Source organism: Haliotis rubra, unplaced genomic scaffold, assembly GCF_003918875.1.
Source record: "Haliotis rubra isolate DU_JTF1 unplaced genomic scaffold, ASM391887v1 Scf633, whole genome shotgun sequence".
Taxonomy (NCBI): Eukaryota; Metazoa; Mollusca; class Gastropoda; order Lepetellida; family Haliotidae; genus Haliotis; species Haliotis rubra.
Window position 1 is genome coordinate 3,633 of NW_025767339.1, and position 60,948 is coordinate 64,580.

General features: G+C 41.1%; 1 protein-coding gene across 1 annotated transcript; it reads left to right on the forward strand.

The window, feature by feature from the left end:
* Positions 1-28,712: 28,712 nt before the first annotated feature.
* On the forward strand, positions 28,713-41,481 carry LOC124256641 (beta-1,4-galactosyltransferase 1-like). Its single transcript, XM_046690617.1, has 8 exons — positions 28,713-28,797; positions 32,503-32,766; positions 33,064-33,299; positions 34,810-34,994; positions 35,785-35,910; positions 37,969-38,073; positions 40,707-40,841; positions 41,125-41,481. Exons 2-8 carry the CDS (start codon positions 32,688-32,690, stop codon positions 41,147-41,149), a joined length of 891 nt encoding a protein of 296 aa, XP_046546573.1. The 5' UTR covers positions 28,713-28,797; positions 32,503-32,687; the 3' UTR covers positions 41,150-41,481.
* The last annotated feature ends 19,467 nt before the right edge of the window (positions 41,482-60,948 follow it).

Genomic DNA, 60,948 nt, shown 5'->3' on the forward strand with positions numbered 1-60,948 from the left:
CAGGAATACCAGGTAATTATGTATGAGTATGAAAACAGTGTCAGGCACACTCAGGTAACAGACTGAAGGAAACAGTGTTCATACCACCAGGCTATATATACTGTAGGGAAACAGTGCCAGTAAATACAAGGTACTATATATTGTAGGGAACAGGTCAGCAATACCAGACAATTAAAGACTGCAGGGAAACAGTGTCAGCAGCAATAATTAAAATGGTAGGATTGTAGGGAAAACAGTGCTGGCAATACCAGGTACCTAGGACTGTAGGGGAAACAGTATCAGCAACACCAGGTACCATAGACTGTAGGGAAACAGTGTCAAAGTAAAACCAGGTACCATGGACTGCAGGGGAAACAGTGCCAGTAAATAACAGGTACCATATATATACTGTAGGGAAACAGTGGCCAGCAAATACTAGGTAATTATAGAGTGTAGGGAAATAGTGGCCAGTAATACCAAAGTATACTGTAGGGAAACAGGGCAGTAAGACGGGTAATGACTGAAATAGGCCAGTAATACTTTAGGTGCAGAATAGGGAAATAGGCCAATAATGGAAACAGCAGTGGAAACAGTGAAGGGGAAATGGATACACAGGGATACTGTAGGAAACAGTGCCAGCAAATACCAGGCACTATATACCGTAGATAAGAGAGCCGCCAGCCATATGTTCACCTATACCCTTGGAGCAAAAACGTTACCTAAACGGGATGACGCTGACAACAGCCCCGGTATTACAGGTAGGTGACGTTACCTAAACGGATGACGCTTTGACAACAGCCCTGTACATAGTAGGTGACGTTACCTAAACGGATGACGCTGACAACAGCCCTGGTACATAGTAGGTGACGTTACCTAAACGGATGACGCTGACAACAGCCCTGTACATAGTAGGTGATTGCATTTAAACGGATGACGCGATAAAGAAATTTGCATTATAGAGGTGACGTTACATAAACGGGATGACGCTGACAAATAGCCCCTGCGCCATTGCAGGTGACGTTAACTACATCGATGACGCTGACAATAAGTTCTTCATAGTAGGTGACGTTACCTTAAACGGATGACGCTAATAACAGGTCCCGCACATGGTGACGTTACCTAAACGGATGACGCTGACAACAGCCCCAGTACCTGGATTAATCCATGGATTACGATTGTAGCCCTGAACATAGTAGGTGATGCAAAACTTAAAACTGATGACGCTTACCGGAGTCCCAGACGCTTTGAGCATTAGCGTATTATGAAGCTGACCATAACCTTAATGGTGACTGACTCCATACTTCCATCGCGTTATTCGTGTTTTTTCCATTAACCGGGCTATGCTGTCATGGTGATACCCGTTAATAATCTCCCCGTCTCCGTAGTACCAATTGCTGTTTACGGCCGAGGACGGATTGAGGATTGGTGGTCTTTGTCATAGAAATGTAAAACAAGCAGACCAGGCAGTTCTACACATGGATTTTATGCGACATAAAATGAGAAATATTACAGGTAAAGGACACAACTTAAGCCAAAAATATTTCCCGCTAATAATACACAATCAGAATGGAACAATGGTGGCCTTTTGTGTCAGTACACTAGTCCTGCTGTCCTGAGGTGCTATATCCTTAACATCTGTCAGTATCTCGTCAGACAGGAACAAATGGCCCCTACTGACCTTGGCGTCACTCTCTGTCAGTCTCTATAGCTTAGAGAATGTTCAGGATGATAACAGGGTAGGCGTGATATAATTTGAAGTTTTATACTGATGTTGCTGCTTTTCGCGCCAACACTTTATAGCGCTTTCTTTACGCAGAGTGCTTCGAACACGTTCCATGAGCAACAGCATGTAACAGACACGAAGAATACGATGACCAGATAGAAATGCCACCGGAGAAGTGACGTATGACGTGATCTCATCGTCACACCGAGAAGTGATGGTGCACTATGCGACACCCATAGTGTCGCCCCGGAGAAGTAATATGCGGCGTGACTCATTGTGTCACACTGCGAAGCGAAGCATACGATATGAATAAACATTGTCACACCTGAGAAGTGAAGGATATTATGTTACCTCATTGTGTCACATCGAGAAGTGAAGGATCCGATATGAACAGTGTCACGCCGAGAAGTGAAGGATACGATATGAACACAGTGTCACACCGAGAAGGAAGGATATGATATGAACAATGCTCACACCGAGAAGCGCGAATGATACGGATATGAAATACAGTGTCACACCGAGAAGTGAAGGATATGATATGAACAATGTCACACCGAGAAGTGAAGATATGATATGAACACTGACTGACTGACTGACTGAGTTTTGCCTTTACGCCGCTTTTGTTAATATTCCAGCAACATCACGGCCGGGGATTAATTCAGAAATGGGATTCACACATTGTACCCATGTGGGGATTCGAACCTGGTCTTCGGCGTGACGAGCCAACACTTTAACCACTAGGCTACCCCACCGCCCCCTGATATGAACAGTGTCAAAACCGAGAAGTGAAGGATATGATATGAACAATGTCACACCGGAGAAATTTTATTGATATGATATGAACATTACAGTGTCACACCGGAGAAGTGAAGGATATGATATGAACAGTACCACACCGAGAAGTGAATATGATATGAACACAGTGTCGCACCGAGAAGCGATGATACGATATGAACAACGTCACAACGGAGGAAGGCTTTTGGCTGGATATGATATAACACAGTGTCACACCGAGAAGTGAAGGATATGATATGAACACAGCGCAATACACCTAGAAGTGAAGGGCCATGGTGGACTTTCTATTGAAGTCACACTCGCTAGCGAAGCATAATGATATGAATAAACATTTGCTCGCACTTGAGAAGTGAAGGATATTATGTGACCCTACTGTGTCACATCGAAAGCGAATGATATTTGATATGAACAGTGTCACGCCGAGAAGTGAAGGATATGATATGAACACAGTGTCACACCGAGAAGCTTTACGATACATGATATGGTTCCAAATGCCTCAGCCACTGAGAAGTGAAGGATATGATATGAACACAGTGTCACACCGAGAAGAAGGATATGATATGAACAGCGTCACATCGAGAAGCGAATGATACGATACGAACAGTACCGCCACCGAGAAGTGATGATGACGTGACACACAGCCACACCACAGGCTGAAGGATATGATATGAACAGGTCACATCGAGAAGTGATGATACGATAAATCAAACAAAGCGTCACACCGAGAAGTGAAGGATATGATGCGGGCCATAATACACCAAGAAGTAAAGGATACGGATATGCACAAAACAGCGTCACACCGAGAAGTGAAGGATACGATACGAAATATAACAACTAAGCATTTTAGCGATATGATATGACAAACAGGTCACACCGAGAAGTGAAGGATATGATGCGGAACAATTGGAATCGAGAAGCGAAGGATTACGATACGAACACAGGTCACGCCGAGAAGTGAAGGATACGATATGAACTGAAAATCACGTCATAGCGAAGGCTACGATACAACACAATAAGGCCCACACCGAAACATGCGACGTGACGACGTGACCACAGCTGAAAGCGTGAGACATGAGATGGACGATATCATGATACGATCAAATTCATTAAACTCCTTTAGCTTATTCAATTTATTTATCCACGCTCACTCTGAATGACCCATAACATATTTAATGTCTGTTAACACTTCAACATTGTCAATTGCACGGTGAACCAAAGAGTGCCCATGACCGCATAATGAACGACAGTCTTCGAAAGATGACTCGGATTGGTCTCAGGAAACGAACTTAACTTCGGTACAGATGTTTGAATCGAACCCGGTCAACAGAAAAAACATGTTCACCTTCCATTGCAATCTGCAGGGCCCCCTGCGGCAGAGCTGATATGGTGTCCAGCATAGATATCATAAGGCGTCCGGGCCACAACCAAAGAGGCGAAACCACGAAAGAAATATAAGGGTATACTGGGTAAAAAGTAAAACATTTCATGAGAGATGAGCCGGATTTATTGCAACGCTTGTGAACACCCGTTTCCATGGATCATCACGTTAACCGCCATCACCGCAAGAAATATGTTCTTTCATAACCATATGAAACCAACAATAGGGCGATTAAGAGGGTCGCTGCACCATTATCAGAAACTCTTTGAAAACAATATGGACGGCAGGAGGATCCACAGATAAAGATATAAACAAACAGGTAATTGTGATCAATATGAGCGATACCGCTTTATTCTTGTTTTTAGCAGATCGATATTAGGCATGAGCGCAATGCGTTTACATTTGTGATCGTGATTAATAACCTTATCACAACTCGCATGACCCATCGAAACGGTCAGCCATACTTGCTGCGGACAATACGTCAACCGCCATCCACGCACGTTGAGGCGTCAATTGGCGACAAGATTGACACTGGGCGCTGGCGTGGTGTCCGCAATATTACACGGCCACGCATACAAACAATTTCAGGAAATAATTATCCGTAAACCGCCTCAAAGGCCCTTTGGCTCCAAGATGGTCTAGATATCACATAGATTAAAGTGCTCTAGCAAAGAGACGCGTCTTTAGATTTGATTTAAAAACAGCCAAATCTGGTCAGGTTCTGAGGTGAGGTTGTTCCAGATGATGAGGGCCAGTCGTCCGAGGACTTAATACCTACATGTTTTGTCCTAAAGAAATGGAAATAGAAAAACTGTATTTTCACGATCTCTTTAATTTATGTAGCTGATATGCAAGTACAACATCTGTTAAATCCATTCGACCTAACCACAATCCTGTGCGGTGAGGGACATTATGGAAACGCAGAAAAGCTGACCTTTACCGAGGAGATTAGCGCAGAAACGATAAATGCGGATTTTCTTCTAAGTCCAAAACGATTTATCGGGAAATTAGATCATGGCCTTTACGCAAACTGAAGTGCGCGACGATATTGCACACAGCGACACCTTTAAAACGCCCAACTGAAACTAGACGCAGCCCACATAAACGATAGCCGGCGTAAAAATAACAACTTTCATGCTGAAACTGTTATGATGTAGCTCGACGGAGTGTCACTATAAAAGAAAACAGATAGGAGGGTCTATCCAAAAGCAAAAACCTAGAGGGTGTCGCAGACGATCGCTGGGGTCAATAGGGATAGATACGTTAAGATATGATAACTTTTAGGGCGGGCGCAATTAGGTGAGACATAGTCAGCACACTACGAAAAGCACAAAATATCTTTTTGAGATGCTCCCTTGTGCCTGCAGGCAGCATACAATATTGCATTTCATGCCAGGTGAGTTGACGTCCGTCGTCATACCTGGCTGGAGTTGACCTAATTGTCATCTATAGTCTGATCGGTATTGTTTTCAGCAGCTTTTCGTAATTTTTTCGTTTTGTCTTATTTACTTAGAAAGGTTATGCTTTCTGGATGTCCGATACGCATCCCACCGAACGCCAAGTTGTGGCCTTCAGTGGGTTATTTCTATATATAAAGGCCTGCAGCTGGTGTATATTTTAGGGATAAGCAGATCTAACAGCCTAAAACAGTTTACCGACAGTACTTTAGTCACAGGAATTCGTCAAAAGACACTGGTCATTTGATCGAGGGAACGTACAGGAGTATAACGGTCGAACAGGATCACAGAGGTAATTCGAGGAGTTAGACCAATAATATACTTTTGGAAAACAAGGAGCAGAGCCTTTATATTTATGCGGTAGTGGACGGGAAGCCACCGAAGTGAGAAGAACGGAGTAATGGTCTGACTTTGACTAGCATTCACTCTGGCTGCAGTATTCTGCACCTTCTGAAGCTTGCATAAGATAATTCCAGAGACCCACAAGCGATGCATACAGTAGTCAAGATGAGATGTTACATATGCCTGAATAAGAGATGCTGTAGTCTTGATGTCCAGGTATCGTCGAATTGGCGCTGATGTTGCGAATGGTAGTATTCTTCTAAGCAGATGCTACACGTGGCTCCATGGACAGTGAGGAATGAAAAATAACTCCCGCTCTCGCACCCCATGGTTTGGCTGAATCTCACACCGACCGGATGCTGAATTTAGGAAGAGAAATACTGGGTTGGAGACGCTTAGGGTGGAAACTATGAGTTCAGTTTTATCATCAATTCAGTCGGAGGTAGTGTGACGACATCCAGTTTTTGAAGCAGCGACACTCTTCAATGGTGAGAAATGGAAGATACAGCGGATGAGGAAAAGCAAGGGTTTGAATGGATATGTAAATTTGAGTGTCGTCAGTATATAAATGCAGTCCGCGGTTGGAAGGATCTGACGATATCACCTAAAGGAGAAGTATAAAATAGTGAAAAGTAGAGGTCCAAGAACCGATCCTGGGCACGCTATAAGCAAGATCCTAGGACAATCCATTCAGGATCACATTAAATTAACTGTCCTAAAGATATGCAGCTTATGTTAGATAGCTTTAGTAATTACTGTAAATTATTATGGAAAACTTTAAAGTAAATATCAATTTACAAAACTAAACTGGAGCAGTTATTATTGAACTAAGCGAGGCACTCCAACAATTATTCATCTTTTGGAGTGGGTCAAGTCTAGAATTCGTAGATAAGCAAATATCTAGGAGTAATGTCATAAATTAAATAGGTTTTATAATAGTACGCAAATCGCTTGTTGAACAACCATCAAAGCAGGTAATTTCGTATGAAGAAGGGTCTAGAAAATAACTTATCTTTTAAACGTCAATTACATCTTTCGATGCCATGGTAGTACCAAGTTATATTGTATGGTTGTGAAATATTGGGTCATGAAAACCTTTAATTATGATAGAAAATGTACATCTACTCTTTCTAGAAAAACGTCTACCTTTAAAGAAATCCACACCATTATACGTGATATATGAGTTGGGACGAAAACCGCTGTACCTATACACGAATGGTTTGGGGCTCCGTCTTGTGACTGGTAAGGTTCGAAGGTTTTATTTTCTCAACTTCCACAAACGGTGGTACATGAGTGAAGCGGAAAACGATATATACATATACACCAAGATGGCATCGGAGAGATATAATTGAGGCAGGATAATGTACAATACAATATACATGTACAGCATATTCAGAGCATACAAAGGTGTCATTAGAGAATGATATAAACATTAATCATACGTGCGTTAAAGGGGGTTGAAATAGTCCCAAAATGACGTCATCATCGAACACCCGGCTGACCTCATTTAACAGGGTGTCAATGACCGTGGTTCTGGCTCAGATCCTCCATTTTCTTTTTATGATGCAAATATAGGTATGACTTTGTGTGACCTTAGCCTTTGGGAGTCCTCTTCTGGTGTAGCCACTCCCTTCTTGAGGTTGGACTTTAAGCATTATTATTCACAATTCATCTTATGAGTGGTATGAGTTTGCCCGACCTCGAGTGTTCAATGACAAGTTAATGCTGGTATATATATAATTTTTGATAGTAAAATTGAAAAAGGAGCCCTAAGGACAATTCAGAGATTCAGAACCTGAGGAAATCCACACTTGTTTTATTTAGGCTCTTTAGCACCGCAGAGAGGGCGGCGTGGCAGCAGGGAAAATAATGTGGTCTGTGGACTACGAGATATGACTGCTATACGCGTCGTTCAACGTAGAATAATATCATACAATGAGGGGGAATTTAGCTGCGATTTATAAGGTCAGTAAATATCACAGCGCATTTTAAAACACGCTGTCACACAAGGAACAACACCGAATGTTTCCATATCTGTCAACAGTAAACGGTTGTGTATTGTTAAATTCACGTGGGTCCGTAGAGGCGAATTGGGCGCAGTCTATAGGCATTAATGGCTGAAAAACGCCAAGCACCCGCAGAATGGCTTGAGCCTGCTGAGCCGTCACTGGAAGAGACATGTACAGCCGTGGATTAATAGCAGTAAGGTGTTATGCTCTGTTAAAAAGCACCAGCATCCAGTCATTAAAACTGACCACCATTTTGGCATTTAATGCTGTCATTTAATTAATTATGCGTGTACAAATTATGTTCAATAGGTGATAGTTGGTGCGAATCTGGGAAGCTGATGTTTAGCTTCCTGTGTGTGACTTCCAGCTCGCCGGTCTGGCGACCAGGAAATTGTTTTATTGCATAGTTAAAGGTCAGACTGCAATCATGTGCGGCTAGCTGGTTGGTGATAATTTTCAGGTCACATACTTAACAGCTCACCGTTTGTGTTAGCCAGACTGTAATTAAGGAGGTATAGGTGAAGAGAGGACAATTTGAGAAAAATTTGATTGTACAGCCATGAAATGATTTCTAGCATTTTGTCATATATATATATTACTGAATAAGAAATATATGTCTCCTGTAAAAACTTTTACCAACATGTTAAAAACTTTACTCTCAAACTGCAAACATAAAACCCATCTTATGTTTATGACACTTATTTGACATCATGTGACACATAGAGCTACTCACATGCCCTTAGTCGCCTCTTACGACAAGCATGGGTTCCTTCTGCAACCCTAATGACTATGAATAAGCTGGAGTAACTGATCATTCTTCTCAATGGTTACAAGTCACCATTCAGCAACTTTTATCCAGCTGTGTTTATTTTGGATGGTGTTACATTTAATTGGTAGGTGAAGAAGGCATATGTAATTTCAGTAAGCATTGTACTCTGGAGATTTGATGTGGGCAACATGTATTTTCCAAGAGACTTCGGGCCAGCAAAGCAAAGTATCTTGGGAGATGTGAAAGGCTTCACCCAGAAAGCGTGACACCATTCGTCTTAATATGATGACTATAGCCGTAATGGCTAAATTTTCCCAGAACAATGATTTGAAACACGTGACATCTAATCCCATCTAAGCTGTTAGCTAGCCAGCTGTTTGATAAAAGATGGGGAATAGGAATTCGATGTATCCCATCCTGATATTGACAAACCCTGAAATGGCCGGGGAAAACAAGTTGGGAAAACGTTAATGCACGTCCGGAAAAGCTTGATGTTGCTGAATATTGTCTTTTGTGAATAAAGTATTGTATTTTGTACTTTATCTCGGCTTGGCTTAAAGAGCATACTTCTCGATGCACGTGAGTCCGCGTAACAGTTGCACAAGTTTAAGAGATGGCACCTTGGGAAGACTTACTGGAATAGGATCTATTATGATCCAGAACATCCTGGTAGAAGTTAAGTGCTGGACCCAAGAAATTGTAACGACGCCGCGGAAAGCAGAGGGTCAGTTTATAATTGGTTTTATAATCGAAATCAAGAAATGGCTCAAAGGTCAGGAGAACTATACTATGACTCATCAAGTCAGAAGAATCGCTCTTAAGAGGGCACTATGCGTGTGGAAGGTTTAGACAGTCATTGGCAAACTGATCTCATGGACATGGTTTCCACTAGCAAAATACAATGATGGGGCCAAATACCTCTTTAGTCATCATAGATCTATTTTCACGTTATTTCCAGGGTACTTCCACTCATGTCTGCCAAAGGGTCAAGAAGCAGTGAAAAAGCATTGACCAACTTATGGAAAAACTAACACCTGAAAAACCTAAATCCTTTTTCTAATCTGATATGGGGTTCAGAATTTAAGAATCGTGCGGGTAAAAAGCCTTTTGGAGAAAAAACACAAGATATAACCCAACTATTTACACATTGAATGAAACCAAGGCTCCTTATGCTGAGAGAGTGATTAAAAAACCATTAAAAATGAGATCAGTACCTGATTAACATGCTGCTGAAAAAAACACACTTTAAATACAGATAAGTGGGATATCTTACCAGATGTAGTCAAGAGTCACAACCATACCAAACACAGAATGTTAGGACAGTGCTCCAAGTGAGTGTGTGACTGAGAAAAATTGAAAATGAAGTGAGACTCTCAGCATTTGATTAAACCCCTCAAAAATGAAATAGAGTAAAAGAAGTTCGCAATTCCTCAAGGTGTAAGTGATAACATCAGAGTGAGTCATCTGAAGAGAACGCTCTGGATAGAGGAGTATCAAGAGAAATGGTTCATGCAACTCCTACAGTAAGAAGAAGATACTGGTCACAAGACAATGACATATAGGCTAAGTTGAAAGATTGGGGTGGCGATCCCATCGAAGGTGCTTTTATTCATCAGAGCTCCAAGCAGTGTGGAAACCCTGATCAGGTGTTTAGAATTCAAGACATTGGTCAAAAAGAGGACCAGAAATATACAACAAAAGAAGTCTTAGTGAAATGGCTTCATTGGCCGTGAAAAGTACAATAGTTGGATCCCTGAGGTCAGTGCAAAGGGATTATGAGAAGGTATAATAGAAATGAAACCAGAGATGGACTCATTTTGGTATGGAAGACACCATAGAGTCATTAACCTCCTCACACGCAGTGGGTCTAGAAAGTTGACATTACTATGTCAGAAAAGTGCAGCCAAAACAGAAATTGTTTTTTCTCTCAAATCATCATTATTTACATCGTAGTGATTACGTGTATTATCAACTGGTCCTTAGACTCCAGGAAATTCCAACCTTTTGGACTGCACTCCTCTTTAGTTCTAGTTTGGGATATCTCTCCTCCCAAACCCTAAGATTAAATCTTAAACATGGATAAACATATCATGATTAGAAGTACAGATAGGTGAACACTTCTATCCCAACAACAAACCTTTAACTTTAGAGAGGGAAGAAATGAACCTATACATCTTTGACTCAAAGGTGGAGGATCTAGGGACTAACAGGAAATATCTATATTGTCCTGGGACATTGAACATCGTGACCTCTGCGTTCATTCCCTACTGTGGGATCTTACTCATATGTTGGAGAAAACTAAAACAAGCTTTTACTCAGATATTTATAAGTTCCTAACGGGAAACCGAAAAGAACGTTCTTTTTCATTTTCTCAGTGTCAGTATGTCCCTATGAATCTCTGTGAGGTGAGGATATTCAGATCTGTGGATATCTATATAAAAGACCATGAGGGCAACTTAGCTTCATTTATCCGCGGGACTAAAGTGATAGTGACACTTTATCCCAAGTCATTCCGCTATGGTTACCATCAGAATAATCCACATTATGTTCCTTCGTGACTCCGATGCCGATATAAATCGGACCTGCTTTTATGCCATGCTCAGGCTGAAGGGAAAGGAGAGATCCTTATCATTCTATAATGCGGAGGAGAAAATCTGCCATGATGTCTGTTTCCATCGATATTTGGGACCTGTATTGAATTCCAGGAGTGGAACAGAAAGATAAACCAAAAGAAACTTCAGAGCTAAACCTAAGATTAATTTTGTTACCCCTAATTAAATAAGTGGTCGAACAGGCTAAGGCTCTTATTCAGATGCAGAAGAAACCTATAAAAGCGTGAACTAAGACTGGAAAACAGTTCCTCCCAGAAGCTTAAGCCGTACACATCTCAAAAAAGGTGGTTCTGGAGATAACCCGAATACACTCTCGCCAGTGCTGAAGAAAATAAATGGCTCATACACTGCAAATGTATCCTCGCTGAAGGCTAACGCTGATGAATTCTGATCTCTTCTTCTGTACCTCCTACCTATACATCGGTGGATAAACAATATTATATGACCTACAGGTAGACCTCCGTCCTCAAATTCTCATCACCGGATCATCCTAAGTCCCATTGAATTTACCATCTCAGGACAAGGGGTAGATTGGCACCAGACTTGAGTGGAGAACTCAATTACACGTACAGGCTAAGATATCTCAAAGAGATGGAAATTGCGACATTACAACAGATGAAAAAAACAGCACCAGCTTCGAATCTATGGCTTCAAAGTCTGTTCCTCCTCAAGTGGATTTGTTCCTCAATGTGGAAAACTCTATTACGCCAGAAGTCTCGAATTTTCAATGTATATCCCATAAGAGTTATACTGTCAAGGTCTCTTAATGTGATATCTTCACATCAGTGAAAATAACCTCTACCATAGTCCTAACCTTCTATTGTAATGAATTGGATGAAAGTTCTAATTCTCAATTCAACCGTCCAATGCGTCTGTTTCCAAAGATATGTATACCTGAAATTATGGAACCGTGGGATAATGTGTGACTCCTCTCATGAAGATTTGATGGATTCTAAAACGCTACTTCTGACTAATGAAGCGGATTTACAACACGTAATGTTCGCGACTCCTCCAGCTGCATTTAACTTTCTTAAGGTCTGGAGAAGACTTCACCCAGTTACAAGGTGAAAATAGAAGGATATCTATTTGAGTATGTGTAAGATCTGACCCAGCCTCAGCCATCACCACACCAGTCATGCCAAAGTTCTCGCCATCACACTGGGTGAAGTATCCCTTCACCAAAAGTGCATTACAAAACTGTATCTTTAACCTGCTGACAGCTGAACTACATTGGTGGATTAATTTGTTTCAAAACAATGGTCCCCAACAAAAAAATCGTAGTAGCGTTGGTATCTGCAGAAGCCGCCAATGGAAGTTACACCCAATCCTCTTTAATTTTCAAATGTACAATCTCTGCTCCCATTGTTCTTTATGTCGCATGGAGAATCACTGCCGGGTGAACTCCCCTACGAAAGTAACTGATAATCAGTATTATTGCAGCTTTATAATACTTTGTTTAAAGGAAGAGTATCCATAGAGGGCTGGATAACATCAGCAGACAGGACGGCTAAGGGTGGACATGCCCTGTATCAGTTTTGGTCTAGAACCCTACTATCTTGAAAGAAGACTACTTGGATCTGATAAAAAGAGAGAAGCCGTAAGACTACACCTTCAGCTTCTAACACGGCATTACTCTGAGACAACGAATCTGATTCTCATTCCGAGGATAACCCCTCATGCTAAGCGTGATAACGTTTGAGAAATATATTGTACCTGCACCATGAACACGCCTCCAACTGATGTGTGCCCTTGATGATGCGATCACAAAAACAGTTTAATATTAAAAATAGGTGCAGCAGACCAATCTTCCAACGAAAATCATCTCCTACTCCTCGAGGTTTTATTTCGCCACAAGATTCAACAGCTTCAACGAGTAAGTCAGCATTGATCGTGTTATTTGGATGCATTCACTCAAATTATGGAGAATTCTTTTGACAGCTTTGGAGAAACCCATACTACTATCAAAGAGAATTTCAAGACTTTTATGTAAAAACGTGTCGCGGTTACTAATACAATAACAAAGTAACTTCCAAAGTAGAGACAGCTCTACTTTACTTGTGGACTGTAATTGTGTTTAATACTAAAGATTATGACAGCTGTAGCAGGACATGTAAGCGTATGACATTCAAAGCAGTTCCTCAACTTCAAAATATTGTAATGGTCAATGATGCCGGACTTTGATGCATGACTATACATCTAAGCATTTTAATGCATGTGTAAACTGTCCATACTATCTAGATTTAGTGATGTATTAACTATGTTTCATTTTCATAGTGATGAGGTAATGTACTGAAGCAAATAAAACATAAAAACACCGGAAATTTTAGCTAGCCCACAGAAGTCCCCTATTGAGTAGAAGGACGGTTGGGAGGTACATGGCACTGTGTTCTGTTATGAAAACAAACAAAACAACAAGATATACAATTTCATTTGTTTTAATAGCTCCTGTTCACATCAGTAGAACTTTAGGTTAGGAGTAAAACCATAATGTAATTTTATATAATACACATGATACGTTACAATGCAATCCATTTTAAAAGTCTTTTTTTCCCCTCTTCGTTGAGCTGGTATTCCCGGAGGCTCAGGCTTCATGTCAGTGTCATTCCCGGTGTTTTGGAATTCACGTCCACTTCCAGACAAGCGTCTGTTGCCTATAAGTCCCTTGAGGGAATATTTATTTCTTTTAAGGCCTGATAGAATTCAGTCATTCTTCTGGTTGTAATTGCTTATACAGATACTGGAGCCCTTTGGTAAGTCTCCACATATGACTCCCTTTGAATGACTTGACCTTGTAGATGAGTACACCTTCTGACATTCCATGACAGGAGTCTTCGTTCAGGATCACTTGAATAGTGTCCTCAATAGGAGCAGCACCCCTCTCTGTCTGTAAGGTTTAGGAGCACACCCAGAATCAAGTCTGTATCCATGGGGTTCTGGATTCATCATCAATGGTGTTAGGCTGATTCAAATGACTGCCTCATTGACATCTGATTAGTGACATCCCTTGCACCACCATTCAGTGGACTCGCGATGTGATTTTCAAGAGTCAGCTTGTATTTCATCCATTGGAACTTATGCACCTGTTTCCCCTTGCCATGCCCATTACAAAAGTCTTCAATAAAGGCCCAACAAACTCTCAAACACCTCGGCTAACTAATGATAGCTACATTTTTTGACACAGTAATTAGTTTTTCTGGTGCCTTTAGCCATGGTTTCTTTATTACTAAGGAAACGGAAGCACTTTCTGTGTTTTCAGTGCAGCGCTCCTCAAAATTCGTGCTGATGACAGAGGAACATCTGAATGTAAATAGGACAATATATAAATAGACTTCGTCAATGTTTTAACTGTTCATCAGTGACACTTTGCAACAGCAACTCTTTCAATAGGGGATGCAATTACTCAATGCAGCGCAAGAAATAGATCTGTTCTTGTCTGACTGTCTTTGGACATACTAAAAAAGTTTCTTCAATGTTCACCTTCAAGCAATTGGTAGGCAGCTGTACATGAAGTCTTGGATCACTGGTGACTCGCTGGAATGAACACTGATAGCAAACAAACAGCCCTATGCATTTGGCATACTTTTGTACATACACAACCGGATCTTCCCCTGGCAAAAATTCTGGTTCTGAGTCTCAGCTTTTATCTCTCTGCACGTGGAGACATATCCAACACCAGATAGCCATGGTATGTTTCATGTTTATCTGTATATACTTCCCCACTGAGAACTCCCTGCACGTCCAGGGAAATAACTGTTTTCCATGGGTCATCATCTGTGAGATCGCGCACATTCTGAACAACACCAAGTACCATGTCTAGGGCAATAAGTCTTCGTGCTTGGACTCTTGCCTTTGGACCATACAAGTTCTGAGTAATAAATATAACACTTATGTAATGGCGATGACAACTCTGTGTAAATAATATTCCATGTCCTTAGAACTTTTAACACTTGATGTAAAAGTGCAGATCGTCCAGGATATACTAGAGTCCATGCTGACCATCAGAGGAAAAACTGTTCAATGTCTGATTCGTGGGTAATCCCTGTTGAAACAATAATGTTCTTGGCACTCGTTCTTTCCATGTCGTCAAACAGGGATTAGGCAAACACCATAAGAAAAGCCAAGATTTTCTCGTGTGGTCCTTCATACATACACTCTTGATGTTCTTTGTGAAATGCATACAACCCAATGAGTCTTTCTCTGCCCCCTGTTGGTCCAGATACGCAAATACCAAGAGGTCTGAAGGGTGTTAACCTTCCAGTGTTTCCCACCAAGGTTTAGCTGACGGATCACACTTTCTGACTCTCATGTAATAGCTTGGACTTGGGTGTAGTGGTTTGAACTTCAGTCATGCCCTGTCTTCTTTCTTTTAGCCAGTAGCCTTCTTCTGAAGCATCTTAATTTGTGAACTCTTTGGATAGATGTATGGAAAAGTCTGGCAGTAAAATGTCGAGCAGAACAACCAGGCACGGGACAGTCTCTTTCCTTGAATCCTACCCATCTTACTGAATGCATTTCAATGTGAGATGAAACTAACTCTATTTTATAGTGTGGCCCCTCATGGCTGCCTGCAGGGCTGCCTATGTGGCTGCCTGTGGCTGCCTCTGCATGGGTTCTGGTGCCGGCTCCCTATGGGTTCCTAAATGGCTCCTTGTGGCTGCCATAATGTGGCTGCCTATGGCTCCCAAAATGGCTCTTTATGATCTCACTATGGCTGCCTGTAGGCTGCCTAAGTGCAGCTGCCTGTGTGGCTCCTCATGGTGGCTCCCTGTGTGACTAGGATATACATGGCCTTCTATGCTGGCCCATGACTAAACAGTGGAAATGAGTTACTTCAGCTGACCCTCAAACCCATAAGGTATGTATCTTAAATTAGGCTGAATGACCCGATTTTGTGTATACCTATCTCTAGCACGTTTTGGTTTCTTTCTTTTCTGTTGTATATCTTGCCAGAATATTTGTCTCTCGGTAATTTTCGACGGGTTGGTAATGTCCACAGATTGGATTTCCCTGCTGTGAGAGCAATTTCATGGCTTTGACAGAACTTCAACGTTGATTAACGCCAGAGTTGGTATAATTTCTAGTGTAAACCCTCTGACTTTTGCAACATTCTTCTTTGCCATTTGTGCTTCCTGGAAGTGCATAATTTTAGTCCCCTGAACAGCAACATCACAATGGGGTCTCCTTCCAATTCATCGGTGAGTTCCCCTAAAATTAATCCCCCTAAGGTGGATTGACTGATCACCAGTGCCTAGGAGACAAAGAGATACAGAGTCAGTGTCATAAATACAAGATACACGTTCTTGTAGTATTACGTCCAATACACTGCAGCAGTTTAATGTCTTGTGCATAACAGGTAAAAGGCATTACGAAGATGCTAGTAGTCTCAATTTGAGGGATAAATCTGGAAGCGTCATGGGTCCACTGAAATTGGGCTACATTGTCATTAGCCAGAATATGAAAATCGTGTAGGGTCTTTTGGGATCTGTCAAAAATTAGATAAAATCCTCCAGTTTAGATGCAACATACAAATCTTAATGTCTCATATTGGGTCTTCTTGGAGCATATTTTACCCCAGAATGAATTCACACATTAGTTTCTGGATAAGGCCTCCTTTAAACCAGGATTTTTCTCTCAATGCTGTCATAGTCTAACTGAAATGCCTTCTCATCTCCAAATATTTGGTGGAATGTATTGTTGTTTATCTGCTTCTTGACTGATACTCATGCAGGGCCCACCTGAAGATTTGCTGCCGATTCTCAGGAAGGTAAGTTGGTGTAATTCAAGTGCAAACAAAATCCAATTCGATTGGGCTGCTCTTTTGTCATACTGCGGTTTCGCCCAGTGATAAACTTCTATACACCTTTTGAAGTTCATAGCCTTTCTCCTAGTGAGCTTTGATTAATCTCCTGAATGCACGAGGTTCCATTGAAACTAATGTTCGCGTACATCCGTGTGTGCTGACATGGTGGTTGTTGCTCCTGAATTAGCACAAGTTTCCGATTGGTTAATGTAGCAAATTTGAGTTTCCTATCTCGATTCAAAGGGCAAGACTGGATGATACAGTCCACGTGGGGTAGATCTTGACTTCCTAAGGCAATGCTTAAAGTAATTGCTCTCTAGAGGATTTGAAATCTCTGGTAACGATTTGATGGTGCCCAACGTAGATACTGACCATACTTGTTGACTCTACGGATACAAGGATGCCTCAAATCCATGTACAAAATGTTTTCCTTCTTCAGTTTCATAAAACAATCTTTGGAAGCATTAGTCCGACCACCGAAAAATGAATTTGGGATCTAATCGTTCCTGGAGATCACTGATGGTGGGACATAAATGCTTCTAATTCAGGTTTGGTTTTAAGTTGTTGCCTGAACTCATACCTCAGAGGGTCAACTAACTCGTAACTCTTCTGGGTTTGATGGGTTGCATTTCTTCATGGCGTTGCGCATACAACTCACTGACAGACTGCTTGGTGTGGAAAGCAGAACTACTTGTCCTGGTCAGGAGGATAGCAGTTTGTGACAAACTTACGATAGAGGCACCCGTCAAACTTGGTAGATAATGTTGTTGTTACTGACAGTACTCCATCCACCTTATACTTGGTCCCTGGATCTGATATTTCACCTTCATTCAACGGTAATGTTGAATGTGTTTGTGTTGAGAGGAATCAACCATTCCAGCCATTGTATGGAATCCTCAGACTGTATTGGTCTTTGGTGTATCCATCTCCAGGGGACCTTTGGCAATGGACTGGGAAGGGTCTCTTTTCATGCAGAACTACACCCCCGCTTCTAGGATATTTAGCGGGGTTAGCTGTAGACCTGTGGTTTGACTTCCACCCAGTGTTGATTTTCATGCTCTTTGATGGGGAGCCATGGAGGACTGTCCCTCACAAAGAAGCTTGACAATGAGTGCATGCTTTTCACCAAGAAACTTGTGTTTGAATAATTCCCATGACACAATTAACCGGCAAATGGTAATGTAATCTGTTTGATCGATGCTGTAATCTTTTCTTTTGAGTGATTTTGGTTGAGTTTTAGGGTCCTTTTTACAAGATATGGCCTTGTTGTAACAGACAATGATAATTGTCGGAAAGTCATGAGAGCTCTCTCAAGATTTGGACGTCTGACTGACAAATACTCCTCCACATTTCTGGGAGTAGCAGTAAAGATGTTGTCCTTTTCTCTGTTCTCGAAATAAGTGTAGGAAGCGACTTCCTTGTCTTGTGTAGACATGTTGTTGATCCCATACAATGAAGCATCAGGATAAGGCCCTACATACTAAGCTGGTTGACAGAGGTGTTGAAGTATCGGGGAAATAGCCTTTCTTCAACTCTTCCAGATGAAACATCTAAGATTTTGACCAGTTTAGGTGTTGAAGAAAGACAAATCCGTCCAACAGTCCAAATGTTCAAAACCCCAAAGAATATGCATATACATGAGCGTTAGGACCCATTGTACAACCATGTTGTCAGGAGGATACTTCATTCTCTCATCAGATAGGTCCAACAGGAAACAGCCATCATAACCCCTTTGAAATTGTGGGCAAACACCGAAAAGTTTTTTGTGAAAAGCCATTTACAGAATAATGTAGCTGTGTTTTTGCTTTTGAACTTGACTCCTCCTCGATGACCACACAAGTGTCTGGACATGGAGGCATCTTGAAATAATTGAATTTCTAAGCCATTTGTTGCATAACATCGTGCAACGACTTCACGTACAAGAAAACACATGTGGGCTTTAGTGAGAATGCAAGAGACCCTTTACAAATGTCACAGACTGGATGAGGTGATAAAGTGTGTAGGTAGTTCCTGATGCCCAATCTGCCAAGATTTGGTGACAGCTTGGCTGCCAATACGGCATGATGCGTACAACTCTCTTCCTTCAGGTCCATTAGGCGGAAACAAGGGAAGGTAGATAACCTTCTGCACATAAAGGTGATGGTCATATCTTGGGGAACATATCTAAGTCAAACATGATAAATTTCTTTGATTTGGGGTTTATTGTCATCTACAGGTAATGGCTCGTGCAGGGCATAATTATGGATCTCATGTGGGCACCCCTCTTACCACAAGGCTAAGGCTGGCACATGTAAGTGTCAGCAACTCATGCTGGATCATCTTTGTTTTGGCTACAACATTCAGCACTTTAAAAACACTCTGAGGGCAACGCCAGTAGGTTCGAGACACTCTGAGGGGAGGTCCCTTCTGGACTTTTAGGCTCCTGGCAGAGTGATAAACAAGCCTCCGATCGGCACTGGGCAGCGTGACAATCAGTGACAGATTCTTGTAGCGTCTCTGGTCTGGATACTGATTTCCTTACACACCCTCTACAGTAAATATGGCTTACGTTCATGTCTGCGTTTAATGGAAGGGGTGATACAATAGGGATGGCAAAATAACTGGCTAAAAAGCCAGGAAATGTTGGGGATGGTAGCATGAAAATGGTTATCCACTAGCAAATAGAAACAACTAAGTCTTTGTCATCTTTTCATCCCTTTAGTGATGAATTTTATTTCCCAGTGATGCATTGATCACTAATATTTGACAACCTAAGATAGCTTCCTCTAATTTGGGTATATTCCATACAGCACCTGCTTATTCTATCCTTTGGACCTCCAAATGTTGCTGGTCACAGAGAAGATTGGCAAAGAGGGTTTGAGTTGGTTTTATTTTGGAATCTTCACATGTTTTGTACTAAGTGCGGGTGGACATTTTATGCGTTCTAAGGCGAGATGTGTCATATGGCACTCTTCTTGTCATTGGTAGACATTATCAGGAAACCGGCACCCGCTAATCGATCTGTAAAGGATGAGAATTAGATGAGATCCTGCCATTCAGCCTTAGATGCCTCTTGGATGAGCTTTAGCAAAACACACAGAGAGAGCCCTTTTGCCATACATAGGTGATCTGCATTGATTGATTTTACAAGGTCACTATGTTTTGAGTTTAACACTTCTGAACATTTCCAGATTTTATGATTCATTCTCTCCTTTAGGCATATCAACTGAATACCTCATATCGATATCAAAGGAATCATCCAAAAGCCAAATGATGGCATCTTTTGAATACATTTTCCATATGTTCTCAGAACAGACAAATGTACGCTGTTTCCTTTAGACGAACTGAACCTAGACGACTCTCATCTTCACCTAGTCCGACTCTGATTAAAACATGGTGCATCACCAAAGTCAAAATCTAAATAGTCCTCTATTTCCGATGTAACCTTGTGCAGAAAAGACTGTCCAGTCGAGGTTGTTTTACTAGATGGGCCAGGAAATGGGGAATTTGAACGTTTCTACGAGGGCCGGCCCACTATATCCGGGTGACATCTGTATCATAGGCATGCTGGGACAATCCGCTTCTAAATTTAAATTTTGATAATAATTCTTCAAACTGCAAAAGCGAACAAAACGCTGCTGAACGATGGTGGTAGGTGTTTCTTTACATTATAGTAATTTGCAAACTGGAGCAACTCCCATCTACAGTTTTGATATGGGGAGGCACTGGTTTGAAGATTTCTTGTTCCATTCCTGGTGAAAAATACACACCCTGATAATACAGTACGAAAAGTCTTACAAAAGAGACGGTGGTGGCCATGAGACATTTACATCGTTCTCAGTTGCAACCTAAATGAACTGTTTTGGCAAACTACATTCCCAACGTCATTATTACCAGCATTTAACTATAGACGCTCTAAACACTTACCACGCGCACGTACAAATCCGCGGATGAGAACGGCACTGCTTTCAAAGCTGACATGCCCTAGCTACTGTTGATCTTCTAAACGACATATGCACGTTTTGTTTGTATAAGGTTTCAAGTAATTGTATATCAAGGATGTATTCATTCACGGTAAAATCATACTTCATTTTTAATTTGAGAATAGGAGTAATTCATAATTCCATCATATCAGGTTGCTGACTACCTTCGCGAAAACACACCTGATCACGCGCGAGAAATGCTTGCCAGGCCAACAGTCGACAAACGCTTTCCTGCCCCCGCCACAGCATAGCGCCACACCACGCAAATGTGGTCAACAATGTTTTAACGGCTGGGAGCAGTAAGCGGAGACCGCCACTACTTTGCTCCAAGGCGATGCTAAGAAACCTGCTGCTGTATAGTAATCTCTATCCCTTTGAATAAACGAGGTCAAGATAAGCGCAGATAGCTCCACTCGAATCTATTAGAGGAATATAATTCTATTCTATTTCCATTGAAATTACTCGTTTAAAGGATTCATTATTAGCTTAGAGACTTTGTGCAAGTCTAATTCTAAACCAGGATACCTTTCTTACTCTCTTATAGCCCCTTCGCCTAAACAGACTGAAATTCCACTTCCACGGGTAGTACCAAATGTGTGGGGAAAAAGCTGCCTTTCAGACATTGAACTCCGATATCGTGAACTGGATGGTTGATTTTCAAACAATCACAATCATATGGATTTTTCTAATACCATCGTCGGATAACACAGTGTGCTTTTATTCATGGACTATGAAAGGTATGTGTTACCGATTATCTGTTCCACCAAAAAGTTTAAGATTGGATGACACATGAAAACTTTAACATGTACATATGATGCATCCACAATACGTGTAATATGGGCATGATTACACCGAGGCATACTCAAGGGATCCCTACTGTGAGCGAGGAACCTAAGATATGGTTTTATCTCCATCGCTTCAACCAAGGTTTACTGTGTTTAAACATCTATAGGTAGATATAAGGCGATATAAACATACCTTTCGCTCATAGAACTTGCTTGAAGACACTCAAGAGTCAATGGTTTCTGCTGGTCGAAGTCACTCTAAAGTGCAGTCGGCAAGGATTTGAAATGATGCTGGGAATTAAGGGCCTTTTGAGAAGTTAAAAACTGAAACCGGATGAAACTAGTTTGTGGTCAGTGGTCAAGTGAGTTCCGTAGGTGCTATGCAGTGCTGATTGGTAAATTACTGGTATTGGGATGTCATGGTGTGATACTATGATCGATGTGATTCCTAATGAGCGCGCGCGGTCATTGCCGACCCGTCAGGGGTAGAGTCAACCACCCGAGTGAGTTTTCGGCTGAATGCTGATTGGTCCAACACTAATGGCGTGATGTCATGGTGTGATGCTATGGATGTAAGCCTCCATCGGGCGCGGGTCATTGACACCCTCTGTGAAATGAGGTCAGCCAGGTGTTCGATGATGACGTTACAAAATCAAAATTATGGATTTGAGGCCATACCAAACCCGTACACAATACATGCATTTATATCTAAACTTCTATTGATACATTTAATAAATTTTGACAATTCTTTAACATAAACTGAACGCCAAAAGAAATGTTGTTACATCTCCGAACATTAGAATATCCTAAAAATGTTATATAGATAGAAGACTTTGGTTTGGTATGTTTTAACAACTAATCATGTAACTCTATTGAGTCAAAACATCAGACTGAGGGAAGTCATTGATAATTAGGATATCGACATGTTTGTTTAGGTGGGGTCCACTGTCCCATTTTCAATCATGTAAAATTCAAATCCAAAGTGTAAAAACAGTTAAAATGGGTCCAAATGATATTGTTTATGATGATAATGCATACATCTTTCAAAGAGTGATAAAGTTGGGTTTGATATGAAAGAATGGTTGTTTCAATGTAAATAGGGCACCCAATGCTGAAATTGCATTTCTTTTGACTCCTTAAAACACATTCCAAACTAATTTGAGGTTTACTTTTTGATCATCATGACTTCTGACTGTTTTTAGGAAGAGTCGTCAAACGAGAAAAAGACTAATTTTTCCCTTTAGATACACTGTAAAATTTTGCTCTATTTCTTGTCCTTTGTATATGGAAGCATAACGCCAAAACGTACCCATTGTAACTTCACCTTTGCATGAAATGCACGTGAAAACTAAGTTGGAAACGGGTATATAAAGCCCCCTAGATTTCCATCCTCATTTCACACCATACATTCACTACAATGCCGAGATTTCAGCAGAAGCGGAGAGGGCCATTGAATGCTGCAGACTGGGTCGACTGATCGGGAAGCGGCTGCCGCATTCGTGTCATCGCCCCTCACCATTCTGGCTGCGTCAGCGATTCCAGAATACTGGCACAACTAGAGACAGACCCAGAAGCGGAGGCCACCTTCCAGCACAACCACTTCGACTGATCAGCGTTCTGTGCTATATTTTCTTCACTACATTACTACACATTATTGCATTTTTATGAGAGGGATTTTAAGTTACATCATAAGGATATCATAAATCGCCATGTTTCCGGGTTACCTTTTATTTATAGCAGTCAATTTGTCTACTCATTTTGTTGTATTTGGATTGATGCATATAAAATAAAATGTAGAAAATGATATTGAATTGCATCATTTGGTTTCCTGCTGAATCGATCAGACGTGCTTGGCATCAAGTAAAGTCCAAACCTCTTTCTGTAAGGTATACAGTAGAAGTTGACACCTTAATTATGGGTGGTGACTACAAAGAAATCATTTATTTAGTTTCAATTCGCTCAAAATACAACAAAGAATTCAACGGGTGGCATTAACCTCAAAGAAATGATCATAACAATGCTTATAACATACAGAGGGCAAACATATCGGGGAGAATTGCTTTCTATGCGATATGCACCGGGTGACATGTCACTTTACTGGAGTGGTGACATGACATCAGTGGAACAATGTTATGATCGTCACGTTGTTTCTAAGAAGCCGCGTCTCTTACAACGATGACGGGGAGCCTGCCTTTGTTGGAAAGTAGATTATCGCGTAATTTCCGCAACTAAAGACTTCTGGTAATAAATAGAAAATTATATTCGTGACTATAATATTGCCAGGTTAATCGACTATAAATATCGGCATATCCCTTCTCTCATAACTCCGAAAATACTAAGACAAAGTTACTAACGTCCTAATAGTGTCCATATATTTTAGAAATCTATACCAATAAAGCATAACCTCACTACTTTCATTTTTGATAAATGACAAAGGATTAATTCAACCATATTAAAGGTTTTGTGGCTTGAAGGATCGGAAAGCTCATTAAAATGTGGTACGCTGTACCCCTAGAGACTTGGATAAAAAGGTTGGAAGTGTGGGTCATAAATGTACGAAAGTTTTATTGTTGTTCATACCTGTTAGGCCTCCCGCCTCTACATGTATTTCTGAGATGATAACCTGTTAGAATCCACTACCACCCTCTATGTCTTAGTGCATGCTATGATATAACCTGTTAGAACACACCACACTGACTTTTCTGCCCACTTATTCAATTGGGCTAAATCGTAGTTGAGGATAATGCTTCTATGGATTTTTGGTGACATTTTCCTGCTAACACCGATTGATGTGTCATCGGGCCAGGCATTATTGTGACATTTTGTAAATTTCCAGGTAAATCATTGATGAGAGAGCATAAGCGGAAATACAAATTAACCAAGGCGATCCTTGAGGAACCCTCTGCATTTAACATTTAGTTTTCATAATATTCCATTAATGAGTATTGATAATTCCTCGTCGTCTACGAACACCATCATTTTCTAATTTGTGTGCAATAAACCTTTATGCCCTGCCCTGTAAAAAGCTTTGAAATATCACAAAACAGCATACAGTAAAGGTGGTGGATTATCTAGGATTTGGAGCATATATTATGATAAATGTCTATATTGAGATGTAGTAGAATGACTAGCAGTAAAACCTGACTGGAGTTTACTTAAAAATGTTATGTTCATGGAAATGGTCGTGCATTACATTGCTTTACCATTATTCTTTCAAGGATTTTCCAAAGGATAGGTATTAAACCGAAATAGGTCTGTAATTAGTTGAGGGATGCATCTCCTCCTTCAAAATATATAACATTACCCTCGTTTCCACAAATGTAGGAAATACAGTCACCCAGTGATATATTATACAACAAAGAGGTCTAGCTATATGTACAAATCGTTTCAACCCATGTTACACGCCATCAGGTCCACTAGATTTTGTTTCCTGGTAAGGTCTTATCAGATACCTCCTTTTGATAATTTCATACTTTTGGTTATTGAAACAAATGTGGACAACTTTAAAGCTGATGTATGGCGTTACAGCAAAGGCTGAGCGGAAGGAGAAATAACATGGTTCCGGCACTGTGAGACTATTAAGAAAGTTCACATGCAGCGCAATAATATTCCAAATTATGTACTGCCAAAATATTTTTACAGTAGTGAGTTTGAATAGACTTAATAATTACGAGCTGGTACGCGTGGCATATTTGGCTGTGCTCTAAGAGACATCTCCAGGGTATACGTTACGATAACTCTCCACTATACCCTGGATGCACATCCATACGGCTTTAGGGCGATGATTTTATTTCCTCCCTTATTGGCTCCGCATTCCTCACAGTAGCCAATCAGCTATGCCGCCGTTACAAACCGAGCTTCGCCACTGTCAAGCATCAAGGATAGCGGTCCGAAGTCGCGAAGGTTTGTTCGCAGATTGCCACCTCAGATTTTTCGGGAAATAATGTAAGACAAACAAATTACAGGTCTGAAACTTTTAAAAATGTATGACAGAGCTCCTTCTACTTCTTTCAGAGTACCTCTGCATCAATTGTGTTGCCAAGTTTTAATGCGGTTAGGATAATTTAAGAAGCGATAGTGAGTTGTGATTGGGTACGCTCTAACTTCCCAGAAGCGTAGGCACTTTGATTGGATAAAAGCCAGCCAAATGGAGTGTAATAAAATCATCGCCCTAAGCCGTGGATGCATCCAGGGTATAGTGGAGGAGTGATCGTAACGTATATATGTCTGCGGATCTAAGTCGACCATATCAGATTAATGTCTATCGCTCATCTCCTACGTATATACGAAGAGATAAGTACTACGTAGGGATGATTCAATCCCTACGTAGAGATACCATACCTTACGTAGGGAGATATTAAGTCCCAGCGTAGGAGACAGTGTGACCAAAACATTTTTCACCGTGGCTCTACTACGCTTCCGTAGTACTAAACTTAACTTGAACCGTTCATAGAGAACCGTTCTCCCGTCTAAGTTTGTACAGGAGGTGGTGCGTGTAAACGTATGAAGTAATATCCGTTACATGTTCAACACGAATGTCGTTATGAATTAAGTTTCACAATATCATCTGCGACTGAATATCCTTCGATATTCACTGCCGCGCGATCAAAGGTAACAAGAGTTTTTAAAACTCCCAGCGTTGTTGAGTGAGTGACTCCAACATGGATTTTCGGCATAAACACCGCATACAAGGCATTGATTAGATTCGGTGTTCCTAAAGGAAAGACCAGCACGAATGAAACACAGGCGATCACTACACGCTCTCGCTTTATGAGATATGCTACGACGACAGATGGTTGTTGTCACAACAACAGTGCTCAGTGAGTGATCAATAGCAAAAACAGTCAGTAGTTCGTAAACTAAATTAAAAGCAAGGTTTCTTTTTATCCACTATTACGTATCATTTAGAATGTGTGTTAAGATTGCAGAAACGCTTACACTTCAAAGAGTAAATAAGCACAAGAACTTCCATTTTGTTTTCCCTTTGTCAGATCACATAATGCCAAATGTCATCGCTGGGCGTGGGACGGGAAGTGACCGAAAAGCAAATCGGCTCGAATAGAAGCTGTGTTTCAAAGACAGGAATTATTTAAACATGAAAGACTGAAGTGTAAATTTTGCAGTAATGACTTTTTTAATACTCGAAACGGGCTGACCAATATGAATAATCTCCATATGCCTTTATATGAGTAGCGAAGTCAAGTACATGTAATGACTTGCAAATGGTATTATTGATAAATATAACTTGACAAACGTTCAGCCATTATTTGGGCCGTGGCGCAGCCAGTGGTTAAAGCGTTCACTCGTCACGCCGAAGACCCGGGTTCGATTCCCCAATGATTTACTATGTGGTGAAGCCCATTTTAGGTGTCCGCCGCCGTGATATTGCCGGAATATTGGTTAAAGCGGGTAAAACTAAACTCACCCACTCACTTCCATTATAACCGACACTGTCCATGTATTTCATGCAGCCCCGACTATCTTTGCCTTTGCCGTCGTCCATGTCCGTGTATGAACCATACAGGAGACACATACAAATTCGCATGTTACAATAATGTCAGTGAAAAGCTGATACCATCTAAATGCGTTTTCATGCAAGATTAAAGAGTTACACCCTTTAAGGAGATATGCAAATAAACGATAAGAAGGAATCTCGTAGCATGCTGTTACTCTGTAATCAACGAGTGAGCTGAGTGAGTGTGGTTTGCGCCGCTTTTGTAATATTCCAGCAATATCTCGGGGTGGCCTCCACACATTATGCAAATATGGAAATTGAACCCGGATCCACGAGCGAACGCTTTAATCCACTAGCCAAGCAAACCGACCCTCCATGATCAACGAGGACACGGACCAGAACATAATTTGTTAAACATCAAGCACATTCCTATGGTTGCTTTCATATATGGACACGGCAGATAATTTCATATATGCTTTCATTCGGAAAGTGAAGTATGTATATATAAAAAATTTATTTTTAGCATTGCCATTGAAAAAGCATAGTTTTATTTACTTCTTTTAAAACTGTTTCTGAAGAGAGAATACAATGCAACCGTTCTGAATAACACATATTTAGGATTCAGATTTAAGATTCACAAATCGTAATCGAGACGGGAAGCTATATGAAGACCTTAGGAGAACGCATAACTTGTGATTAGTCTGAGTCAAGACAAATGAATACTATTACAGTCACGAGATAACTTGTTTGAAATACCCATACTGCTGCCCTTTGCACGATCTCATGAACAGTTACTCGCCGATAGCCCAGTCATCATGACCCACGCTTTACAAATGTTAACATCAGTATACCTGTGCATAAAACTGTGTTGTTTACAGTAACATTGCGCTTTTGCAGAGATTCACATGTGATGCAAAATGAACAATTTATATGATTCAGATAAATATGATAATATGTGCTCATGAAGTTTGTCAATGCCTCCCCTTCACGTCTTCAGTCAGTGACACGCACCGCCAGATGTTAACGGTGAACGCGCTGCGAATGTTGTGAAGCATGTGCACGTGAGTGTGGTGGGATGCACGAGCAGTGTATCCGTGCTCTACATGCTGTGTAACGGTTCTGGTCTACTACAGACAGACAACACGTACTTATAATAGATCGTCCATACAAGTAAACTGTGAGCTTCCTCCGATGATAACGAGTCCCACTGTTCAACTTGATTTTTATGCATACTATGATTTTGCTTGCTTGGTTCCTCATTTCCCCATTAAAATGCACATACGAATACACATTTGTTTGCATCTCTAACCAGGTGTAATCTTGAATACGAGTGGACGTTGCTTAGCACAGCATTGACTACATGCATAATACGTTGTGTAGTATATGTGCAACATATTTACAGTATTGCAGTATGCATATTACAGTAAGGGCTGGACAGAAGGGCAAATAATATCGGTCTGGGACTGTGATACAGACTGGGACAAGGTATGGAAAACTAACAATCTGGACAACGGACCATTGTTTGGCCTTTTTTGTTTGGGTTATTTTTCATTCATATGCTTTATTTTAAGCTGACCAAACCCAGGAGAAATGTAATGACTCCTTAGCTACTCCTAGAGAGAGCCGTACCTTTGTTTGGGGGTGTCTTCTGAATGAACAAGCTGTGGTCCACTTCTACGTCACTAGATCACGCGCTCGGCTCTCGGTGACAGACTGACGGAAACTATGCAGGTAGGTCATTAACGGTGATTATGTCAACTTTATTTATTATCACTTGTTGAGAAACCTTAGTTAACACCCAAAATAGTCTTGATATGAAACCAGTATCTAGGTCGACACGATGAGATCGTACTCACTATATCTCTCAGCCCTCGGCCGAGCTTGTCGTTGATTTGTTGAGTAATCACACTGACCCTAAGAAATACTAGCTGGTATATCAACGTGTCTGTACACCCCTGTATGATTTTATGTCTCTGTACATCTGTGTCTGTATGTCGGTGTGTTTTTCTGTATCTGTTCATCTGTGTCTGTATGTCGGTGTGTCTCTCCATCTCTGTGTTCCTGTCTGTTTCTCTTTGCCTCCATGTCCCTGTCTGAATGTTTCTATGCATATTTTGTTTTGTTTTCTCTCTTCTGTCTGTGTCTCTGCAACTCTCTGTCTACGTCTTCTCTGTGTCCACGTCATCTCTATGTCTTCGTCATCTCTGTGTCTTCGAGTCTCTGTGTCTACGTCATCTCTATGTCTTTGTCATCTCTGTGTCTTCGTCATCTCTATGTCTACGTCATCTGTGTCTATGTCATATATGTGTCTTCGTCATCTCTGTGTCTTCGAGTCTCTGTGTCTACGTCATCTCTATGTCTTCGTCATCTCTGTGTCTACGTCATCTCAGTGTCAACGTCATCTTAATGTCTACGCCATCTCTTTGTCTTCGAGTCCCTGTGTCTACGTCATCTCTGTGTCGACGCCATCCCTCTGCCTGTGTCCCTGTGTCCCCGTCAACTCTGTGTAACTTTGTCTTTGTGTGGCTTTGTCTCGTGAGAGCTGAGGGAATGGTGGCAGTGCGAGGAAACTACATACTCTATATATATTCCCATTTCATAATAACGACCATTATTCAACCTAACACCACAAGTAACCGTTTGCTGTGTCCTACTAGAGTTCATGTGTAACAATATATGCATGTAATCAGCTGAATCAAGTTTGAACCAGACACATCCTGTGACTGATATCTTTGGCATCGATTCACGCAAATTTGACACGATGACGTTAAATAACAGATGTTTCAATCATTTCTTATTCATAATAATTGTCGAAATACTTAGTTCCAGTGTTTACAGAGTATTCGTGTACTTTTTCAATGTTCGCAAAGACACTAGAAAATATTAGTTGCATCAGAACACCTTAATTCACCAGACTGGTCAACCACGTGGATAGTACATGAATGCACCACTGGGGATAGTGGTTGCTATGGCGATACCACAACGTGGATAGTACATGAATGCACCACTGGGGGATAGTGGTTGCTATGGCGATACCACAACGTGGATAGTACATGAATGCACCACTGGGGGAATAGTTGTTGCTATGACGATACCACAACGTGGATAGTACATGAATGCACCACTGGGGGAATAGTTGTTGCTATGACGATACCACAACGTGGATAGTACATGAATGCACCACTGGGGGGATAGTTGTTGCTATGACGATACCACAACGTGGATAGTACATGAATGCACCACTGGGGGGATAGTTGTTGCTATGACGATACCACAACGTGGATAGTACATGAATGCACCACTGGGGGGATAGTTGTTAACATGAAAGAACCAGCATGTGGATTGCACATTACGTAGGGATTTGAAAATACCGACACCATCCGGATCGAGGTGTTTGTCGTGGCCATTTGGCAAATCTACCTGATAATAAAACAATTTGACCGATGTTTGCTAAGGGCAAGACGTTTCCTTCTAAACACCACGTACAGTGTAGGGTTGGGCTTCACTTGATTTCTATTTGTTAGTTACGGGTAGTCAACGCAAGATACCCGATATCTCCAGTATCTCAATATACACACCCTTCATGCAGGGTGATATCGATGCTAAGTAAACACCTCTGTGTTTGACTAAACTTTCCAATAATTATAAATCGAACTCTGGACGTTTTCGGGTCAGGTCAAGCGCCATTGTGTGCAGAAAACCGAGTGCCCCTGAGTGTAACTGTTCACGGTTGATTCATTAATGGCAATGATTGTGATGATAATGATGATTAAATGGTTTTAAAAGTTATTCAGTAGGTCATGCACTGGATTTACACCATAGGACGTATTTAATTTTGTCGATTTCATAAATGTATCAGAATATTAAACCATCGTAACCTGTACCAGGCAATGTATATTGCATATGTAATATTAAACAGACCTTTATGTTCATGAAAAACTTTTACTTCATTTATTTGGCATAAACATAAACATCTTCACCACAGCTAGGAAAGGTCATTCGTTTGTTCCTTTAATATTTCTATTTGGCATACGAAAGTATATATTTTTCATTGCAAGTTGATATATGACTAACATATTGCAATATGATATCGTGTGTCCATATACATGCCATAGATGTATTGTGTTTAAATAGTGTGTCAAGCTTATAATTAACTGCAAGTGCTAATTAACTGCAATAAAGCCGCCATATCATCGGTTTCCCATTATGCCACCTGTAAAAGAAAGTGTTATGTCTTAGAGTCAGGAGTGGTCACTATATGTGTCAGTAATTAAGTAGGTTTGGCCAAGACTCCAAAGACCCCGGTTAATAGATATGTAGGTCTATCATAGTTCTGATCAGAAATCAAGTAGGTCTATTATAGTGTATTATAGTGTTCTACGATCTGCGATCGTGGTTAATAGCTATGTAAGAAATCCAGTAGGTCTATCATAGTGTTCTGCGATCGTGGTAAATAGCTATGTAAGAAATCCAGTAGGTCTATTATAGTGTTCTGCGATCGTGGTAAATAGCTATGTAAGAAATCCAGTAGGTCTATTATAGTGTTCTGCGATCGTGGTAAATAGCTATGTCAATAATAAAGCAGCGCCTTCATGAAGTCCTTGGACCCTGGTCATCAGTGAGTGAGTATAGTTTTACGCCACGTTTAGCAATATTCCAGCAATTTCATGGCGAGGTAACACCAGAAATGGGTTCACACAATGTCACACATTGTACCCATGCCTTCATGGGGAATCGAACCCGAGTCTTCAGCGTGACAAGCGGACGCTTTAACCATTAGGCTACCCTACCCCACCGCCCCTCCATGGTTTTGAAAAAAGAAGTAGATCTATCATACTGTCATGACACCGAGGTCAGAAATATAATCGGTTTCTGATAGTCATGGTTACATGAAAAATCAGTTATAAAGTAGGTTTAACCCAATCTATTGTATAAACATCGCACCTATTGTATAAACATCTCCTTCATTGTAACTACTCCTGTATTTATACACCTCTGGCTTCCATTCACTATCCTTTGTGTACTCACTGGCTTCATCAGCTTACTGCTTAACCAATTATGGCAATTATGTTGTTTCGGTCACCAATTACAATGCATGTTGTTTCATTGTTATATACAGTATATATATGCAGCTCCTCCACTTTATGTATCACTCTTGCTTGACAACGGTACAAGAATCTGTATCGAAACGTCGCACTCACGAAATAAAGAAGTTGTTATCCATCAAAACGTGTTCCATATTATAAAGTAGGTTTATCAAAGAAAACAGAGACCGTGGTCCGTAATGAAGTGGGCGTATCTTAAAGTGGTTATAACGTGGTCAATAAATATGTCATTAATAAAGTATGTTTATCATAATCATAAGATAGATGTCAACAGATAAATCAGTAATATATTCAGTTCTTGGTTTTATGTTTTTGCTTTTGTAATGTTCAGGCTCTCAAAAAGATCATCTTCTGGATTAGATTTGGTAAAGTTGGGCCGGTGCAAACAAAACACCTGCTACTTGTTTCCCTGATGGTTACCGTCATTGTCCTGATCGGCGATATCAACATGGCCCCGGTGAAGCTTCGACACCCGGGACAGATCCTTGTCAAGTTTATGTCTTCCAGTATTTGTTGATGAGGACCCCTGACTTGACCCTGAAAGATGACGACATCAAAACTCCCGGGTTGTGTCCAAAGACATCACCGCTTCTTGGTTGGTATCTTAAACCTTATTTCTGCCCTATCACTGTAGATGTTTCAATGTCTGTATCTGATGGTAGACGTCATTTGATGCTATAAAATGATGAGCGACTCTTTAAGTTCCCGTGTTAGTTCGTGTAAACACTTGCCTTGCCTTGCTTTGTTTTTGACAAGCGCTACCGGAGAGACTGGATATGGTCACGTTTTGGTGTTGTTTTTTATTTATTTATTTCTTGCTTTCATTAATACATGTAAGATCTGCATCTATGTAATTGCCTGTATTTCGTGACTGTAGTTTCGTGTTTTGCAGTTGGTGTAACTCCAGTGGATGAAAGCCCTACCGATCTGCATCATCTGAGTCAGACTTCCTCCTCATCTTTCCGCCCAGGGGGACACTACAAGCCACCAGATTGTGTGTCCCGAACGAAGACTGCTGTCATTGTGGCCTACAGGAACAGGCAGCGCCACCTGGTGATTCTCCTCAATCACCTCATCCCCTTCCTTGTCCGGCAGCAGGCAGAGTTCGCCATCTTTGTTGTTGAACCGGTGAGACAATATACCATTGCTTATCCGTTTTAGCCTACGAAGAACTATAATATATACCTGTATGTTCGTGAGAGAACATGATGAATTAGGAATTGAGGCTGTGAATTGGAGTTTATTTTTGGTGGTTGATACACAAGAAATACAATACTGACATATTGACACGATGATGCGCTTATTTACGTTAATTTCACTCACAGTCACAGTCAAGTCACGGTGTGTTTCTTCGTCGTCAGCCAGCAGCTGTTTTTGTTCGTTGGTTTCACATTATTTTTCGACTCGCTGTGCGCATGCGCAGAGCGTGTAAAACTATCCACTGAACAACTTCCGGTTTGGTCGTATGCTTTACCGATAGTGTAAACACACTCTCAAGAAAGCAAAAATCAAAACAGATATATGGTTTTATGTCGAATTTAACTGATCTCAATTCATTTATGAATGGAAGGGACCGGGCTTTAGTTAAATAAATAGCTTTACGTTTGTTAACAAGCTCTTGTATAAACACATCTCACCACCACCCGTCCACCGTCCTTCCTGCACATCCCTTTCTCACAAGTAAAAACACATCTCTGATGCAGTTGCCACCAAAATAGGACATCAATTAATGAAAAGCATAGGCAAATGGATGTATGTACTCAACTATGAACAGTTGTCACACGTAATTAATCTTCATAGAGCTTTTATTTAGAGTGTGTTTACACTATCGGTAATACGACCAAACCGGAAGTTGACCAGTGTATATTTTACACGCTCTACGCATATAAGCACAGCGAGTCGAAAATTAAAGTGAAACCAACGAATGGCGGTCCAAGGGAGATAACCCTTTTTATGCTCATAGCATACCACCACAAATAAACAAGTCTCTTCACAACCTGGCAATGCCATGCGAACTATCCAACACTGTAGCTGTCAAAATATCTACCATATCATATTCTACAGTGTCATGGTAGCCAATATTCAGACGTAGTTGCCTCATGGATGATCTTCTGTTGTATAATCCCACGCCAGAGGGCGGTTGCCTTGTCTAGTGGTTAAAGCATTCATGCAGGTTCGATTCCTCACATAGGTAGAGTGTCGAGCCCATTTCTGGTGACCCCTTCGCTAGAATATTGCTAAAAGCGGCGTATAACCATGCCCCCGCACTCACTCTTTCACTCACATGCAGGGCAGTTATGTTCTTGCTCATTAACATTTAAATACAATTCTGATGTCGTATAGTTGTTATATATAAAAGGGGCGGTGGGGTAGCCTAGTGGTTAAAGCGTAAGCTCGTCACGCCGAAGGCCCGGGTTCGATTCCAAACATGGGTACAAACGTGAGAATCCTATTTCTGATGTCCCCCACCATGATATCGCTGGAATATCGCTAAAAGCGGCGTAAAACTAAAACTCACTCACTCACTCTGATACATGTATATAAATATCATTTATGGTATTCAGCTGTAGCCGTACATGACTATCACACTCCAAAGATATATATCAGTTCACATTTCTGTTGTACCATTCTGTTATAGGTACCCAACGTTACGTTTAACAGAGCCCTCCTAATGAACATCGGCTTTTTGGAAGCTCTCAAGACGAACAACTTCACCTGCTTTATTTTCCATGATGTGGATCTCTTGCCGGTGACGGATCACAATCTCTACCGATGTGGTTCCACGCCAAGACACATGGCTGTGTCTAACAGCAAATATGACAAGTAGGTCACCATGGTAACGTTCCCACGCCCAGACACATGGCTGTGTCTAACAGCAAACATAACAAGTAGGTCACCAATGTAAGGTTCCCTAGATGTGTGGCGCCACGCCCAGACACATGGCTGTGTCTAACAGCAAGTATGACAAGTAGGTCACCAATATAACGTCTCCTAGCTGTGTGTGATGCCACGCCCAGACACATGGCTGTGTCCAACAGCAAATGTGACAAGTAGGTCACCACTGTAACGATCCCTAGATGTGTCACGCCAGACGCAAGAACCATATGACGTTATTTGAAATCAGCGTAGAAAGAGCAGGGTCTATAGTACTCAAAAGTTGTGAAAGGTATACACCAGAAACTAAAACTGTTGGAATATGCTGCTTGACCTAAAGAGAAGGTTATCTTTCGGAAAGTTCCAATCTTCCCTCTTCTCATGCTGTCCTTGAGAGTTTTAGTGTCACTTTCAATCTCCATTACTAGATCTCAATATGAAGCATACAAGAAGGTTACAATGGCGTCCTTTATTTCTTCCTGAGACTGGTAAATCAGTGGAAGTGATTTGTCTGTTAGAAGGTTATTGAACAACATCAGATCAACCATAAACCCGAATCTTTAGTTAAATGTCTGACCCAATTATCTTGTGTCGACCTTTCCAGTCGGGGCTGAATTCCGATTGAAGTCCATCCAGAAACGCACAAGCTAGATCGGCGGGACAGTTATTGGCCATCTTCTCCGTGCCTAACTGTCTTTCCCGTAAGACTATACGGGTGCTGTCATACTCTGTCTTTCAGTGGTGGCGGATTTCATGCTTATGCTGGTGGTGTCATGGCGCTGTCGAAGGATATTTACTTGGACATCAACGGACACTCAAACCTGTACTTCGGCTGGGGCGGAGAAGACGACGACTTGTTGTGCAGGTATGGTAAGGCATCCCAATCAAATCAATGATGTCGAAAAAGAGTAGTTTGTAATTACCCATGATCGTCAAATACATTAATAGTATTCACACAAATAGTACACGCAAACCCCAGTCGAACATATAGTACACGCAAACCCCAGTCGAATATAAAGTACACACGACCCCCAGTCGCACATATAGTACACGCAAACCCCAGTCGAACATATAGTACACGCAAACCCCAGTCGAACATATAGTACACACAAACCCCAGTCGAACATAAAGTACACACAAACCCTAGTCGAACATATAGTACACGCAAACCCCAGTCGAACATATAGTACACGCAAACCCCAGTCGAACATATAGTACACGCAAACCCCAGTCGAACATATAGTACACAAACCCCAGTCGAACATATAGTACGCAAACCCCAGTCGAACATCAAGTACACACAATCCCCAGTCGAACATAAAGTACACACAAACCCTAGTCGAACATAAAAGCTACCACACAAACCCTAGTCGAACATAAAAGTACACACAAACCCTAGTCGAACATAAAGTACACACGAAAACCCTAGTCGAACATAAAAGTACACACAAACCCTAGTCGAACATAAAGTACACGCAAACCCCAGTCGAACATATAGTACACGCAAACCCCAGTCGAACATATAGTATACGCAAATCCCAGTCGAACATATAGTAGTACGCAAATCCCAGTCGAACATATAGTACACGCAAACCCCAGTCGAACATATACAAACCCCAGTCAAATATAGTACAACGAACATAGTACACATAGCAATACACGACCCCCAGTCGAACATCAAGTACACACAATCCCCAGTCGAACATACAGTACACACAAACCCCAGTCGAACATAAAGTACACACAAACCCTAGTCGAACATAAAGTACACACAAACCCTAGTCGAACATAAAGTACACACAAACCCCAGTCGAACATAAAGCACACACAACCCCCAGTCGAACGTATAGTACACACAAACCCCAGTCGAACATATAGTACACGCAAACCCCAGTCGAACATATAGTACACGCAAACCCCAGTCGAACATACCTTCGCAGCTGCAAGATACATACAGTATCAGTCACAGTTACATACAGGAACCGGTGTGTGTAGCACATACGTAAAGTCAGTCACACAGCTACAATATAGTACATACAGAAATCAGCGACGCATCTCACACACATACAAGTACAACACACGGAATTCAACTACACGTATGGTATCTAGAGACACCATATCCTCAACTAGTGTAGAATCTAGCCGATCTGTCATATATAGAAGAGTGAGTGGGTTTAGTTTTACGCCGCCTTTAGTAATATTCCAGCAATATCACGGCGGGGAACACCAGAAATGGGCTTTAAATATTGCACCCATGTGGGGAATCGAATCCGGGTCTTCGGCGTGACGAGCGAACGCTTTAACCACTTGGCTACCCCACCGCCCCCATTTGTAGAAGAACGCTACACATCGGGCACACACGGAGTTCAACGTGTCGTGATGTACCTGTAGTTGCTGACAACGGTCCTCAGATGTCTACAACTCCACACACTACATGGACTGTTGTCGTTCTACATGGCTGAAGTTAAATTTCATTTGTTGGTTTGATGTTTGACGCCGCAGCAATACTCAAGCTAGATTGTGACGATCTGTAAATAATCCAGTCTGAACTGGACAATCCGGTGATCAATAGCATGCGCAATTGGGATACGATGACATGTGTGTCAGCCAAGTCAGCGAGCCCGACCACCCGATCCCGTCAGTCGACTCTTAGGACAAGCATGGGATACTGAAGAATAATTCTAAGTTAAATCTTTTAACGGGATTTAGAGTGATACACATGTACTAGCAAGCTACGTGTTACAAGTTGACATCCATATATTTTCAACTTTTTTGCTGAAGTTGTTTAGAAAGCAATGCGATGGGTGATGCTTTCGATATTGATTTGAATTTGCAATCATCTTAAAATCAGCCCATACCAGAGTCACCCAAATGATCCACCCATGCAATTGTCAACCTAATGCTACCACTCCTTCTGTTCTAGACTGGCTTATAAAGGCTACAGGATATCCCGTTACTCCCGCAAGATAGGGAGATACAAGGCTGTGTACCACACCGAAGACAGGGGAAACAGTATCAGCAATACCAGGTACTATGTACTGTAGGGAAACAGTGTCGGCAATACCAGGGACTATAGACTGTAGGGAAACAGTGTTGGCAATACCAGGTACTTGATTGATACTGCAGGGAAACAGTGTCAGCAATACCCAGGTACTGGCATAAACTGTAGGGAAACAGTGTCAGCAATACCAGGTGCTATAGACTGTAGGGAAACAGTGTCAGCAATACCAGGTACTATATATATACTGTAGGGAAACAGTGTCAGCAATACCAGGTACTATAGACTGTAGGGAAACAGTGTCAGCAATACCAGGTACCATATACTGTAGGGAAACAGTGTCAGCAATACCAGGTGCCATAGTGTCACTGTATACTGTAGGGGAAACAGTATTGGCAATACCAGGTACCAGGTACTATAAACTGTAGGGAAACAGTGTCAGCAATACCAGGTACTATAGACTGTAGGGAAACAGCATCAGCAATACCAGGTACTCATAAACTGTAGGGAAACAGTGTCAGCAATACCAGGTGCTATAGACTGTAGGGAAACAGTGTCAGCAATACCAGGTATAACTTTGATACCAGGTACACTATAGGGAAACAGTGTCAGCAATACCAGGTGCTATAGCTATATACCAGGTGCCAGCAATACCAGGTATAGACCGTAGGGAAACAGTGTCAGCAATACCAGGTACTATAGACTGTAGGGAAACAGTGTCAGCAATACCAGGTACTATAGACTGTAGGGAAACAGTGTCAGCAATACCAGGTACTATATACTGTAGGGAAACAGTGTTGGCAATACCAGGTACTATATACTGTAGGGAAACAGTGTCAGCAATACCAGGTACTATAGACTGTAGGGAAACAGTATTGGCAATACCAGGTACTATATACTGTAGGGAAACAGTGTCAGCAATACCAGGTACTATATACTGTAGGGAAACAGTGCCAGCAATACCAGGTGCTATAGACTGTAGGGAAACAGTGTCAGCAATACCAGGTACTATAGACTGTAGGGAAACAGTGTCAGCAATACCAGGTACTGTACTATAGACTGTAGGGAAACAGTATTGGCAATACCAGGTACTACAGTATATACCGTAGGGAAACAGTGTCAGCAATACCAGGTACTATAAACTGTAGGGAAACAGTGTCAGCAATACCAGGTACTATAGACTGTAGGGAAACAGTATTGGCAATACCAGGTACCTATACTGTAGGGAAACAGCAGGCCAGCAATACCAGGTGCTATAGACTGTAGGAAACAGTATTGGCAATACCAGGTACTATATACTGTAGAGGGAAACAGTGCCAGCAATACCAGGTACTATATACTGTAGGGAAACAGTATTGGCAATACCAGGTACTATATACTGTAGGGAAACAGTGTCAGCAATACCAGGTGCTATAGACTGTGGGGAAACAGTGTCAGCAATACCAGGTACTTATATACTGTAGGGAAACAGTGTCAGCAATACCAGGTACTATAAACTGTAGGGAAACAGTGTCAGCAATACCAGGTGCTATAGACTGTAGGAAACAGTGTCTAGCAATACCAGGTAGGTTCTATATACTGTAGGGAAACAGTGTTGGCAATACCAGGTACTATATACTGTAGGGAAACAGTGCCAGCAATACCAGGTACTATATACTGTAGGGAAACAGTGTCAGCAATACCAGGTACTATATACTGTAGGGAAACAGTGTCAGCAATACCAGGAACTATATACTGTAGGGAAACAGTGTTGGCAATACCAGGTACTATATACTGTAGGGAAACAGTGTCAGCAATACCAGGTACTATATACTGTAGGGAAACAGTATTGGCAATACCAGGTACTATATACTGTAGGGAAACAGTGTCAGCAATACCAGGTACTATATACTGTAGGGGATAAGAGTTTCGCCAGCCATATGTTCACCATACCCTTGGAGCAAAAACGTTACCTAAACGGATGACGCTGACAACAGCCCTGTACATAGTAGGTGACGTTACCTAAACGGATGACGCTGACAACAGCCCTGTACATAGTAGGTGACGTTACCTAAACGGATGACGCTGACAACAGCCCTGTACATAGGAGGTGACGTTACCTAAACGGATGACGCTGACAACAGCCCTGTACATAGTAGGTGACGTTACCTAAACGGATGACGCTGACAACAGCCCTGTACATAGTAGGTGACGTTACCTAAACGGATGACGCTGACAACAGCCCTGTACATAGGAGGTGACGTTACATAAACGGATGACGCTGACAACAGCCCTGTACATAGTAGGTGACGTTAACTAAATGGATGACGCTGACAACAGCCCTGTACATAGTAGGTGACGTTACCTAAACGGATGACGCTGACAACAGTCCTGCACATAGTAGGTGACGTTACCTAAACGGATGACGCTGACAACAGCCCTGTAGTAGCTGGATTAACTAAGTGGATTACGATTGTAGCCCTGAACATAGTAGGTGACGTAAAACTTAAACTGATGACGCTTACCGGAGTCCTGTAGACGCTGACATTAGTTATTATGTGAAGCTGACCATAACCCAATGGTGACTGACCCATAATGCTTCCATCGCGTTATTCATGTTTTTTCCATTAACTGGGCGGCGTTGTCATGGTGATACCCGTTAATAATCTCCCCTTGTCCTCCAGGTACCAGTTGCTGTTTACGGCCGAGGAACGGATGCAGTTAGAGGGATTGCGGTCTTTGTCGTACAGAAATGTGAAACAAGAGACCAGGCAGTTCTACACATGGATTTATGTTGACATAAATGAGAAATATTACAGGTAAAGGACACAATCTTAAGCCAAAATATTTCTGCTAATACACAATCAGAATGGAACAATGATGGCCTTTGTGGCTCGATGTAAACACTAGTCCTGTTGTCCTGAGTGTTGGTGTGTAGTCCAATATCTGTCAGTATCTGGTCAGACAGGAGCAAAATGACCCTCACTGACTCCATGTCACTCTCTGTCAGTCTCTATACAGTTTATAATCTTCAGGGATGACAACAGGGGTAGGCGTGATATAATTTTGAAGTTTTATAATGTTGGATGTTGTTGTTTTCAGCAAACATATAGCTTTCTTTACGTAGAAAAGCCGAACATCGTTCCGCGAGCAACAGTGCACAGTAACAGACACGAAGAATACGATGTGACCAGATAGTGTCACATATGATATGATCTCAACGTGTCACACCGAGAAGTGAGGTGCACTATATATGTGACCCCCATAGTGTCACCCTGAGAAGTGAAGGATATGATGCGAACACACAGTGTCACACGGAGAAGTGAGGGATATGGTGTGATCTCATTGTGTCACACTGAGAAGTGAAGCATACGATATTATTACACTGCATATATTTCTTCATACATTTTATATTTTCTACAAATTATTCATAACATAGGAAATCTGTATAGGTGCAAGTCGCTGTGCATAGTCTGTCTTGTTTATGGCTCGCATGGCAAGTGCAGCTGTAGGCAATTAGCAAACGCATGGATCACGCCAACCTTAAACTAATTAATCAAAGATGAAGTTATTGAGCTGTGTCGGTTCCGGCCTTTCTTCTCGGGTACATCCCCTTGGTCAAGCACAGATATGTAGTCCCATCCCAGCAGGAGCATGTCTACCACCAACTAAGTCGTAATCGAAAATCAACTTTTGTCGAACAAGATCGAGATTACCATCATGCCATCCTCTTTGTCCTGTCGTAAATGCCATGGTCAGGCGCTGACAGATATTTTGTTAAGCAGCTTTCATGTACAAACGAATATTTCTTTTTCTATGTTTCGACACACATGTGTGTATTCCCAGTCTTTGTCTTGTTTTATTCATTTGTGTGTTAGATCTGTATATGCAGGTTAGATTCCCGTTCAGTAGCCTAGATTCTAGTAGCTTAGTCACAAAAACAGTTCCGAGAGTTTATACAATCATTTCCAGCAAAGACGAAGTTTTATGTATTTTACTATAGTCCGCCGATCAAATGATAGTCGTAGATTTACCTCAGATATGAGCTCACATGATAGGTATAACAGCCAACATTTGTGTTTTGATATTTCACCAACACTATAAGTATTTGAATAATGATAGATTAAATGTTCCGTCCCGCGTGCAGTTGTATACCGTACAGAACAGTTTATACGCGAATCACATTACCGTAGTCAGTAGAAAATGGTATTGTCTACTCTGCATATTACCAGAAAATATACATTCAAATCCGTGAAGTTGCAAGTACAGTCTTTGTTCCGTATTTAGTTAGCTCCGTAATTTAAGAAATACGCGTAGTCAATGACAACAGCGCCGTCCTAGTACATTATTACATATTCATTTAACTAAGTTACTGTCTTGTTTGGTAAAGCACCAAAATGTAGCACTACAGCATTACATATATTCCTAGGTCATGGCTTAACTCCGTTTATGTCGAAATTGCACGTTGCCAATAGCAACACCACCGTCGAAATACACCTACCGTAGTCACCCAAATAATTCGTGATAAAACAAGCTTAAGTAGTAGTAATCTAACTAAAACTAGGCCTTCTGTCTCCGTATTTACAACACTTTTATATCTCTCTAATATCCCTTACCGTATCTACTGAAACTATTGTATTGAGAAAATAAATGTTAACATTACAGTTAGAATGCGTACAGTCAGTACCGGAGTTAAATGGTATATGTCAAATCTGAGCACTTAGCGCCGTTTACCGTATTTGCTCAAGGCATGTATGTTGATAACGGAAATTACTTTACACCAGTCATAAATCGTTACCGTAGTTAATGCATTAAGCGCGACATACCTTAATAATCATAAATTCCTACCGTAGTTAACGCAATAGGCACTACATACCGTAATTGTCATAAATCGGTACCGTAGTTAACGCATTAGGCGCGACATAACGTAATAGTCATAAATCCGCACAACAGTTAATGAACTATAGGCACTACATGCTGTAATTAAACTGTTGGGCGCTCCACTCAGTACTTATTCTTTGCAATTGTTGTTGATGATTATTTTATCCGTCAGGTTATGTTATTTATCAGTACCGTAGTTACTCAAGGAAATGTTGTATTATTTGTATTATGTTTCTGTAAGCAGTTACCGTACATACTCTGTTGTACCACACATTGCTTATATTACCTGACTTAGATATAAACTGTATTAGGATATCATTGATTACTATTTCTATTATTGTATGTCATTATTATGTATGAACTGATGTATATTGAATGTCATGCAAGACACTTGCTTGAATAAACCCAGGATCTCACAGCTCTCTCCTTTCTTGTTTCAATGCTTGCTCCCTATAGCTAATTCCCCAAATCGAGGCCTGGGTGCCGTTCCACTAACCGATCTTAACTAAGATCAATCTTAGCAAGTTACGCCAATTTTACAATCGTCTTAGCTAAAAGTTACACCCGTTCCACTAACCGATCTTAGGCCGATCGTAGCCGGTCCCGATCTTACGATCCGATCCAAGCTTAGATCGAGACTCTTTCGTGCGAGAATGCGAGGCACGAGTTATCTCCCTTTGCATAGTCTAGCAAATGATGGAAGTAGTTTACGAACCAACTGAGTGAGTGAGTGAGTTTAGATTTACGCTGCCCTCAGCAATAGTCCAGCTATATGGCGGCGGTCTGTAAATAATCTAGCTAAGATGCATAGCGTTCACTAGCATGAGCGTTCATGTTAGTGAACGCTATGTATCTTAGCTATAAATAATCGAGTCTAAACCAGACAATCCAGTGATCAACAGCAAGCGCATCGATCTGCGCAGTTGGGAACCGATGACATGTGTCAAGCAAGTCAGCGAGCCTGACCACCCGATCCCGTTAGTGGCCTCTTACGACAGGCATGGGTTATTGAAGTTCAATATTCTAACCCGGGCCTTCATGGGTATTTTTCCAACCATGTGTAAACGTGGAGAAAAAACCTAGAGCAAAATATTAGGGTAGTGAGCACCTTGGTTTCAGGTGCAAGTGCGTGAGAACGCTGGGTATCAAGCATAATATAATAATAATAAATGCATATTTATAGTGCGCCTTTTCCTCATCCTGGGGCATGCTCAAAGCGCTGTGTACAGATAATTTACACGAGAGTATTTACAGCCGAGATTATAAGTAATATACTGAGAACAGGTTTTAAGTCTGGACTTTAAAAATGTCAATTGTGTCAAAGCTTTTAATATGTGCCTGAACCTTGTCAATCAGAATAAACAAGGCGTGAAGAGGCTATATATAACGTATGTAGAATCTGTCAGTGGTCTTGAATAACACGCGGCCTGTCTTTAAAATCCCACACCAAATATGCGCAGTGAAATCAAACATATTTGTATCTTTTTGCTTCAGAACATTGTTCACTTCACGGCTGTCCCTATTCTTAACCATGACATTGCAATATTGTTGTACAAATGTGTTACACCGACTCGCTCAGTTGTGTTCCCATGACGACAGTGGTCAGACTGGCCTGACATCTGTAAGGCTTCAGTGCAGTGTTTGTTTACATCACAGAAATATACAAATTCATTTCATGGGGGACTTTAGGGGACGCTTACGGTGAAATGCTCGCTCTTATTTTTCACAAAGAATAGGAAAGTCACCATTTTGGTTTCTCTACGATTGATTTTAGCTATCCTAAGTTGGTCATGAGCAACTTAGACTTTGAATCTTAACTTTACGATTGACTTAGGTAAGATTGGTTAGTGGAACGGTATGCCGATCGTAACGTCACGCTAAGATTGGGATTTTAGGGGTTTACGATTGGCATAGGGCTAAGATCGGTTAGTGGAACGGCACCCTGGCAGCACCTTTAGCACACCTAGCGCTAAAGGTCGTCCGAACGGACACAAAAGAATAGCTGTCTTAATATGAACAAACAGTGTCACACTGAAAAGTGAAGGATACGATGTGACCTCATTGTGTCACACCGAGAAGTGAAGGATACGATATGAACAGTGTCACACTGAGAAGTGAAGGATACGATATGAACAAACAGTGTCACGCCGAGAAGTGAAGGATATGATATGAACAGTCACACCGAGAAGTGAAGGCTACGATGTGAACAAACAGTGTCACACTGAAAAGTGAAGGATATGATATGAACAGTGTCACACCGAGAAGTGAAGGATACGATGTGAACACACAGTGTCACACCGAGAAGTGAAGGATATGATATGAAGAGTGTCACGCCGAGAAGTGAAGGCTACGATATGAACAAACAGTGTCACACTGAAAAGTGAAGGATACGATGTGACCTCATTGTGTCACACCGAGAAGTGAAGGATACGATATGAACAGTGTCACACTGAGAAGTGAAGGATACGATATGGGAAGATGACTCGGATTGGGTCAGGAACGAACTTAACTTCTTGTACAGATGTGGGGAATCGAACCCGGTCAAATAGAAAAATATGTTCACCTTTCCATTGTACCTGTAGGCCCCCCGTGGTAGAGTTGACAGGAAGTTCAGTATAGATAAGTCATAAGGTGTTCGGGCTACAATCCAAAGAGTGAAACCATTTAAAGAAATATAAGGGTATATTGCAAAAGTAAACATTTACGAGAGAGGAGCCGGATTATTGCAATGTGTGTGAATACCTGTTTCATGGATTATCACGTTAACCGCCATCACGTAAGAAATATGTTTTTCATAAACGACATAAGTGAAACCAACAATAGGGGTGATAAGAGGTCGCTGTACTATTATCAGAAACTTTTGAAAATACAGGACGTGGCAGGAGGGATCCAAGTACAGATAAAGAGCAGTACAAAAACAAACAGTGGTAATTGTGATCACAGGAGTGATAATGTTTATTTTGTTTTTTTAGCAGATCGATATTAACAAGGAAAGTAAATGCGTTTACATTTTGTGGACGTCTGTGATTAAGGAACTCTTATCACAATCGTGATGACCCATTTGAAACGGTCAAAGGTCATGCCGCAGGTGGATAAAGGATATGTCAACCAGTCCGTGCATGTGGAGGTGTCAATTGGCGACAAGATTGACACTGGCGTTGGCGTGGTGTCTCGTGTGTGTACACACACACACACACACACACACACACACACACACACACACACACACACACACACATACACACACATACATACATACAAATACTTGTATAGGGCCAATATCCGTAAACCGCTCAAAGGCCCTTTGGCTCTAAGATGGTCTAGATATCACATAGAGTTAAAGTGCTTCAGCAAAGAGACGCGTCTTTAGATTTAATTTAAAAACAGCTAAATCTGGTTGTGTTCTGAGGTGAGGTTGTTCCAGAGATGAGGGCCAGTCGTCTCGAGTGACCTGTCACCATATGTTTTTGTCCTAAAGTAGTGTCGGAAATAGAAAAAAAACTGTATTTTCTCATTTATCTCTACAATTTATGTAGTTGATATGTGCAAGTGTCAAATATCTGTTAAACTAAGTTCGGTCTAACTACAGTCTCACTGGTAGGGACATAGGAAACGTAGAAAAAGGACTTTACTGAGGAAAGATTAGTGCAGAAATGAGCCATGCGATTTTTTTCTAAGTCCAAAACGATTTATTTGGAACAGACCATGGCTTTATGCAAATTAGTGTGCGACGATATTGTATTACAAAGGACACTTTTTAAATGCCAAATTTGAAATTAGACGTAGCTTCATTATAAACGATAGCTGGCGTAAAAAATAATAACTTTCATGCTGAAACTGTTAAGGATGTAGCTTCCATGGAGTCTCACTGTCACTATAAAAAGAAACAGATAGGAGGGTTCGTCTCAAAAGCAAAACCTAGAGGGGTGTCGCAGACGATCGTTGGGGTCGGGCTAGGGGATAGAGTCTCAGCTAAGATAAGATAATCCTTTAGGGCAAACAATAGATGAGACATAGTCAGCACACATGAAAAAGCATAAAATATCTTTGAGATGCCCCCTTGTGCCTGTAGGCAGCACATGCATTTCATGCCAGGTGAGTCGACGGTCCGTCGTCATACCTAGCTGAGCGACCTAATTGCCATCTATAGTCTGATCTATTGTTTTCAGCAGCTATTCGTATTTCTTCTAAGTTTTGCCCGATTTTACGAGTAAACATGCTTTTCTGGATATCCTATTACGCATCCCACTGAACGCCAAGTTAGGCCGATGTGGGTTATTTCGACGTATGCTATTTGCAGTTGTGTATATTTTAGGGATACAGAGTAACAGCCTAAAAACAGTTCTTTTCTATTTCCGACAGTACTTTAGTCAGAGGAACTGTCAAAGACACTGGTCATTTGATCGGAGGGAACGTACAGGAGTATAACGGTGGAACAGATCACAGAGGTACTCTGGAGCTAGACCACGTATACTTTTGAAAACAAGGAGTAGAGTTTTATATTTTATGCGGTAGTGGACGGGAAGCCAATGAAGTGAGTGAAGAACGGGAGTAATGTGCTCTGATTTCTTTGACTGAGAGACCACTCTGGCTGCAGTATTCTGCACCTTCTGAAGCTTGTGTATAAGATAATTTGGGAGACCCACAAGAAGCGCATTGCAGTAGTCAAGACGAGATGTTACATATGCCTGAATAAGAGATGCTGTAGTCTTGACATCCAGGTATCGTCGAATCATGCCGATGTTGCGAATGTGGTAGTACGCCCTTCTACAGATGTTATTAATGTGTGGCTCCATGGACAGTGGGGAGTCAAAAATAACTCCCAAGTTTCGCACCTCATGGTTTGGCTGAATCTCACACTGACCGATGCTGAATTTAGGAAGAGAGATACTGGGTTGGAGACGCTTAGGGTGGAAAACTATGAGTTCAGTTTTATCATCATTCAGTTTGAGGTAGTGTGACGACATCCAGTTTTTGATGCAGCTGACACACTCTTCAATGGTGAGAAATGAAGACACAGCTGATGAGGAAAGTAAGGGTTTGAATGATATGTAAATTTGAGTGTCGTCAGCATATAAATGCAGTCCAAGGTTGAAGGATCTGAGGATATCACCTAGAGGAGAAGTATAAATAGTGAAAAGTAGACGTCCAAGAACCGACCCCTGGGACACGCCATAAGCAAGATCCTTAGGACAATCCACTCAGGATCACATTGTATCTAACTGTCCTAAAGATATGCAGCTTATGTTAGATAGCTTTAGTAATTACTGTACCACATGGAAACTTAAAGTTAATCAATTTGATAAAACTAAATTGATAGTTATTGGTGGAACTATTAACATGGGAGAAACGCACAATGTTTTAAAATATGTTATGACACTATACGTTATGGAAATATAGAAATGTTACAGACTAACTGACCACGTTTCACAATCTGCAAGCCGCCAAGGGTCACAATGATAACGAACGTCCGAGACCAGTATCTTGTATGTGTTGGCAGATAGAGATAGGCTAATCAAATTCACTGTGAACTTCAATCATCAACACCGACGTTTATCAAAATCATTAGACAACCCTGCCAAGATAGAGTTCTTAAATGCGCAGTAGGCACCTTATCGTCAGTCGAGTTAGGCAATAGGATTAAGATACAGCAACTGAAGTTCACAACAACAACTTTATCGTCATCTTTATCAGTAAATGGATTATCTATGATAACTGGAATAGGTATAAAACAGGGACGACACACAGTCACAAATCATCCTGTGACTGCTGTGTATTAAACTCCTTGTTTATTTTACTCAGGTGTTGTGTTGTGTGTGGGTTGGTATAGTGAGACCTCTTGCCAAGCGAGCTAATTCCCCAACTCGCGTTTTAACAAGTGGTGGAGAATCCGGGTACTGTATCTATCCTATGTGAATATAGGTTAGTAATGCCAAGTTCAGTTTTGTCAGCAGCAAACACATCCCTGTTGGCTTTAAGAAGTCTAGATAAGTCTGATTTCTGAGTATCATTTAGATCTGCCTTGCTGAGATCAAAGTTTAGGTTTGAAGGCTTACCTTGAGATGTAGGAGTGGATCTGTCCTCCAAGGGGTGTATGAAGGCCACATCGACAGGGTGAGCAACTGCTATGACCTTGCGGGAGGGTAGGACAACTGGTTCGCTAGTTGGGTTCAAAAGGGTAAAACATGCCCTACCCTTTTTTGACTGTACAAGACACTTAGCACCTGCTAATTTGCATGTGGTCAATTGAGGGACTGGTTCGAATAGAAAGGCACATGACTGACCTTTGTGGTTACTCAACTTAACGGGAATGGTGACTTGCATGTTAGGAGGTATAGTGACAGGTGCACATGTATGTACAAGTCCTGAGCCAGTGGTTTGGAGAGGTACCATGACTAAACCGTGATGGAGGGCAAGAGTATGTGTTGTATAGTCTATGATGGCTTCATTGTGAGTGAGGAAATCTTGCCCTAGGATGATTGAATGTTGCACTGATTTCAGTACTAAAAAGTTGTGGTCGATTGTCACGCCACCAATGGAGAGGGAAATCCTAACTGACCCAAGTACCTGAATGTGCTCTCCCCCAACACCGCTAACATGTGAGAGCGTACTGTCCTGCATCTGGGACAGGGGAATACCTGCCCTTTTTAAAGTTGGAAGAGATAGAACAGACAAGGTGGCACCTGTGTCTACTAAGGCATGACAGCGAACATCACCAACCTTTACATACACTGTATTCTTAATCTGTGACTGATGGGATATACTAGAGGATTTGGGGGTACTGGTATGCCTGCTGAAAGAAGTTTTATTCTTATGCCTAGGGGCTCTCAAGGCGTGCCTGCTCGTAAACAGTACTATCCTTCAATCCCTTCGCACATATTGCGAGACCGATCACTCAAACTGGCCTAGTTTGATTCCAGGGATAATGATGGCATTCCGCATGACACCAAGGGTACAATCTACAGGATTCTCTCCTTTCCACATGCTTTTTGGCAAGGAAATGCATGTTCCCTTTGACACAGCAATATTACCAAAGACTTTGTTAGGTACAAATGCAGTGGAACATGTCTCACGGGTATTGGATAACCTGAGAATTGCTAACACAGTGGCTACAGAAAACTTGAAGATAGTCCAGGAGAAAATGAAACAACGTTATGACTCCAAGGCTAAAGGGTGTACTTATGATGAAGGTGACCTCGTCTGGATGACCAATCCAGTCACGGTTAAGAAACGGTCACCCAAACTCGAACCAAAGTACAAAGGCCCTTATCTTATCAGCAGTAAGTGTTCAAACGACACTTATCAGCTGCGAAATAGAGAAACATTGAAAGAGCTGCCATCACGCACTCATGCCAACAGGCTGAAACCATTTTATGAGACATACCCTGCCCAGAATCGACCTGGTACACAGATAGCTGTGGACACTGATAAACAGCAGGATGTCTTGGAAGAGGACACTCCTCCTTCCCAATTAGAAGACAGACCTACCTTCTCTCAAACCACCAATGATAATTTTGAGAAACAGGTATCAAAGGTAGGTGACGATTCCCAGGGTAGCCCTGAAGATGTCATAACCCCGTCACAATCAGGGGAACACTCGGAAACCAATCAGTCACTCTCACAGACCAGAGACGTTGTTTGTGAACAACAGTCACCCAAGGTAAGTGACCAGTACTATCCAGTTGAAAAGCTATTGCGTCAACGCTTGCAACAGGGCAAACGTTACTATTTAGTCAAATGGGTCGGTTACTCAGAACCCTCATGGGAACCCTCTGAACATGTTACTGAAGAATCCAAGCGAATCTTTCACGAACGTTTCACCATGAAAGGTAAGAGACGGAAACGCCCCTACAAATATCTCAAAATAAAGTAAATAACAGGGATTAGGGATGTGTCTTCATACCTAAATTCATTGATGTCAACACCATCTAGATCATGCATAGTTATCAAGTGCTAGAAATTGTCTGCAGCAATTTCACCCAAACCCTATATGCTGTTCTATTTGGTGTACACATTAAGTAACTCAAAATGTCTTGTGTTTTGTTTTAGGAAAGAGGCACATCTCTAACATCCTCTGTATCCTGATAGTCGTCATTTTCCAACCATTGCTTGCTTCACCACTAGCCCTTGAAGACTCAGTACTTCGTGTAAATTATGGCATTGCCTTCACACATCGAAGGACACTACAGATTTCAGGTGATTTCTGGCTCCACTCTTTTGAGATTCCTCTACCTGAAACGAATCTTCCGGTCTTCGCATTCCATTGCTTGACAAATGAAACTAGATGTCATTATGTTCATCATGTTTTCACACCTATGTTTTCCTTTAAATCGCAGTTCTCACATTATCTGAACAATACCCGTGCTCAAATTTATGATCTTATCCAAGAAACACCTATCCTACCATCCCGTCCAAGATGAGCAATCTTTGGGTTTGTAGGATCCTTTGCAAGGTCCCTTTTTGGTACAGCAACAATAGGTGATGTACAAACACTCGGACGCCATATGGTATCTCTCAGTCAACAAACCTCTGCAATGGCCAAGGCATTTAAGCAACATGAAAATGACCTCTCATCTTATATGCAATTAGAGAATGATCGTTTTTCAAATGCCCTAAATGGGGTCAAATCAAACCATGACGCCATTCTGGTATTGGAAAAAGATTTGTTGAAATCACAGTCAAATATGAGAAATTACTATCTGCGCATGCTACGTCTTTTAGCTCGCCAGATTGCCCATACTACGACCCTTGAACATCAGTTGGATCAACTCCTTCAGGCCACCAAAGAACTCGTTAATGGTAAACTTTCACCCTATCTTGTCCCATACCAAGTGCTTGGGCATACCCTGAGGCGAATCCAGCATACCTTGAACAAACAATATCCTCGTTTTCATGTGGCTAATACAGTCATCAACTCTTACTATAGAGAAGGTAATTTCCTCGTTGCCAGGGATGGTTTGAAACTATATGTTACTGTAAAGATTCCTCTGACAGCATTCTCATCTCCCCTGTCCATCTATAAGGTGAAATCATTCCCTGTTCCAATAAATAGAACATCTTCTCACGCCTCCCAAATTTTAGACCTACCTGATTATTTTATCAAGACTGATACCAGTGATTATTTCACCACCATGTCTACTGCTGACTTAGCAGTTTGCTCAATCGGTAACACGTTAACTTGCCCCTTCAACCTAGCATTTCATACGAAGTCCTCCATGTCCTGCGTTTCTGCACTATATTTCAATCACAAATCACATGTTAGCAAACTATGCAACTTCAGGTTCAGAATAAACCACCTTGTTCCACAACTTCAGGAACTAACACCAGCTTCAGTACTTGTTTATGAATCAGATGTACTTGCTGTTGATTGTCATGCTCATCAAAGAATGATTCAGGGATGTAAGTTTTGCATGCTCTCTGTCCCTTGTAGATGTTCCCTTTCTTCTAAGGATTTGTATTTACCTCCACGTTTGGCATCATGCTCAGATGTTCAAAGAACGGTTTCCGTTCAACATCCAGTGAATCTTGCTCTCATCCAGGCCTTTTTCAATGACACACAATATGCATCTATCAGTGGTGATACTACATTCCGGGAACCTATCAATATCGACGTGCCTCCCTTTCACTTATTCAATCATTCTTTGACTTCTGTTATAAGTCAAGATAAGCAAGACCATCTGAGTTTATCCCGACTGGTACAAAGGGCCAAGAACAGAAAAATTGCCTTTACCAATTTAGCTGAACCTATCCTTGATGGTTCAGCTATCCCTGTTGCTTCGTGGCCCAACCTTAACTCCATACTGGCACTTATTGCCTTAACCTTGACATGCGCATCTACCCTTGCTTTTGTATACACCTTCCAGAGAATACGCACAATCTCCACCCTGCTCATACTGCTCCAGACCAGTAGGGTCAAGGCAGACGTTCAAGTTCCTCAATTCAAATATAACATTCCCACGACCACTCCCTTCAACCCTTTATCGGCATTACAGTCAATCGAATTTACCTTAGACCACGCCATGGTTACTGTACTTATAATTCAGTCGGTCTTCATTGTTTCCCTTCTATTGTGCTTCACTCTCAGGATGTTTCGTCAAAATTATCAACAGTCTTGTACTATCGTATTGGAAATAACAAATGGTCCCAAATGCTTTTTTATACCAATTGCCAAACTTACTAAATGTATAACGCAGTACACCATAGAGGCCCCAGTTAACATCACCAATCTTCAGATAATAGGTTGGATTCGACCGAGACTATATGTCGATATGCCAGGGCTTACGATCAAAGATGTTTCTCTAGGTAAGGCAGTCACGTTACCTTCTTCATTTCTACTGCCATTCAGAACGGCCTGCTGTTTGCACCCAATTTTAAAGGGGCCATTCTGTGCGTATATATTAATTAATCATCATGGGTACATGCTACCAGTTGTCTCTGTGAAACGTGCAGGGACACTGCCAGCTATTTCTATTTACCCATCTCTCGTTGTGTAAATATGCATAGTGCATTTTGTTCATACAAATTTCGGGACGAAATTTTAAAAGAATAGGGGGATACTATTAACATGGGAGAAACGCACAATGTTTTAAAATATGTTATGACACTATACGTTATGGAAATATAGAAATGTTACAGACTAACTGACCACGTTTCACAATCTGCAAGCCGCCAAGGGTCACAATGATAACGAACGTCCGAGACCAGTATCTTGTATGTGTTGGCAGATAGAGATAGGCTAATCAAATTCACTGTGAACTTCAATCATCAACACCGACGTTTATCAAAATCATTAGACAACCCTGCCAAGATAGAGTTCTTAAATGCGCAGTAGGCACCTTATCGTCAGTCGAGTTAGGCAATAGGATTAAGATACAGCAACTGAAGTTCACAACAACAACTTTATCGTCATCTTTATCAGTAAATGGATTATCTATGATAACTGGAATAGGTATAAAACAGGGACGACACACAGTCACAAATCATCCTGTGACTGCTGTGTATTAAACTCCTTGTTTATTTACTCAGGTGTTGTGTTGTGTGTGGGTTGGTATAGTCAGACCTCTTGCCAAGCGAGCTAATTCCCCAACTCGCGTTTTAACAGAACTAAGCGAGACACTCAACAATTATTCATTTTGAGTGGGTCAAGTCTAGAATTTGTAGATAAGTATAAATATCTAGGAGTAATGTTTCATAAATTAAATAGGTTTATAACAGCACGCAAATCGCTTGTTGGACAATCCACCAAAGCAGTGCACTTCGTATGAAGAAAGGGTCTAGAAAATAACTTATCTTTAAAACGTCAATTACATCTTTTCGATGTTATGGTAGTACCAGTTCTATTGTATGGTTGTGAAATATTGGGTCATGAAAACCTTAATATGATAGAAAAATGTACATCTACTCTTTCTTAGAAAACGTCTACCTTTAAAGAAATCCACACCATTATACGTGATATATGGTGAGTTGGGACGAAAACCGCTGTACCTATACACGAATGGTTTGGGCACGTCTTGTGACTGGTAAAGAAAACAAATCATCTGTTGCGTTTTTTCAACTCATGTATGCTGATCATTACTTGGGAAATCATCCACATAAATGGATAAAATGGCTGGAGTCTATTTTCACACAAACAGGTTTCTTGTACATATAGGGGCGGCGGGGTAGCCTAGTGGTTAAAGCGTTCGCTCGTCACGCTGAAGACCCAGGTTCGATTCCCTAAATGGGTACAATGTGTGAAGCCCTTTGAGGAATTCAACATATATGAGATCCACGTCTGTACATACTGATCCTCAAGCCTTTTACTCTGATACTGTTTGTAAGAAATGACAGAAGTGAGTGAGTGAGTTTGGTTTTACGCCGCTTTTAGTAACATTCCAGCAATATCACGGCGGGGGGACACCAGATATGGTCATCACACATTGTGCCCATGTGGGGAATCGAACCCGGGTCTTCGCGTGATGAGCGAACGCTTTAACCAATAGGCTACCCCACCGCCCCTTTGCAGGATAAAACAGGTTCCATGATAAAAGTTCTCCCCCAGCCTGGTTCCCTGGGTCTGTTGCGCTTGCGCTAACGCACCGGCGCTCAGTTTCTTGATAACTCTCCCATAAACGACTTACGGTACTCTGTTGACCACTGAGGTGACGTGCAACAGCAGATTGACACTCCCCATCCTACAGACGTCCAACAGCAATGTTTCAATTTACAGAAGTGAGTTGCGGCATGACGATATTCTTTAATTTAGCTAAAAAATGCTAATGACCGTCTAAAAGCAAAACGGCCTTATATAGGCAATCTCCCTGCTGACGACTCCTCAGAACTGCACGTGCATATTGCGAACATACTTTCATGCAAGTTGACACATACGAATGTAAACCCATGTAACGTCTTCGGCAACCCATGCTTGTTATAAGAGGCAACAACGGGATCGGATGGTCAGGCTCGCTGACTTGGTTGACACATCGATGTTCATGCTGTTGATCACTGGACTGTCTGGTCCAGACTCGATTATCTACAAACCGCCGCCATATAGCTGGACTATTGTTGAGTGAGGCTAGTCTGTCTCACAGTCCCTGAACCACATTATTTTCCCTACTGCCAAGCTTTCTATGCAGTGCTAAAGCCCTAAATAAAGCAAGTCTAGATTTCCTCAGGTTCTGAATCTCTGGTCTCCCTAGGGCTCCTTTTCAATATAAATGGGCTTGTTTGTTACTATCAAAATTATATATATTCAGAGACTAAGCCTTAGTCTAGAGTGAGGCGTAAAACTAAACTCACTCAATCACTCTAATGTAGGTTGTTGGTAGTGGTGGTTTGTTTAACGCCGCACTCAGCAATATTCCAGCTATATGAAGGCATCGTGGTCTTGACACCCATTATTTTGTGTACAATAAACACTCGTTTCGTATAAGTCGTATGACACTCTTGCTCGTGAAATAATATCTATGTATTCAACCGCAAACTCAAATGTCCACTCCATTTATGGCACAACTCCCTTTCTTAGGGACCGTTCATAATCACAGGCCCCCACTGCGGGTCAGAAAATCGATAAACTAGGCCCCGGTTTAGTATCAACACCCCCTACTATATAATACATAAAGGTTCATCACGGAAATACGGCGACATGATCGAAAACCGGACAATTACGCACACATCAATCAATATATCCTATTTTAAAGGCCTCACCGGGATCAAAAGCTTTTGTCCATATTTCCTATGTGTGTAGGAGGCATATACACGTGTTCTCCGTGGGGGTGCATTTGTTGGAGGTTTTTTAATTGCCAAAGACCGAGTTGCTGTGCCGGAAGTATACCAAACTAGCTCGACTTCACTACCTCCGGCGATCTGATTGGCTAACACATTACACTGAATGAATGTGTTTCTTTAAAAAATATTTGTACTCGTTTTTAAAATTATTCTTACCAAGATAAAACATCAGAAAGTGACATCTTGGATGATAGACGTTTGAGTTTCCCTCTCATTTTAGCACGTGCATTTGTTGTCATTTTATTAACCAATTTGATTGCGCTGACGACCTAGTTTTGTACACTTCCGGCACAGCAACTCGGTCTTTGGCAATTAAAAAACCTCCAACAAATGCACCCCCACGGAGAGCACGTGTATATGCCTCCTACACACATAGGAAATATGGACAAAAGCTTTTGATCCCGGTGAGGCCTTTAAAATAGGATATATTGATTGATGTGTGCGTAATTGTCCGGTTTTCGATCATGTCGCCGTATTTCCGTGATGAACCTTTATGTATTATATAGTAGGGGGTGTTGATACTAAACCGGGGCCTAGTTTATCGATTTTCTGACCCGCAGTGGGGGCCTGTGTAAAAGTATATACATAGTTATGAGTTTAGTATTGGAACATTAATAAGAAATATTACTTCCTAAATAATAACTTTTATATGAAGAACATAATATCAAAGTTGACAAAAGCGATGCATTTACGGCATATATTTAATCATTTTAAATAAATTTGACAAAATTAAAATAAGAAATGACCAAATTTGTTGGGTCATTTTGTAGCTGGGGCAGTTCGACTAGTACCAATGAGATATTTCACATGAGCTTGGAAATGTTTCGCTGTAACGTTCTTTTCGGTTTTGAAATGCTAAATGCTACAGGCTACCCGAAACATTGCCGAATATAACGGCAAATCATGAAGTACTTGTTGCTTTCATTGTTTTCCATTTTGTTCACTTACGCACGTCGGGATCAGACTCGCTATTTGTCAGTAGTGTGTGCCGTGAAAGTTGTTCTGTATTCTCATTGGCTGACAAGATGTCATTCTAAGGCTATGACCGAGTACGATAACTATTTCCATAACCAAACACTGGGGAAACATACATTGTCCTGACTAGTATTTTATAATTCACAAGTTTTCGGGGAATAACTTATCTGCTCCGCGTATATTATCTCTGATACGTTAGACTTGATACGTTATTAATGAGAACTAGGATCCTAATGTTTTTCAACAAAATAATTCCAGTGTACTTTTTATAGCAGATCATAACTATTTTCCCCCGTCTGAAGCATAATAATTATTTTTTAAATCCCAGACACCCTAAAGTCACCCATTTGATACAAAAGGAACTGCAATCACATTTTTAAAAATATTATCTTAGGAACTGGATCCGGTTGTATCATTGCTTCATTAACTAATGTCAACATTAAACCCTAATGATACATTAAATCCTTAATGCTTCATTAGTTAATGGCAACGTTAAAAACGGTTGTATCAAACACTTATTAGCATATCATTATCTAATGACGTCCTAGTGTAAATATTTTCATTAAATTCGGGGTTTCCCCTAAATATTTCCCACAATTCCGCGACATAAACACGCAAGCGTCACTCTCAGTCGTCTGTCAAAATGGCATCTTTACGGCTAAACCTCGGAACAAAACCAAACATTCCGACTGCTGTGAAGAAACACATAAGAAGTTAACTGAGAAAAAGGTTTGTTGGAGTAGATATGTACACATTTGGAAACATTCTGATTTGCAGTAAATGAGACACCTGCATTGCCATGTAAGATAGATTAATACCAATCAGTGTTCTAATTTTAACAATTCTTTCTAAAGATTGTAACAGTTTATGTCTTTGAGTAGTATACAATGGACATTCAAGGAAGTAATGAAAAACATTCCCACATACATGCGTGGTCACATTGACATGGTGCGTCATATTTAAATTTTTTATTCTAAGTAAATCGTAATTAAGTGCACTCGTCGTATATCTTAATATTGGGTGCAAAACATATAACTTCTTTATTCCATATGAATAATATTTAGGTTCACATTTGTCTTTATTTGATTTATATGATACTACAGTGTCGCAATTTCTAATAGCTAAGCTAATGTTTACAATATGATGATGCCGACTCCCGTTAGACTAGAAGGTAAAACCGAAATGTTTATGAAACTAAACTGTTTTTATATTGCAGCAATAACAATTCAAAATAAAAAATATAGCTTCAGTTTGTTTCTGTGTTTTTATTTGAACTATTCCATTATAATGTCTAGTTAACAGGTAGTAGATAATCTGTTCACTGAACCGTAAATGTTGTTGTTTTAAGGTGTCTGCAAACTAGCTGTTTGCGTAATGGGAGGACACCTTTGTCACAAATGTTTGGAGTATAATTGTTTTCGATAATTCCGTGAACAAAACATCACGAAAATATAATGTCCTTATTCACAGCAAAATTCTCGCCAAGTGATCTGAGTAAGAATGACTTAGTATTAAGCATAGCGGAGTGATGCCCCCTTATCTTTATAAGCGTATGACCTTTTTGTAGCCATTTGACGTCATAGGGGAAATCCATTTTCAACACATATTGCGAGTCATTTTTAAGATTGAGTGTATAACGTTAAACATAGGCACACAAACTAATTTAATACGTACCTATGTTGTTCAGGTATGAGGCAGAATTCTTTTCGCTCACACTTTCCTTAAAGATTATAAATTGAAAACATAGTAGCACAGTACTTTTATCGGTGCACGATAAAAAGCAGAGAATTTTATTGTTTTTAACGCACAACAAAATTGGGAGTAACATTCAGCAGTGTCTACTTTTCAAACTGAGTTTATACCACGAGATAGGACATTTAATACTCTACATTTCTGTGTAATTTCATAGCTGTAGGAAGATCCAGTGCTACGCAAACGAAATTCTGGCGCAATGTTCACTTTTCCAAGAAGTTTAATGACGCTCTAATGATACCCCATGACCTTCATTAAGTTAATGACGCGCTAATGTCAACACGACGTCATTAAAACCTTAATAATTTCGTGCTTTGAAGTTTACACAGATTCCCGAACGTTGGTTGGTTGAGAGAGCGGTCATGTGATCTAAAATTCAAGGTTCATATCTCTTGAACCCTTCAAATCGTTCATACGTGTGTGAACGTTTTCCAGTCGATCTTGGTCATGTGAACTTTTGCCGGAACTACTTTCTGGGTTTTCCCAGGATACTCTCTGTCCACCTTCAAGTAAACAAAATAACAATTATTTGTATTCACACTGCTTTTAATTTCTACATATCACTTAGTTGTTTTTGTATATAACAAAGTTCATAAATCAAATAAAATGATATTTTTTAATATTTCTTTATTAATGTTTTCGCTCGTTTGTCGTCTGCTACTGCAAAGTCATGGCTGACAACATCGGCGTAGACTACGGCAATTTTCTATTGGCACCGCAAATATTGTGGATATGGATTTTTGCAAGATGTGAATCTTGAGCAACTATTTTCCGAGATGACTGATGAGGGACCTGTCCTACATCTGCGGATTCGATATTAAATGACCAGATCATAAAATGGAAACGCCCGTGACCACTGATGACAAAATCGGTCCTCAAAAGGCCACATCCACATCAAGATTTGTAATTTCATCGGAAGAAAAACTTCAAAGCCTTGAACAACAACGCCACAGCCAGTCGACAATGAAAAATACAAGGTGGGGACTAAAAATGTTCAATGGTAAGTTGTTTTGTAGCCTTAAAAATCTAACCTCAGAGGTACAAAATGTATAAACATACGGTATAAGGCCTAAACACAGTAGACCTACATTGTGACTAAGTACAATAAACCCTTGTAACCCTACATCAATGGATAAGGCCTAAATTATAGATTGATTCTAAAATTTTGCAATGCTTACGTCAAACCTAAACTGAAAATACAACAATGAGAAAGTATACATCATACCTATATCCACAAATATGACTCCCCAAATGACAACCCACAAGAAACAGCAATAACCACGTACCTTTTTTAAAACTTTTTACAGATTGGTCATTCCAAACGAGGAATATCCAGGTGAATTGGGAAACAATCCTTCCTACTGCATTGGCCGATCTCCTGAGGTGTTTTTACGCCGAGACACGCCCACAAGTATCCAATGGCAAGGCTATCATAGTTTCCTCGTCCGAGGATTACCATCGCAACACTTTGAAAAATCTGAGAGCAGCTTTGAACAGACACCTCCGACTGCTGGGTCGTCCAATTGACATTGTCAAAGACAGACGACTTGCTCAATGGAAAATTAAAAGCTTCTGTTCGCGAAGGAAAGTCAAAACCAACTAAACACAAGCCGGTTATTGACAATGGTGATATGGTTAAAATTCAAGCTTATCTTGACCATGAATCTCCAACTTGTTCACTTTACAAATGTTGGTTTGATCTGTCAATCCATTTCGTATCCAGAGGTTTAGAATTTCACAGTCAACTAAAGCCGGATTCGTTTGAATTTCGTGTTGATGATGAGGGTAGGGAGTACGCGGCTATTACTCACGAGACCATTCAGAAAACTTCTCAGGGAGGGCTCCATGATCCGTTGAACAACACTCCTGATAAACGTATGTACGCGTCCGATACATCGCGATGCCCTGTTGCTAATCTGAAATTGTTGATTTCCAAATTGCCACCACAAGCAGACAAGTTATTCTGCATTCCAAAATCAAATGCCACGCTTAATGACCCAGTTTGGTATTCGGGAAAACCCATGTCCGAGCGCCAACTGGGTCAAATAATCC

What these genes read in the sequence shown, in the direction of transcription:
- LOC124256641 (XM_046690617.1), top strand. Translation starts at nt 32,688, where the DNA reads ATGAGGACCCCTGACTTGACCCTGAAAGATGACGACATCAAAACTCCC. An exon ending in AAAGACATCACCGCTTCTTG is followed by an intron (nt 32,767 to 33,063) that starts GTTGGTATCTTA and finishes CGTGTTTTGCAG; the next exon opens with TTGGTGTAACTCCAGTGGAT. An exon ending in GACGACGACTTGTTGTGCAG is followed by an intron (nt 35,911 to 37,968) that starts GTATGGTAAGGC and finishes CTTCTGTTCTAG; the next exon opens with ACTGGCTTATAAAGGCTACA.